Raw genomic sequence first — 72,089 nt, forward strand, 5'->3', positions numbered from 1 at the left:
TTACCCTAACAGAAACAGTTTGCCAAAAGATTAGGGAAAGTAAAAAAAAACAAAAAAAAAAAACAAAAGTCTTGGTGAAGTTAAAAAAATATATGAAACAATGAAAAGATTCTTGCCATTATCATGAAAAGGAATATAGACTTCATTTATACTATATTGGAGCTAAACTGGAAGATAACATGGTCCAGAGTGTGGTAAAGCCAGTGGGTTGCCAAATCGATATGAAAGTATGACTAAATACAGCAGACTTTTGGATATTTAGTAAGCATAGTGGAAAAGATAGAATAGGAGGCTAAATATTTCTTATGAATTGACAAAGCCCTATATTATGTGGCCATAGATATAATTGACTCAACTAAAATTATTTAAAAGTAATTATGGGAGATTCTATCATACGCAAGGCACTTCCTTCTGCACCACATTTGGTAGAGAGCTGAGTGAGATAGGTGAGTCCCTCAGTGTATGGGTTGCTGGAAGCATGAGGAAGGGTATGTGTGGGAATGATATCAAGAGATACATGGAGATAAGATCATCAAATTTCCACAGATGGTCATCAGTCAAAGGAGGTAGGGGCTGAATGATCTGGGATGCTCAGGAAGGCAGTAGGACTCTGAAGATGTTATGGACCTTACCAAACGTTGGTGACCTTGTCTGTACAATGGGGGAAATAGCAGTACTTTCAGCCTTGATTTATAAAGAACCTAGAGCAGAATTATGTTCATAATAGCTAGAAATGACTGTCATTGTCATTGCTGCTGTTTTGTTTCAGTTAACATCATTCCTTGAAAGTTCCATTGTGAGTGATGAACAAGATCCCAGCAACTGAGCATGCTGGAGTGCAGACTGCCAGGCAGACGGCACAGAGGCATCAGCTGCTGGGTGCGTCATGGGCAGGAATCCAGAATGCAGCAAAATTCAGTGTGGATGGACTCAGCGAAATGCCTATTCTAAGCCAGATGCCTGAGAGGGACTCTTAGGCACCAAGGTTTTTATGACCTCGTTTCTATATTTAAAAAGAATTATTTTATTTATGCAATTTTATGAATTTCCTGTTTTACACTTAGGAGGCAGAACTCCACCAGCCACTTTCTATCTGTTGACTAAGGTAAAAGAATTCATCCACGTGTCAATGACAGCTCAGATATAGAGGCACAGAAAGAACATTTGTATAGGGTCGGTCCTCAGATTTCCTTAATGGTAGTTGACATAAGAATCCTTACATAATGTCAATTTCAATTCCCTTGAGTCCAATGGTGAGGAATGAATAATCTGCAATTCTGTGGAGCACTGTGGAATCTATGTACATGGGTGCTTCTTAAAATCAAAAACAAACAAAAAAATAAAAAAACGAAACCATATTTTGGCATTAGCTGGGTGCTTCTTAGAATTTTACAGCTTGGAGGGATCAAATTGGAGACCTAACTGCATATTTGAAATAATAAATGTTCATGGAAAATCAACTAGTTAATGCTAAATGAACTTTCCCAGAGCCCTTCCAGAACTTTGAACCGTTGAGGTCTATTTTCTTAGAGAAACAGTTTGGATTGCCTATAGATAATTTTATGAGATTATATGTGTTTATGGAGTTTATGACCCATCTATTTAAGAAATCAGTCTCCATATAGGGATATGAGGGAAATAAACATGTCATTGCTCTTTTGGCCAGGAAAGTTATATCCAAGGAGAACTATTTCCCAATGGTTTAGGGAGACTTTGAAATCTAGGTACAGGACAAACCATGCTACTATTGTCTGAGGGAGCAGTGAGCTGGAAGGAGCCTCTGTGTCTTTCCACTCTGCCAGCACAGTTGCCTTGGACGACCTTATTATATTCTCTGTTTATGTGAAAGAGAAATCAATTTCCATCTTGAGTATATATTTTGGGTTTTCCATCATGAGCACCAAAATCTAAACTGAACTGGTCTAGAGACAGGCAGAAAATACAAACTACATCAGTAATCAAAATAGCTATAAAAAGGACTATACATACATACACATTAAATACATATTAAACATAAATTAAACATTAAATAAAAATATACAACAAAGGCAGAAATTCTCAGATTGGATTACAAAGCACTACAGCTATTAATATATATTTTTTAAAATCTAGACCTGAAATGTTAGGACACTGGAAGGTTGAAAGTATCAATTGTTTCATTAAATAAAATTAAAAATGTATAGGAAAGAGGCAAAGAAACCACCAATGCCTGAAGTTTGGTTGGTGTTGTTTTGTCATCATCAGAAACAGAAATTCAAGAAAAAGATTCGGTTTGAGGAAATGATAATGAGGTCATTTAGGGGTCTTAAAATGGAAACCAAAGGACTAGGTAGGTAACTTGGAGCAGAAGCTGGCTAGGATAAATAACCGATCTAGGTGGAGATCTATGTTGCAGTGCAGTTCTCAAACTTGAGCTTGAACCAGAATCCTCTGCCGGACTTGGTATACCACAGGTTGCTGGGTCCCACCCCAGAGTTTCTGATGCTGTAAGTCTAAGATGGGGCCTGAAACTGCATTTCTAAAAGGTTTCCAGGGGGTGTCGATGTTGCTCAAACTTTGAGAACCGTTACTACTCAGCCTCAGCTGGTTGCATCAGGAGGCAATGAAGCCCAGAGCTGCTTCAGTGGTTTTGACAGCTGACCACATATTAGCACTACCTGAGGCACTTTAAATGCACCTGGGCTCAAACCACTCCTAATGAATCAGAATCTCTTTTGTTTTTAATTCCCCAAGTGATTCCAATGGGCATCAGACAGCCAAAAACCACACTCTTCAGGTCTTCTGATGTTTAAGAAGTGAAAATCTGAGGTTTTACGTAAATGGCTCTAATTTGTGTAACATTGCACAGTCCACATAAAACAAATATGCAGGCTCTAAAGTTTGGAAACCCAGCTACATGACAGGTGTGACATTTAGTTTAGGTATCCAACAAGGAGTTGAAGTGTAAAGCCAGGGATTGGAAGATAAATTTGGATTGTGATCATAGATCTGAGGGTGTGTGTATAATGTAAAAACGTGGGAACAAATGCAAGCAATCCAATGCAAACTAAAGTTTGATATTGTCCAAATAAAATGATTACTTTAAACAATTACTTTCAAAAATGTCATTATTTATCACATTTTACCTTTGCAATATAATAAATACGGGGCAACTACAAGTGAAAGATCTTCAAGACCTAAAACACCCAAGGAATTTCTAATTGCAGGGTACAGATAGGAAGCTTCCCTTTATTGGAATAAGACTATTTAGACAGTAACAATAAGCCTGAACCACAGGCAGGAAGAGGACTGGTGCATGATCAATGAAAGCATGTACTTTTTGGCGTCCTTGAACTCGAGCTTTCATTGGTTAGTTTCCCATAGCTGCTGTAACAATTGCTACAAAGTTGGTGGTATAAAAGAACACACATTTATTCTCTGGTAATTTTAGAGGCCAGAGATCTGAAATCACTTACACTGGTCAATACCAAAGAGGGGAACAGGGCCTGCTCCCTACAAGGTTATAGGGGAGAATCAATTGCCTGCCTCTTCCAGATTACAGAGCTTCATTCCTTATATTCCTTGGCTTCTGGCCTCTTCACCAGCTTCAAAGCCAGCAGCAGAGCATCTAACTCAGTGCTTACCTTGACTTGTTCAAATCTCCTTTGCTTTTCTCTCACAAAAGCTCTTGTGTTTTCACACAGGCCCCACCCTGATAATCCATGATAATCTCAAAATGCTTTGCAACCCTACACATAGCACACAGGTTTATAATCTGTTTGTAATTAAGTAACAATGTATCACTAAAGTTACCAGGGCCTTCCTTGAGTATTGTTCTACTTTTTTCTGGTCATCTTGTTGCTAAACCATGATTTATCTAACCATTTGATATTTTTCTATTTTATAAATTAAATTTGTGATACTTGTCCATAACTTACACACTTTTGATTATTTCCTTAAAGTATATTTCTAGAAGTAGAACAATTTGATCAAGGGTTTGAATATTTTTAATATTTTGGTACAATCTTCCAAGTGCTATTATTGCCCACGAAAAGATTTTGTAGGAAAATGGCCACTTGTCTGCACTCTCACATGAATAGTAATTGGGATGAAAAATTGATCTGCACTGATAAAAATGCTGACTTATATTACTGCTGCTTATTTTATATTTGTTATTTTATGTTTATGGGGAGTAATAAATCATCCATGTGTGTATATTGGGGTAAGAAGTAGCCCCTGAGAAACTTCTTTCATACAAACATTGTTTAATTAACTTGCACCTTTGAATTTCGTTTGTAAAAATATTCTGACTGTATGATTTGCTTATATCAAGTTCAAAATCAGGAAAAAGGGATGTGAGACATTAGAAGTTAGGATGCTGGTAGTTTGAGAGAGGGGGAGAAAGAGATAGCGATTAGAAGAATATGGAAAGTAGGCTATGAAGTGCTGATATTGCTTTATTTCTTGACGCAAGTAATGGTTATATTGTTTTGTTCATTTTATTACTATTTATTAAGATGTACACCTTTGATTTTTGTAGTTTTTTTATACAAACTTTTTAAAAGTTTGAGAAAACAAAAATATTTAAAAAGCAAAAACAAAATATGTTAGTGCTGACACTCATGTCTATGAACGCTCAGATTAGGGCACAATCTACTCTGCTTACTGATAGTGAGATCTCTTTGATCCAACACCTGGTTATTCACTTGGACCTATTATTTCAATTATAAAATTGAGTTAAATGTTATTGTAATTATTGATTGGGGGTAAGGAGAGTTATTTCTATGAAAACTAAACTGAATTTTTTACAAACACTCTATATTATCAGGTTGCTAAACACATTGTTGGATAATCTGTGCATATGACAATTGTTAAAAAAAGGGAAAAAATGTGGAAATCTGAAAATAGTCTACACTTTAGATTGCCTCATTGATGTTTTTAGTGTCTTTAATTTCTCTCTCTACTTTAAGGAAACAAACTGAAAGCTGTAGACCAGTGGTCCCCAACCTTTTTGGCAACAGGGACTGGTTTCATGGAAGACAATTTTTTCATGAACTGGGAAATTGGGGGATGGGGGAGTAGGGATGGTGGTGCAGAGTTCAGGCTGTGATGTGGAGCCGGTTTCCTAACAGGCCGCAGCCCGGGGGTTGGGGACCACAGCTGTAGACAACACAATATGAGCACCATTTATGCAAGATTATTTCACATTCTAAGCAGCAGACCTGGTTTAAGAAACGGCCTTGACCCAGAGCTTTACCAATCATCTGTTTAAAATAATTATCTTACAGAGGCTTTTAATGTACAGTTTCTTTCAGTGACCTTACCAGTCAGTTAGTGTTCCTGATTGTATCAGATAAGAAGGATATCTATCATATCTCAGAAAAACAAGACAGAGAAAAGCAATGAAAGGACCTATGAGGAGCAGGAGAAATCAGAGGTGAGGAAATTTTGTTAATGGGAGAAGAATAGCAGGTGAACAGAAATTAGCGCACAAACACACAGGTTCACATACTCAAATTCTGCCTTCCATTTCCGTTTTGAACACCAATGTGCCAACCAAGCACAGATTCTCTAGGCATATACAAGATTCACTTTTTCCAAATTATTAAAGCCCACATAGGCATAAGAGTGATGCGGTATCTGCTAACATTGTAGTGATCCAAAGCATAGAGATAGATCCATGGCTGGGTTGACCAACTGGCAGACTCATCCAGCCATGCTGAAGGTAAGAGTAGATGGTCAGGGAGGACTGTCATGACTGGAGCACGACAAGTTTAGCTTTGATAAATGGATCTAAGGTTCTGAAAACGGGAAATATAAAAAGAAGTGGCCTTAGTTCATTCAGGCTTCTATAAAAAATACCATAGACTAGGGGGTACATAAACAACAGGCATTTATTTCTTACAGTTCTAGAGGCTGAGAGTTTGAGATCAGGGTTCCAGGGTGGACAGATTATGGTGAGATCCCTCTTTGGGGCCACAGATTGCTGACTTCTTGTCTCCTCACATGGAGGAACACAGCAAGAGACCTCCCTGGGGTCTCTTTCACAAGGGCACTAATTCCATTCATGAGGATTCTACCCTTTTGAGCAAATTACCTCCCCAAACCCCAAGCCCTAACAGCATCACATTGGGAGGCTAGGATTGGAACATATGCATCTTGAGGGGACATAAACATTCAGCCCATTGTAGCTATTTTTTATTACACCACACAATTAACTTTTGTTAATGAATTTGATTTTTTTTTCATTTTAATTACTTATGTGAGTGGAAGGTTAGGCTCTTTTGATCTTTTCAGGGCTAGGCTTGAATGGAGTTCTGGAGAGGGTCATTGTAAAATGAGAGAGGAGTTTCAACAACGGTTGAAGTCATAGTGTGTACGTTTTGTGGTATAATGCCAGCTCTCACAAATGTCTGGAAGAAGTCATATTCAAGAAGGGAATAAACTGTTATATTTCTTATCTCTCTCTCTCTCTCTTTCTCTGTGTGTGTGTGTGTTTGTAATTTAGCTTGTCCCTAAGAAGGAAAAGATTAAACATCCTTCATCTATTTCCCTCAAGGTAAAATACCTGACTCTCTTCTGCTGCATAACAGAATAAAATTTGCCAATTTTTATTGACAAACAATAAAAATGCACGACCCTGGGTCCAGTCCTGACATGCGCCTCCTTGGCCTCCATGTTCTCACCAACGCCATTTTTCCTTCTGTAAAAGAGAGAAGTGCTGTGATAAAGCCTTGCACCCGTGTAACCATTGCCAGTAATAGCCTATTCTACAAGATAAGTTCTCAGGGCAGGGTGATGCTTACCTCAAAAATGTAGATCTCAGGTCCTGTGGTTTCTGAGCAGGAAAAAACATGGTCTTCAAGTGAGATTAGGTTGGAGACTTACCAATGCATAAATGATACTAAGTAAATATTTGTTGAAATTAAATGGCAGGTGTGGTCACCTATCTCTATAGCTGCTCCTTTGCCTACGGTCAGTAATGACTGGTATAAATGGACTTTTCTTATACAATTATGCAATCAAGTACAATCAAACAGAACATGTAAGGAGTGAGATGACATGGCAAGTGTGTCACAAAGCCTTGAGATTTCACTGTCTGGGCATGAAATAATCCAGTGTTTGAATCCATAAAAAACTGCAAAACTGGGAGCACAAGAAAGCAGCAAAATACAGCTGTCTGGGCATGACCAGAGCCCCACCCTGCAAGTCATGTAACACTTGTTGTGTAATTGTGCATTTAACTGAAAACATATTTTTGAGAGAGCAAAGAATGATTTTCCAAAAAGAAAGAAATTAAGAGAGAGAAAGATAAATGCTGAAGGAACACAGAGGTTTCTCTCTGGTCCTCAAGCGTGAGGTGAGGAGAGTCAAGGACGTTGGGGATGGTATTGCTTTAGCATCTAGGGGGTTGGCCTGTGCTCCAAATCTGGCCTGCCTCTTGTTTTTATAAACGAAATTTCATTGGAAAATACCTACACCCATTAATTTACCTCTTGTCTGTAGTTTCTTTTAAGCATAGTCAAATAAGTTACAATAAAAACCATCTGGCTCAGGAAGCTGAAAATATTCATTGTCTGTTCCTTTGCAGAAAAAGTTGGCCAACTCCTGTTTTAAATGAATAGAAAGTTGTGCTTAAGTGCTTGTCAGGATGACTGTGCACTTAGAGAAGCAGTTTATCCCTGAACCCATCGGGGAATCCTCTTGTAGAGAACAGGGCAGAGAGAGTCAACAGGAATAAGAGCCCAGGTTTTGGAGTGAGTGGCCTGAAATGAAATTCTGGCCTTGTACTTATTAGATCTGTGACCATAAGCAAGCTAGTCGCCCTCTCTATGTCTATAAAATATATAATGAAAGTAAAGATAGAGAAAGTAAGGCTCCTGGGCCTGATTTGGACAAACTATCCAATCATTCTTAGTTTCTCTATCTAAATCCCATATTCAGGGGAGCTGGCAATTTTCACTGGAACAAAATTATTGTTAGTTCTTAATAATCAGAGCATCCAAAGTACTCTATCTGGTTCCTGCTGTAACTTCTGCTAGAGCTACATTACAATGAAATATTTTACTTAAAATGAGAGTAGTACAATGAAAAATTGTCCAATTTGAATGTTCCCATCTTGAAACATTAAGAATTTGAATTATTTGGGAGTTCCACTTCAATTTATTCTTTGTATAACTGCCTATATTGATAAGTACAGATAACTTCCAAAACCAAAGGTTATTTTCAGTTTAAATGAGTTCTAACACAGGATATTTCTGTATTGCTAATTATGGTGCCTGTGTGTGACACAGTAAAAGTCCTGCTGGATTTTCTGTTCACATACAGAAAATAAAAATAATTTAGGGCTTCTGAAATCACAGTAGGTCTACTTACCTAGCACTCAAAATACACTTGATATGGTATTTTAAAGCTAACCTAGGTTAGCGTCTAGACAGAGAGCCTTTCTTTCCCAAACAGCACTCTGATCTTTCTGGAAGATGGACTGTTTTCCTGACAGCCTTGTCCTGAAGACACCTGGCCAGGGATCACTCCTCATCAGCTTCTACGGAGAACATGTGCCATTTTAGACTTTTTCAATCCTCAAATTCTCTAAGTCCATCAGAGAAGAGAAAGTTACATAGTAGCATACAAAGTATGAAAAGTCAAAAAAATAATAACTAGACTTAGTGGCCAGAGCAGCTGTGCTGCATACTCTCATCACAGCTTTCGGGTTTGAAAATTCATTCATCTGCAAATAGTGCAGTGTCTCCAGATGCAACTTCAATGCTGGAGAGCTGGTTTCTTAAGGATTTAAGTATAAAGTCAAAGGCTTCCTGCCCCAGGTGTCACAAATAAGTAGTGTCCTTTCTTTTCTCTCTTTCTTTTTTTTTTTTTTTCTGAGTTTGTTCATCCAATCACATCCCAGTATGCAAATAAACTTTAGCCCTTGCAGATAAAAAGGAACAAATAAAGCCAAGTGCTCTATCAGATTCAAACTACCTGTTACTTGTGTTTCAGGAGCTGAACCAGAAATGTCATCCTCAGGCAAGCCAGACATACCTGCCCCACTCACCAATTTGAAGATTCAATATACTAAGGTTAGTACAATTTGTATTTGCTGCTTTGACTCGGGTTTGTAAAAACTACATTCACTTAAAGCATGAAAGGTCAATTTAAGTAAACTTGTGTAAAGAGCCCTTTGCAAATACAAAAATAAAAGGCTTGAAAAATGCAGGTCTGGGTTTAATGTCCTGATCAAACAGTGAACTCGAAATCACATCTTTTCTTAAAAGATTTGCAAATGAAACGAATTCTCTTCTGTGTGAAAGGTTCTTGTTCCAGGACTCAGTGGACTTTACTACGCAGTTCTATTAACTTCAGTATAACCGGAAAGAATCATAAGAGAAGCAGATACTCACTAGAAAAACTTACTGGAAAGAGCCAAACAAGTGGGAAATAATAGAAAACAAGAAAGGAGAAATAGAGCATACTGAAATAGTATCATTTTTTATATGCTTAGTAAAATGAGTGTTTGCATATGAGGACGGAAGTCTGATAATTAGATGAGGAAGTTCCTGTTTCAAAAAACTTCAAGTGGACTCACATTATTTCTCATATTTGAGGGAAGCAAGCATTCTTATTTATGTCTCCAGCCAGGTTTCTTACCATTGGAAAAGATGTGTAATTATTAACTGATAAATAATTAGAGAAACAAAAGCAGGAGGCAGGTCCAGACTTCACAATCTGCAGCTAGGGAGAAAGAGGACAAGGATCCTACCTGTGCATTTCTGGGAGTATGTCTGAAGTTGGCCTGTTTCACACTGCTGCCAAGTCTGAATGTCTGCCTCCCTGTCAGAGCCAAGAACTCCAAAACAGGCTAAATAAACAAGCAAAACACAGTGTAACCAATCTGATCACTTAAAATTATCTTTAGGGTGTGATACAGAAAGTAAAGTAAGAAATGAACTATTGCAACTCAGGGGAGAGCCATTTTGCTTTCTGAATTAACTACTGAAAAGCAGAGAGCCTTATAATTTAATGATACAGTAACAGTTCCTGCTCCTTTATATTTATTTCCATACTTGTAACCATGAATGGTCTTGCAATCCTAAGGTCTGTTGCATTTTCATTTTCATACGTACAACACATGAGGAAGTTGTTCAGCTCATTGGCTCTTTTCCTTAGGAAAGTGTCAGCAGACTTCAGATGGTGCCTTTAACATGGTTGACCAGCAGCTATGAAGTGTATTGAGCTGTTATTTCCACAAGGCTTTATTAAAGGGGAAAATCCTTTCCATTCAATTTCATTACAAATGGGAATGTGAAAAATGTGGTGAATCCATACCCTCAAACAATTTGCATTTGGCAAAGGTACTCCCAGAAGATCCCAAGACTCTAGTCTGTCTCACTTTCTTACTCTAGGTTTGTCATTCACAGGAAATTTCAATTCAAAGTAGGGACTCACTAGAAAAACTTGCTGGAAAGAGTCAAACAAGTGGCACATATAGAAAACAAAAAGGGAGGAACAGTATACTGAAATAGCATCTCTTTTCCATATACTTAATACATTTTTATTTCTCCTATTTTGGTTTTGGTCACTCTCTCGTTTTGTTTTCATTCCTTTGACTGCAGTTAAAAAATTTTCCTCCCATCTGTTATTTCCTCCTTAATTTTTTTTACATTTTTTGACTCTGAGTCCCAACGTTTTGCTTTACTGCCTTAGGGTTTGGGTTGAAAATAGTTGTCAGAGATCCAGCCTTGATTTTTTTAAATGTTTAACACCCTCCTGACTTTTGTTCAGTCTCTGTCCGTCATTATTCATCCCCTGTCTTGCCCTTTGTCCCCCAATTCTCCACCACCTTTGGTAATTTTTCAAGGGTCCTAAGGCTGAGGAAAAACTCACACACAACACACATCACTGCCTGCACATTGACACCACCACCCATCACTCCCAAAGCTGTGATCCAGGATCTCAGGTTTGGAAATCCACACAGGTAATAGAAAACGGTCACTCTCACCTCTCTCTCTCTCTCTCTCTCTCTCTCTCTCTGGCTCGCTCGGAATGTGCTGAAATCCTTCGTGCATTGAAAGTGTCATCTGTTAAAATCTCTCTGCCACCTAGGAAGTATTGGCTTCTCTTACTGGATCTAGAGCTGCTGGCCCATTGCTGCCTTGCAGAGACAGTATGAGTTTAGGGCACCTGGTATCTTTTGGAGGGAGTCAGGGGCTCTCCCCTTTAGCCAACTGGTTTCAAAATCTCATATCAACAGAAAAGGCAAATAGATCTTTATGTTGCCCAGTGGTGAAATCCAGCTTAATCTAAGCCAGAAATATTCTGAGAAAGTTGCTTATTTATTTAGAATTGTAGCATTATACGAAATGCATTAAGACATAATAGCTTTTACTCTGGAAAGGCAATTGTTTTTCAAAATTATGACTTATTCTTGGACACAAAACTTCATCCAGGAAACAGTCACTTATTTATCAAAGGGAATATGATACATCTCTTAAAACTTGACATATCTAAAACTGAAAGAGTAAAAATCAGTTTTTAAGTTGCCTCAACATTCCCTTTGATTGATTCTCTATATAAAAAGCACTTGCAATCCAAGAGTATGCATATGCTTTTATAATTTCCAATCAGTATTGTGAACCTAAAATTGACATCCACTACATATACATATTATTCAAAAGCATCCTCAGCCCAAAATTCATAATTAGAATATAATTAATTTAATAGTTAAAAAGCACCCAAGAATATTTTGCTTTTATAGGATCATCCCCTTTCCCCTAAACTTGCTAAAGGCAAACAACAAATGGAAAATGACATTGTTGCCATGATAGAATATTTCTACAGGCCTAAAATAGATTTTATAATTATTGTAACAAACATTCATTAGCCTAGACTTTCTCCACATAACCATTAAACATAACTACAGGAAGGGTGAGTATGCAAAAACATTTGGTCACATAGCTAGAAGGCGTTTGGCAGAAACAGAACATAGGTTTATTCATCAGAAAGGGGATATTTCTTAATTTGATGTTGTCAAATATTTTTCTCTACGGAAAAGTGAATGAGATATCAAAGCTGGCTGCTTAATGAAATGCAAATTCAGTGATGTAAAAGTTGGAAACTCAGACTTTTTAAATGACATACTGATGCTTTTTAATATTTCTATTCTTTTATACTGCACATAGAACAGAATTACATATTTCCTAGAGTTCTCTCTTTCTTTAGATGTGTGTCTTAGATATCACTAAAAAATGTAGTGCCTGATTTCACTTGAGGACAAATAAATTCTCAGGAAATCTTTTGAAAAGGAGAATGAAACTCCTATGCTTTTAAAAAAACAGTGAAATCATGTCATTAGCTAAATTTTTCTGAGCAAACTTCTTTTAAAATCCTTTATTTTAGCATAATTATATTACTAGCATTAAAACAGTAAGATAAAGGATTAGAAAGTAGTCACTTATGATATCAAATCACCAGTATCCAAAAATGGGGATGTTGAGAAATTGAAGTGGAAAATAGAAGCAATGTGTTTTAAAGATCAAGCCTACTAAAGCCTCCACTCTTGCCTCAAATTCATGGCTATTTTAGGTAAAATCTTTCATTTCTAGATTGTCTCCTCCAGTCTGTATTTTCAAGGGTTGAAATGAGTGTATATCTTCATGAAACTTAAAAGCACTATGTATTCTATTTGAGAGAGAATATATGTGTGTGCATTCGTGCACAGAATGTCTTAAACAGCCAAAAACTTTTGAGAGGTGAAGGGATATGCATCATTTAGGCATTTTCTAATGCTTTAAGTTTATAAAAATTTCCAACCTTTGCTGCATATTTAAATACCTTTGTACCTATTGTCCATCCCTACAGATCTTCATAAACAATGAATGGCATGGTTCAGTGAGTGGCAAGAAATTTCCTGTCTTTAATCCTGCAACTGAGGAGATAATCTGCCATGTAGAAGAAGGCGATAAGGTGAGTTTTTAAATACTATTTCCATTTTTATGACGGGTTTCTTGGTTTCTTGCCATTCTGAGCTCCCAAACCCCACTGCAAAGTCAAGAAACATGTCAAGAAAATATGGCTTCTGATGCAGGCTGGGGAACTTTTTTCTAAGTTGTTCTTGGTACATAAAGACACTCAGTAGTCATGTCGTGATGATTATGAGCCTGCGCTTCTGGGTGTCTTGGTGAGGTTTTCATACTATTTTTTCTTGCTTGATTTTAAACTGAAATAGTGTCTAGATGTGTTATATAGGCTGCCTAAGAAGGGATTAATCATAGGTTTGAAAAGGAGAGAAATCCTTTATTAACATAACATTGTTAGTTCTAAGTTGCTAGATAAAACTAAGAAGTTAACATAGAACTTAAAGAACAATAAATTACCAAGTTATTTCATTAAAAATCATTGAGTTAATATTAACATTTTTGATGTTTTAGTTCTGGAGCCTTGAACATTTAGCTTTGCCACTGGAATTAGTTTTATCAGTAAAACAAGTCTCTGCTCTTGAATTTCCAGTTGAAACCTTGTCAGGTAGTCTGAGGACTTTTCTTGGCACAGTTTGCAGGATTTACCTTCTTCCTAACATGTGGTAAGGGAAGGCTGATAATCATACTAGTAGCCTTAGAAATCTTTGCCACTGACGTGCTCGGTGCTCACTGAGAGTTAGTACTGCTCAGACAAGCAATCAAGGACGCTCAGTAACATCCAGCAAAGCTTCACACCAGGTCATGATGCTGATTGAGGTATCTGGACATTAGATCACTGAAACTCAGTTGTTCATGATACAAACTGTTCACGGTGAGCTGCTGTTTGCTTACCAACCAGCACTCGCCTATTCTTTTTGGAATTATTCAAAACTTTTGTTTCTGAATAATTATTGATGTTCTTGCAATTTTGCTGGCAAATGTATAGCAAACTCTGATAACACTGCTTAATGAAAGGTACAAATCAAGCAAATTACATAGTCACAGTAAACCCGATATTCTGGAACTGACTCTTTAGATAATGAGCCAAGAGGTTTTAGGGATTTAATTTAGGAGTAGAATGGCGCTCACAATGGGCTATGTACCCCCTTTCAGTGGTATTATAAAGACAGGAGGAGGGGCCAGAACAAATGGAGGTTACAAAGCAAAGCACAGATGTGGGTGGGAACTGTTTTCTTTTCACTTCAGTGGCTCTTTTAGGCTCTATTGACTAATCCTGAAAACTGCTTTTAATACTAAAGCATGACCTAACAAATAATTGGTGGGGATAAAAGTAAATGTCCATTAAAGTAAGTGCCTGTGACAGGTGTAAAAGTAGAACTGGTCTGATGACTATTTTCTGCATTTCTGAGTGAATTTGGTATGGAGATGGACCATGTGGGAGTGATTGAAGAGTTCAGTTCTTCCTTAACTGTGCTCAGCAGCCATTTGATATCTTAGCAACATTTGAACTGTCTTCATACATTCAGCCTGTGGCCCTTTCCTCTAAAATGGAACGTTCTAAATGCCATCAGCAAAAGTTTTATTAATTGTTGCAAATCTGAGTTTATATACCAAATTGTTTTCTGGTTAATTCAAAATTTATACCTCTAAAAATGTCAGTCCTGGAATAAAAACCCAAGAAACCCTAGTCTTGGAATTAAAAAAACAAAAAAACCACAAAAAACCCTGATGCCTAACAGTTTTCAATAATGTAAAAATTTTTGTTATATAATGAAACCTATTAAAATATGATTTATTGTATTAATGTCATAGAAGATGCACCCTTATATTAAATTAATATAATATGAAAACCTTTTAAGATAGGTAACCAAATTATTAAATATTTATTGACTGCCTATTGTAGGCCCTGAATAGTAAGACATATCATAGCTTATAATATAGATAGTAGTAAATATTCAAAGGATTTCATTATTAGGGCAGCCTTGCAGAGCTGTAAGAACTAGATTTTAGAGTCAGATATGGGATTAAATTTTGGTTCTACTACCTGCTGGATTTGATGTCTATGAGCCATAGTCTACTCACCTTAAAACCAAAGTCAGTGATGCTTAACTCTAGCAGTACTGGTGGGACTGTAAAGGACTTACCTTGTGCCTGGGGTTAGTAGGCTCTTAACTAGTAGCTATTATCAAGCTGGATTAATCTGGTGAGGGTTTAAGTAGATTGATATTTGAACTGGGTGTTATAGTGTATGTAAGATTTTGAAAGTAAAGTGGTGTACTGGTAGAACATTCTAGGCAAGGAGAGTTACGGGAGCAAAGGTGAGAAGGAGTTGGGTCAGACAGAGTAGTAAAAATGTGAACACTAAGTCTGAGTGAGTGAGGTGAAGCCCAACAGTGTTGAACTTTGAGAACCAGGCAGAGGAGTTTGGCCTTCAGACTGTAGATAAAAGGGAAAAGTTGTAAATGTTTGAAAGATAAAGTGAGAAGATAAACGTACTTGAAGGTTAGTCTGGTAGCAACAGGCAAGACAATTCAGGGAGAAAAGAGAATGCACTTGGGAAGGCTACTGACAATGTGAAATGAGAAGGGACTAAATAGTGCAGGACAGTGAAAACGGAAAAGAAGATGAGAATATACTAGAACTACCAAGAGTTATTTTTAAGGTTGTTTTGACTGCTAGGACTACAATAACAATTGCTATCAATTAACATCTCTCACACAGAAAATGTATTTCAAGCGTTACTTTATTTGATCTTCAAAACATCCCTGTGAAGTAACATGTCCCTATTTTAAAGATAAGAAAACTGAACCTTAGAGAAGTTCTACCACAACATAAGTTCATCAGAATATTTTTTATGGTTTATAATAATATTTTGGGGTGATGATTTGGTTGTTTGTCTCTTTCATTTGAATATTCCAAAAGGGCAATCTCCTTACTTCATTTTTCTATCATTAGCAGCCTGATGCTAATATTACAGAGTAGCATGTTTATCAGATCTTTAGATGGATGGATGTGTAGTCAAATGGCTCAAAGCTTACAAAGCTAATAATGGGAAATCACAATTCAAATCTGGATTGTTTTGTTCCAAAACTATATATTAACTACCATTATTCTATTTCTGCTCCTGTAATATAAATATAAGAAAAGGAAGGGCATGATTCAAAGAACATAAGCACAAGAACATCTTTCTTTATAGCAGCATTCTCTAGGATGTGTTTTCCATACGGCAGAGTTACTTGTCTTGAAGCCAGTTTCACCATATCCCTTTGGGAGGCCAGGATGCCTATAATGCCCCATATTTGGCAATGGCTGATGGAAGGACACTGAGCAGAAGATCCAAATGAAAGCTGTGTCACACAGATCTGTTTAAACACAGAGCAGCATATATTTTATAGGCCATGTTATCCACAGATCAAACTGGTAATCTCAGATTCTTATGTCTTGCTTTTCTTTATTTTTTTTTAAACATTGCTCTCTGAATTTAACTTGGAAAAAGTTAGAACCTATGGCATGAGACCGTGTCCGAATATAAGCAATCAATGTGATTAACTGAATGCCCCAAATGTGCACTCTGTGTGTCTGTGTGTGTGTGTGTGTGTGTGTGTACATGTATACACACACACACATATATATGTATATTTCTCGGGAAAGGCAAGCAATGAATGCATGTATTTTACTGTATATATTCATCATTCTCTCAAAAGTTACACAGTGAGATATACCAGTGTGTGATCTATTATAGCGAAAGAATCTTTGCTTGTAGTCAGTAAACACATCACTTAATCAGACCAGGTTACACTTCTAAAACATCTCTCTTACCCCAGATCATCTTGGTTTGGTGATAAATACTATAAAAATTATATTTCATTTGTAGACTTGTAAGTTTGGAGTTTCTTCATTTTATACAGCCTAAGGAAAGAGATATTTTGCCATCTGTGCTTCTCCAAGGGGGAGGTGTCGTGCTTGGATGTGATTTAGCTTAATTTTGTACAACTTAAAACAGTTAGGGTAATAACCTCCCCCTCCCTCAATTCTCAAAGGGAATTATGTCCCCTGCAAAAATTTGCAAGCTACTGGCCTATGATGCAGTCATGATTTATGGAGCACACATAGTTTCATGCAGTGGCCAGTCTTATGTACAAAATAACATTGAAATGATCTATGCCTTTAAGGTGTTTGCAACTCACTTTTTGAGAACAAAAAGGATATGTGAGGTAGTGATGAAAGAGAGAGGTGGTGACTCCTGTAGTAGGTATATTCTGTGGAGTGTAGAAGAGGTCTGAACAAAGATCTGCAGGGAAATGGAGTGTCCAGGGTGACATTTGTAAGTGAGGTGGATTAGGAAAGAACCAGAGGAGATACCTGGTGTAGAAAAACACAGAATAGTAGAAAGAGCTTGCATGAAGACAATAGGAGAGTGGAGTCAAAGAGGCTAGACTGAGTGTGGAATCACTTTACTATTTGACTTTTGCTGGAATGAATGTAGTTTGAAGTAGTGCATTATTAATAATAAGAAAATGACTTCTTTACCTATTTAGTGTTTTAAAAAAAATCTCTTTGTACCCAGATGGGAAATGGGGGGGGCTGCCCCCTGCAGACCCTTCGATATACCAGGTCCACTTCCTCTTTGCCTTTTCCCTCTGCACAAAAGGAATGGGCACATGTTTATAACATTCACTCTCCAATGGCAAAGAAAAGTTCTTATTCACCCTCTAATAGGCCCTTCATGAGAATGGACAGGCTGTAGAGAGTCAGCAGAGATCAAAGAAGATATTCACTACTTTGGATCTTGAGCTTAGCCTGGAACTCCTATAACCCAGTCACCAAGGGCGTGTAATGTGTGGTGACAGCAAGCAAAGGCCTACAGTGAGACGAGCTCTGTTTAAAACTCAGTTCAGCCACTTTTAGTTATTGACCTTGGGTAAAGCTCCTCTCTCTTTGCTTGAATTTCTTCATCTGTAAAATGGGGAATATGTCTGTCCCATTAAATGACTGAGAATTAAATGAGTTAATATCTATAAAGTTATTAGAACATTGCTTGAGATATGGCAAGCATACATATGATAGCAACTACTACTATAATATTTATATTCTAGGAAATCAAGCATATGCAAGATGTGTGGAGCTCGTCATTCTAGAGATCATTCAGCAAGTGTAACTGCAATATTGTGTAGTTGAGTGTGCACAGTGTGCTAGACTTCAGGCTATTGGAGACACAGTGCCTGCTTGTCAGGAGCTTCAGTCTATTTCGTTGTGTTATTGCCATTGGATTTGCTGATCGAGTATGTTCAGCCTACTGAATTAAATTCCCTTTGACTCACAGGAGGATGTTGACAAAGCAGTGAAGGCTGCAAGACAGGCTTTTCAGATCGGTTCTCCATGGCGTACTATGGATGCTTCAGAGAGGGGACGACTATTATACAAGCTGGCTGATTTACTCGAAAGAGATCGTCTCTTGCTCGCAGTGAGTATTAACCAAACTGGATAGGTAGATAGAGCTCTCAAAAGCATTCATTGTTTGAATTGGCAAGTTCTTTTGGTTTTAGTGATCACCACATGCTCTCTACAAGCAAAATGAAAAGACTTTATCTCCCAGCTCTTGTGTAGGACTCTGACCATTGAGTGTATTCTCAAGTACTAATCTGTACTCCAGTTCTGGGTGATGTCAATTTCTGCTCCCATAATAGATTCTACAGTCTAAACGTTGTCAAACCCCAAGTTAAACCAAATTAAAGAAATTTCTTTCCTCTACAACTTCTTCTCAAATCCTTTAACAAGGTCACATGGAGTCTGAATCTCATGGAATGAAGTACTGGGTTTCTTATAGTATTTGACTAGTGAACACTTTTAGGTGAAAACAAATCATTTGTTAAAGGTGCCCCAAATATTTCTCTAAAATAAATCTCATTTCTTTTTAGAGAAATGTATATCCAATAGGCCACCAAGGTATATAATAAATGGCTACTTTTTCTCTCCCTGAAATGTCTGTTCACAATGGTCATAATTAAATGATGTTCTTTTTACAGGTGAAAAAGGCAAAGATTAAAGAAAAAAAATCCAATCACGGAAGTGTTTATAAAAATTGTTTTTACTTTGTTTTTTTAATTTATATTTTAGCATTTAGATAAGTCAGTGGGTGATATCATTGTGGAGGGTATTTCCTTGTTTTTATCTTCTCAGTTGGGCATTATAATGAAGGCAGTTTAACCCAAACCAATACCAAGATCAGGTTCCATAGTACATTTTTATTACCCTTAGAATCTTAAAGTGGCAGTTACAGAGAAGCCTTCTTTTTTAAAAAAAAAAAAAATCAACATTAGCAATTATAGTGAATGAAAGAACCATTTATTACTCAATTGGTGATTCAGCATAATTCAAAATATGTAAAAATATGGAGCCCGAAACTATGTACAATAAAACTATATTAACCAAAATGTCCTGCAGGAAGAAAGCAGAATTTGCTTAAACTTGGCTTCTCTTATTCATCCGATCTGTTGACTGCCTGTCAGCATAAGGTCCTATGGGGGAAAAGGTGCAGTCATACAAAAATCGTGTTTGGTTAAATTTTGAGATAGTGGACAGTTTAATACAGAGACAGGACACCTTTAACAGTTTATCACCTGGATATTCCTGCCAGGTAATCACCCCAGCAGAACATTATATCCCAGAGAGCTCTTTAAAGTTCTGCTTAAGAAGAGAAGGAAAAGAGGAAATAGATCATCCTATAATGGTTAGGGCACTAGACTAGAAAATGTTGAACTTTATAGCCTGACCATTCAAATGATAATTATGATAATAATGGCAAAACTGGGAGTTTCATCATTAAAAATTCTGCTGAGGAAAATTATGAATGAAAAATCCAGGTGTTACTTAAGTTTGTATGAATACATTGCCTATATCCAAATGGAATGCAAAGATTAAAAATGATTATTGAGCCATCACTAATAGTCACTGACAATAAATTGTCACATAGAGTTGAATTACACAGTAAGTGAAATCTTGAATCTTGTTGAAACTTTCTTTTTACTTTTATTTATGTATTTTAAATTTTTTTTATTATTATTTCAGCATATTGTGTGGGTACAAAAGTTTAGATTACGTATATTGCCCTTGCCCCCCCACCTCCCCAAGTCAGAGCTTCATACATGTCCATCCCCTAGACAGTGTGCATCGCACTCATTATGTATGTATTCACTCATTCCCTCCCCTCTTCTCCCCCCTCCCCCCCGACATCTGGCCGATACCGGATTAATGTTATTCCTGAATGTGCTCTTAGGTGATGATCCTGATCTGACTAAAACTGGGTACCATTCTCACCTGCTGTGTATATATCAAATTGTGACTGATTCCTAGAAAGTTTGTTAGCTGGAGGACATTCAAAATGAGATTAAAAAGCACTAGTCTTTAGAAACCAGAATCTCACAACCTGTTGTACACAGATCTTGCCATGTGACCTCAAGCAAGTCATTTTAACTCCTCTCTTTTTTAAAAACAGGAGGTTAGACAAGATGCCTAAAGATTTCTTCTGTTTTCAGAATTCTCTAGCACATGCTTATTCAAAATTCTCTAGCATATGATTATTCAAAATATTGACTATATATTTTTTAATGTAAAACTTTTATGGAATTTTAGATTTGGAATTTGATCTGTTTTTCAGACAATGGAGGCAATGGATAGTGGAAAAATATTTTCCAATGCATATCTGATGGATGTAACAGTCTGCATAAAAGCATTACACTACTGTGCAGGCTGGGCTGACAAGATCCAGGGCCGTACAATACCAGCTGGTGAGTAGCTCTGGGAAACCCCTAGGGGTGGGAGTAGCAGTGAGGAGATTACTATAGAGCTGAATAATTTTAAACTCTCCCTTTTAAAAATGTCAAGCACATAAGGCAAAATTGTTTTCCCCTAGACTTCGAGACAACACAGCTCTGAACCTGGAAGTTCTGTTAAGATTCATCAAATGGATTTTTTATTTTTTATTTCTTTGCTGCCAAGAAGACTCAGACCCAAGAAACCTTGGATATGAGCTTGAACAAATGGCTTTTAAAGTGGTTTCAGCATAATCATGCAGAAGATAACACTATGCATATTTTAGAAAATACTAAAGTAAGAACATGCTTATGGCCACAATTACTGATTTGAGGCAATTGTCTCTCTAAGTGCCCAACCAAAGTTTTTAAAGTTGGCCTCTGAGATTACTTCTTTGGGTTTATTCCAATAGTGACATTTTTACCCTTTCTATAATGTAATTATTTATGCCTCTTTGCATGTCGAGGATGAGTCAGTTATGATCATCTGTGCCTGGTCAAATGCAATATAATTAGACCAGACTAATTAAACAAACTAATTCACATTGATTTTTTTTCAAATATCTTCAAAGCAAGAAGGAACTGTGTTTATAGCCCAAATTAAGGATTCCTGTGTGTGAATGTGTATGTGTGTAGTGGAGTATGAACAAATTGGGTAGAAATATGAAAAACACTTTGTATGAAATATGAAAAAGCATCACTGTGCAAAACACTATTGATAGGATTTAATTCTTGTGAATGTATTGGCTTGAGGAATACAACATCCTCCAGAACTGGCCCTGATGTGCATTTCCAAACTACTTGGAACATCCGATAGGTCAGAAGTGGTAACCAGGAAGTGAAAAGAGGAGAGTGAAACCATGATGGTGTGAAGAAATGTGACTATCTTAATGACTGTCTCACTTTATTCTGGGGCAAAATGGTAGAAGCCATTTAAAGCACAAATAGATGTCGATATACACAGTTCTTGCTGAAGCCAGGAGGCTTCTGTGGGAACCAAAACAGAACTGAGCACAAAACACAACATAATGCTGGGAATGACCACATCAAACTTTGAAGCACATGAATCACTCAAATCTAGACTGGAAAGAAATATCTTTTATTTTGGGATTTTGTTTTCATGAATTAAGAGAATTTAGTTTTATTGTTTGGTAGGCAAATAGAAAACAACATTTTAGAACAATTGAGTAGGAAAGGATTATTAATCATAGAGAGGTTTTAAAAAATATCTTGTTTTTTAATTTTACTATTTTTTAAATTATTATATTTTTGAAAAAAAGTTACTATTACTGATAGAACTTCGAGCTGCCACAAACACATGTGAATGTGGTTCTTCTCTTAGCTGGAGACCTCTCCCTTCCTTTCTGGTCAGTTTTTTTAACTAAACTTTGAGAAGAAGGATGATTTAGAAATCAGCTGACTTAGATGATGAGAGATAGAATTAATTATCTTTCATATTGTTTCCAATTTTGTGTTTTGCTTTCATCTAACTCAATTTTATGGTTCCTGTCATTCCAAATTATGATTTGAGGGCTCCATTTTCATTTTGCAAACAGTTGGAGATATGTTTTATATTTTAATTATTGTCTACACTATTCTCTCATATCAGCCCCAAAACACCATTCTGTGAACGACAAATACAATGGTCTATATATAATTGTGTGTATTTCACTTTCTAGATGGAAACGTTTTTACTTATACAAGGCATGAACCTATTGGCGTATGTGGCCAAATCATTCCTGTAAGTTGTTCTTCTATATAATTCTAAATTTTTTAAAAAAGAATTCTAATTTTATTAGATTTAGTAATGAAACTTCATACAACACAAATAGATTCCTATATATTTGTTTTTATTTATTAAATTTTTAATTTCAGAATATTACGGAGTTACAGATGCTTTTGTAACATAAATTGCCTTTGCACTATCTGAGTCAGTGCTATACAAGCATGCCCATCCCCCAGAGAGCCCGCACCACACATGTTAGGTGTGAATTTACCCCTCCCCCTCCCCCTCACCTGCCCAATCCCCAGTGAATGTTACTTTGTATGTGCACATAAATGTTGATCGATTAGTATCAATTTAATGGTGAGTACATGTGGTATTTGTTTTTCCATTCTTGTGATCCTTCACTTAGAAGAATAGTTTCTAGTTACAATCAGGTTAATACAAGAGGTATTAGTTCACCATTTTTTATGGCTGAATAGTACTTCATAGTATGCGTATACCATATTTTATTAATCCACTCATGTATCTATGGACACTTGCGTTGTTTCCACATCTTTGCAACTGTGAATTGTGATGCTATAAACTTTCAAGTGCAGATGTCTTTTTTATAGAAAGTCTTTTTTTCCTTTGGATAAATACCCAGTAGTGGGAATTGTGGGATCAAATGGTAGTTCTACTTTTAATTCTTTGGGGTATCTCCATATTACATTCTATAGAGGTTGTACTAGTTTGCAGTCCCACCAGCAGTGTATGAGTGTTCCTCTCTCTCTGCATCCACACCAACATTTGTTTGGGGACTTTTTGATAAAAGCCATACTCACTGGAGTTAAGTGATATCTCCCTGTGGTTTTCATTTGTATTTCCCTGATGATAAGAGATGGTGAGCATTTTTCACGGGTTTGTTGGCCATTAGTCTTCTTATATATTTGTTAAATATGGAGTAAGCATACGATTTGTTCAACTTGGTCACGCTGTGACTAAACATCTTAGATATTAATTAGGTAGTCCAAAAACCTATCTATATCCTGGCATGTCTCTTGAGAGTATTTCAGTACTGTGGTATCAACAGATCTTAATCTTTTACTCTATGGGTTGTTTTTTAAAAGTCGTATTTTGCCCTCTCTTTAAGAGCCATGTTTTATAGGTGCATGGCAAAGTGCTCATAGCGGGCACATCGCCTGCAGGTCACCCTTTTAGTGAAATGTAGTAGGCTCTGTTAGTCTCCAACACTCTTCATCTCCTCACTGAGGCTTCTCATTACAGAGAATAGTACCAGAGTGTTCTAATCCTGAAAATATTTTTAAATTAAAATGAAAGAGACAATACCAGAAACATTTAGAGCACCGTATGGAATATATTGTATCTTTTTTTTTTTTTTTTTTTTTTGAGACAGAGTCTCACTTTCTTGCCCGGGCTAGAGTGAGTGCCGTGGCATCAGCCTAGCTCACAGCAACCTCAGACTCCTGGGCTTAAGCGATCCTGCTGCCTCAGCTTCCCTAGTAGCTGGGACTACAGGCATGAGCCACCATGCCCGGCTAATTTTTTTTTTTGTGTATATATTTTTAGTTGGCCAGATAATTTCTTTCTATTTTTAGTAGAGACGGGGTCTCACTCTTGCTCAGGCTGGTCTCGAACTCCTGACCTTGAGCGATCCACCCGCCTCGGCCTCCCAGAGCTAGGATTACAGGCGTGAGCCACCGCGCCCGGCCTATATTGTATCTTAAGATGAGAGGGTCTGATACTCCAAGTTCTTCTTAAAAAAGATAGTATTTTTTAAGTGGAATTGTGAAGATTTCCTTTTAAGCTTAACAAACAGGAGACTATCTAATGATGTCTCTTTAGCTGACATACTTCCAAATGCCAAATAAAAAAATGATGAAGTATCTTGAAGTTCTTAGATGAATAAGTGGCTAATGTCTTTCACTCCAGGTAGGTTGAAATGTACTCATATCAACATTTTTAATGAAATTCCTCATTAATTCAAACATTACAGTAATATCTATAAAAGCTATGTAACTGCAAATACTAATAACAGCTAATATATACTGTGTGCCTATGATGAACCAGCCACTGTGTCAAGCTGTTGGCCCACTTTCTTGATTAATCCTCAGGAGACCTTCTGAGGTGGAGAGGACCATTATCATCACTTAAAGATGATGCAGTTGTACACACAGAGCAAGTAGCTTGTGTGACTTCACATGGCTGGTAGTGACTGAGCTGAGATTTGAACCCAGGGACTCAGCCTCTGAACTCAGGATATCTTTGTCTTTAAAAAGATATTTGTCCTAGAAATAAATGCTACTAATGATACAGTTAGGTAAATAATTATAGTAAATCACCTGTGGGTTGGGAGGTATACTCATACTTTTTAAACACTGACAGATAACTTGTAATATTCTTAATGGTAAGCCAAACCATGCAGTGATTTTTATCTTCCTGGTAGAAGAACTCAAATTGACAGCACTTGGTTGAATTTTGGAGCTCTCTCCTACTCCCTTCCTGTATCTAGTTTATTTAGAGCATTTTAGCATTTACTAGTTGCTTTTAGCAATGAAGTTAATTAGAATATACCAGATGATTACACAAAAATACAATTACTTTTTAATATCTGCTGGGGATATATCATGTGAACTTAGATTAGCAAATGTGCTTTTCAGCAATACAAAGAATCGCTTGTTATATTTTGCTTTCTAGTGGAATTTCCCATTGTTCATGTTCATCTGTAAGATAGCACCTGCCCTGAGCTGTGGAAACACAGTAGTTGTCAAACCAGCAGAGGAAACTCCTCTCACTGCACTCCATGTGGCATCCTTAATAAAAGAGGTAAGTCTCCAAAAACAAACTATGTGTGAGTACTCCACTTCATTTGGTGCTACTGCCAACTACATTATTTACAAAAGTCTCCTGTCCAGTGTGGGGATGCATTTAGCATGGCTGCTGGCTGGGATTCCTCACAGTTAACCCAAAGGAGTCTCTGCCCAAATGCAGACAGGAAGTCCAATGCAAGGCCTTAGTGTCAGTCACCTTGTGATCACTTTTTTGTTTCTTTTGTCCAACTCTCGTGAACATAAATTCATATTGAAATTGACAAAGTATTCTTTCTAATTTTGAAATATTAAGTTGGTTTGTCACTGTCACTAACGGCCTGGTGGTTTCTGTAAATTTGTTCAAACTATTATAGGATATGTGAAGATTGGAGGCCTCTGTGCAAATGTGCTTGTTTGTACTCTTAGGCCACATTATTTCTAAACACATCTACCCATAGGTGGATATGTTTGTTTTCACTTTTCTATTATGGTTTCCTCTGCATTTGTCCTCCTGTTCAAAGTGGCAAAAGAACACATGAAATTTATTTTTATCAACTACTTATATTCTGTTAATATACTTATTTTTTTGCAACAATTCATTGTCCTTTTGTCTTCATATCTTACCAAAACTTAAAAGACAAGCATTAATCACTAGAAAATTCAATTAGGAAATCTAACCTCATATCTTAAAAATATTCTTTATTTCAAATTAAAAACAGGCAAAAGAGATGTTAAAATGAAATATTTTAATTTTTGATGCAATTAACATGAAATTTTAATATGCCCTACTCAGTTCCCACACTTTCTACCTGAATTCTTTAACTGGGGTTCAAATCAATCCTGAAGTGCAATCATAAAGGGGTTGACCATGCTTGTTTAACATTTTACTGATTAAATAATGCCAGTGGGGACTCACACCTCAGCTGTTATGCCCTGAGCAATTGACAACAGCTAGAAACTAAAAATGTGAGATCCCTTTAGCTTCTTAGATTTGCTGGTGGGTATAATAAACACATTGCTTTCCTTCTACGTAAATAATTTACCAAACAGTTATACTTTCTTTGTAAGTTACTATGATGAAATCTGAGACAGTTATCAGTGGAGCAATAATCCGTAGCCTCGCCCTGAGGAAAAATGGGCCTTCAGTAATGCAACACTTGATGTTATTTTTAGGTGGTCTGATAATAACTGAAATATATTGTTAATAATATATAATAACTGTAATAACAACAATAATAATAAAGAATAAAACCACTTAGATGAATTTTCCTTTTTTACCTCTCAGGCAGGGTTTCCTCCTGGAGTAGTGAATGTTGTCCCTGGCTACGGGCCTACTGCAGGAGCAGCCATTTCTTCTCACATGGATGTAGACAAAGTGGCCTTCACAGGATCAACACAGGTAATATCACTAACTCAGCCCAGAAGTTAAGAATGTCTGCATCTCCAGCTACCAGAAGCATGTTTGATGTAACTATTTTTGAGCCAATACTTCTTAAAACAAAAGTTCCCTTTAATGATTTGTTCCTTATTTTAGCCCTCTAATATATGTATAGAACATGAGCAGATGTACTTTGGATGAAATGAAATACTTATTACAAACTCAGGACTAGAGTGAACTATTTTTAACATGTTCTCATTATTTCTGATAAGAAATATGGCTGCTGAGACCTTGTCCTATGATTAGTAAGGTTTACAGTAGAAAATATAAATTAAGCCACAGTGATTTTTATGAATGAATGTAGTGTTAGCCTGTAGATTATGAAAATTAAATAGTAGAGGCTGACCCAAAGCTCCGTATTTGGGGCTTTCTCCTCCTTAGACATTCAGACAGGGAGCCAGAAACTCAAGCTTCCTTCAATGTTACACTTGGCCTAGCCTAACTTCTCTGTCTGGCTCAAACTTGGCCATCCAAAGGTTAGAGAACAGGACCCCAACCATGTGCACTGTAAGGAGAAGCAGGAGGAAGAGAGAGAAAGACAGCATCCTGGAATATAGACTTTGGGAAAATAGAGTCCCATTTATTGAGATAATTTTGTGTCCTAACAAAAGAAAGTGGTGAGATCATACTGTACGAAGAAAAATAAATCATTGAGTCATTCCTTTAGATAATGTGACATTGTTGGATGCTCAATGCAGTGACTACTGTATGCCTTTCATTGGTATGCAGTACAGAGGGTGAAGAGTGAGCATTGCCCCATCTTAGAAAGCTGCCGAGGCAGGTAAGAAACAAGGCAGGATGTGATAATTACTAAAATATGTACAAAATGCTGTAAGGGGGTTCACAGGAAGGAATAATGATGTCTAAATGGGTGCTAGAACTTGCTGTGAGTTTTTGTTACTTTTTTTTTCTTGACTCCCTGGAGATTGAGAAGCAAAAAGAACATTTCAGATAGGGAGGTGAGGTTAATTTGATTACTTTATGATCCTTATGAGCCACTCCAATATAAAGAAACATTTACATAGAGAACAGAAATGTTGGAAAATGAAATTTTCTTGACCTTTTTAAAATGAGATAAATACTTATGTTTTTTTCTTTGTTTTTCATAGACATAGAGTAGTAAAAGTTTGCACTCTGTAAATCCCTAATTGAGGTAGGGAAAAGCCAACTGCACATTCAGCATTTATTGTGAACAAAACAAATGGAATGTTTAAGGCATGGCAATAAATATTAATATGGTGAAATCATAGGTTGAAATAATAGCAGAGAAGGTAAGGGAAGAAAGGCACAAATTCCTCAGCCTGGACTTCTAGACCTTCCCCAGTAGAGAATCCATGTGGCTTTCAAGGCCTAGATCCCACACCTGCTCACTTCTCCAGTTCATCTGGACCAGGGCATGCTGTTCCCTGATCCCAACTCCCAGCATCACCGTCTGTTTGTCTTGGCTCATCCCTGAGCCTCTATTGTATTTGGGGGGCATTTTATCTACCAAATCCCTCAAACCTTGGACATTAAAAGACTAGGGAACATCTATGTTCATATTCTGACTCTATCCCTCCTAACAGTGTGTCTTCATTTTATTTTTATTTTATTTTATTTTATTTTTTTTTTTTTTAATTTTTATTTTTTTTTTTTTGAGACAGAGTCTCACTTTGTTGCCCGGGCTAGAGTGAGTGCCGTGGCATCAGCCTAGCTCACAGCAACCTCAGACTCCTGGGCTTAAGCAATCCTACTGCCTCAGCCTCCCGAGTAGCTGGGACTACAGGCATGAGCCACCATGCCCGGCTAATTTTTTTGTATATATATTTTTAGTTGGCCAGATAATTTCTTTCTATTTTTAGTAGAGACGGGGTCTCACTCTTGCTCAGGCTGGTCTCGAACTCCTGACCTCGAGCGATCCACCCGCCTCGGCCTCCCAGAGCTAGGATTACAGGCGTGAGCCACCGCGCCCGGCCAACAGTGTGTCTTCAAAAGTTAAATATCCTGGCTAATTTAGTTTCTTCATTTGTAAAATGGAGACAATAATATCAACCTTACTGAGTTGCACAGAATAAAACTAAGAGAGCTAATGAGTGGTGAAACACATAGCACCCTACCCAGCACTCAGTAAATGCCATGGTTAGTATATGTGTTTGTACTCATTTCCTATTTCTCTTTCCTCTCCCACTCTTTAATTTCTCACAATAATTTAGAAGATGTGAGGGAAGAGCTTCCTCTCCCTATAAATGTTGTCCATCTCTGCCACCTGCCCCATCACTTCCTTATTATTCCATAAACCTCTTCATTACCACGTGCTTTTTGTTCACATGTGGTCATAACCTGTTCCAACCTGGCTCCCCCTACATATCCCCTGGCTGGCCTTCTCCTCACCGCTGCAGTCACAGGAGCACTCTGAATTTAACAACACCCATCTGTGTTCCCATTGGCCGTGATACACAACTGTAAGAGCACATGCCTGTGGCCTTTTTATGTGTCTTTCTCTCCCTTGTGGAATATCCACAAAGACTCTTGTTCATTATTATCTCCCGAAACCAGTTCAGTGACTAATTCTAAATAAGTATAAATAATTAAGTTTGAATAATATGATTGTAGAAGCCACACAGGAAAACTCATCTTAGTTCCAATGCATGGAACTTATGTCCGTGCTCCCTAGAACCTCTTTCTGGGTTCTCTTTTAGCCTCAGGTTTGTTGCTGGGCAGGTATCAGGGAACTTGGCAAATACCATGAAAAAGGCAATGGATTCCCTCCTTTGTGGTCATTGTAGCGATGATTCCCATTCTTACAATACTTTTAGCAAGGTAAGAATTTTAATGTCCCATGAGATTTGTATAAAACAGCACCCTACTCACATTGTGCAAAACATAGTAAGTTATACCCTTTTCATGAGCATTTGCTACTTCTGCCCCATGTGGCAATGCCACAGTATCATAGAATAGACTATTTACCTGTAGTCTTAATAGTTTTTATCTTTTCTTTATTGCAAACCTCTTTGAGAAAAATGATGAATCTTTACTTTTTTCTAGGGAAAGGAATCAGGAGACAAAAAAAAAATGGATGTTTCCTTATTTTGCCTTTAGCCAGACTTTTGGGAAAATATAATCAAGCCTTTTATTTGCCACTTAAACTTGCACTAAGCAAAAGTGTGACCTTTCTTCCTCATCCATACTTCTAACCATCCTTCATGATAGTCCTTTTGACATCTGCAGCTTTCAGAAAAATACTTCAGATTTTACTCTCTTCCCCAATATAACAGTTATCTACTTTCATAGAGCTTCTCCAGTAAACCTAAATTTAAAAAGAGGAAAAGAAAGGAAAAAGGTGCAGAAAGAAATTGGGAAACTGAAAAGTGGAAAAGCAAAGAATGTTATCTAGAATAAAGAAAATTATTAATCACCTTAAATAAAAATCCAGCAAAGAAGTATGTTATGGAAGGAAAATGGGATACAAAAGACATTTCAGACAGGGTTCCCCAATGCAAGTCTATTTATATTAATAGTTTATTTTTATTAATCTACTTGTAGGAGTTATTTATCTTTTTTTAAAATTTTTCTTATTTCTACATATTATGGGGGTACAAACATTTAGGTACATATATTGCCTTTGTCCCACTGGTATCAGAACTTCAAGCATGTCCATCCCCTACATGGTGTGCACTGGACCCATTAGGTGTGAATATACCCATTCCCTCCTCCCCCTTCCACCTGCCCGATACCTGATGAGTGTTACTACTACATGTGCATATAAGTATTGATTAATACCAATTTGATGGTGAGTACATGTGGTACTTATTTTCCATTCTTGTGATGCTTCACTTAGAAAAATGGGCTCCAGCTCCCTCCAAGATAATATAAGAGGTGCTAGATCACCATTGTTTTTTGTAGCTGAGTAGAACTCCATGGTATTCATATACCACATTTTATTAATCCGCTCATGTATTGATGGACACTTGGGTTGTTTCCACATCTTTGCAATTGTGAATTGTGCTGCTATATACATTCGAGAGCAGATGTCTGTTTTATAGAATGTCATTTTTTCCTTTGGGTAGATGCCCAGTAATGGTATTGCTGGATCAAATGGTAGTTTTACTTGTAGCTCTTTGAGATATCTCCATATTACTTTCCACAGAGGTTGTACTGGTTTACAGTCCCACCAGCAGTGTATAAGCATTCCTCTCTCTCCACAAGCATGCCAACATTTATTGTTTTGGGACTTTTTGATAAAAGCCATTCTCACTGGATTTAAGTGGTAACTCCTTGTGGTTTTGATTTGCATTTCCCTGATGATTAGAGATGTTTAGCATTTTTTCATATGTTTTTTGGCCACTAGTCTGTCTTCTTTTGAAAAGTTTCTGTTTATGTCCTTTGCCCACTTTTTAATGATGTTGTTTGATTTTTCTCTTGCTGGTTTTCCTGAGTTCTATATAGATTCTAATTATCAGCCCTTTATGGGATGGGTAGCATGCAAATATATTTTCCCATTCTGTAGGTTGTTTGTTTGCTCTCGTGATAGTTTTCTTGGCTGTGCAGAAGCTTTTAATTTGATCAGGTCCCATTTATTTATTTTTCTTATTGCCATGATTGCCTTTGGGGTCTTCATCATAAATTCTTTCCCTAGGCCAATGTGTATAAGAGTTTTTCCAACATTTTCTTCTAGAATTCTTATAGTTTCATGCCTTAGGTTTCAGTCTGTTATGTGTGAGTTGATTTTTTGTGAGAGGTAAGAGGTGTGGATCCTGTTTCAGTCATGTACACGTGGCTATCCAATTTTTGAAGCACAATTTATTGAATAAGGAGTCTTTTCCCCAGTGTATGTTTTTGTGTGCTTTGTCAAGGATTAGATGGCTATATGAGGATGGTTTTATATCTGGCTTCTCAGTTCTTTCATTGGTCTATGTCTCTGTTTTTATGCCAGTACCATGTTGTTTTAGTTACTATAGCCTTGTAATATAGCTTGAAGTCTGGTAAATCGATGCCTCCCAATTTGTTCTTTTTGCTTAAGATTGTTTTGCTATACGGGGTCTTCTCTGGTTCTACATGAACTGTAGAATTATTTTTTCTAGATCTGTGAAAAATGATGTTGGTATTTTAATAGGGATTGCATTGAATTTGTAGATCACTTTGGATAGTATAGACATTTTAGCAATGTTGATTATGCCGACCCATGAGCATGGTATGGTTTTCGTCCTCTGCTATTTCCTTCCTCAGTGTTTCATAGTTATCCCTGTAAAGGTCTTTCACCTCCTTAGTTAAGTATATTCATAGGTATTTTATTTTCTTTGTTACTATTGTGAAGGGTATGGATTCTTTGATTTGGTTCTCAGTCTGACTGTTGTTGGCATATAGGAATACTGATTTGTGCACATTGATTTTGAAACCTGAGACTTTGCTGAATTCGTTTATCAATTCCAGTAGTCTCATGGAAGAATCTTTGGGGCTTGATTTATCTTTAAATATGCTGAAGACATTAGCAGATTAATTAATGTTTTATTCTGTAATGCACAGTAGCAGTTAATTCAGTAACCACATAAAATTTCAACACGTACTTAGCAAGCTACTTAGTTTTTATTCAGCTGGGTTAGAAACTTTTTATTAAAATCTGACATGGGGAGTAGGAGAGGAAACCCAGAGAATAAAAGAGGCAAAATACAGTGAATTATTTTTTTTAAAAAAAGCAAAGATCACTTCAGTGGATTAGGCTGCAATAAAAATAATAAAGAAGAAATAACTATAAAATAGGCCAGGTTTCAGAGATAGAAAAACAAGAATAACTATAGAAAATAATCTTGAAAGGAAGTAATCTATAAAGAAAAAAATTGAAGACAATAGAGGCAACTAGTATTAAAGAAGAAACCAGAATAGTAGGATTCCAGCTAACTGAAGTATCAGCAGAGCACAGATCCAATTTCTTTCTTCTACTTCACTGTTCAGAGTGTATGTGTGTTATGGGGGAGGAAAGAGAGAGAAGTCTGTCAGTCAATCAATAGTTAAGTGAGCCCACTATGGAGAGATGCTACTGAGGAGAGGTCTGCAGTGTTAGGGTATCATCGACTGCTACCAAGGAGGTAACAATCTGTTTGGGGAATTTATGTGTATACAAATAATACAATCTGAGACAGACTGTGAAGAAGTCTTCATGAGGTTCTTTGGGAGGCCAGGAGAAGAGAGGTGTTTCTACATAGATCATCAGAAGGATTCATGGAGAAGCTAAGATAGGAGCTGGACCCCAGAGAAGGGTAGAACGTGGAGGTGGCCCAGGTTGGGTGGGAATATGATGAGAAGAGAGATGAGATTCAGGAGGTGGTGAATATGCCAGTTGGGCTGGTAGAATTCTCTGGGTATCCATAAAAGAATGAAAAGTCATATTAGATAAGTTGGGATTGAGTCATGATATGTCTGATCAATCTGTAGAAAGATGAAGTTCTGATTAAAATAAAAAATAACCTCCTGTGTACCCAATCAAGATCAGCTCTCATATTCTGTATCTGTGCTCTCTCACTGATGAGCATTCTTCTGATTCCTTTGTGTCTGCATGCTTGGAGAAGGGAGACTTTCATATCTAAATGTGCCAAATCTTGAAAAATGTCAGGGTTTCTCCCAAATTTAATTTAACTGTGAAGTTTAACTATCACACAAATATCATATAAACTTAAAACACTAAATAAACCTGTCTTCGTGAGAGCAGATTAAGCCTTCTCCCTTTGTAATGCTCCATTTCAGGTTGGCAAAATAATCAAAGAAGCTGCGGGGAAAAGCAATCTGAAAAGGGTGACCCTGGAGCTTGGGGGGAAGAGCCCTTGCATTGTGTTTGCTGATGCGGACTGTGAGTATGAGCTGCTTTAACTCTTCACCCTGCATCCTTTGTGGTGTCTGACCATGCCATTCAATGAACTTAAATTTTACAAAAAGGTTTGCTCCTAACGTTAAAGTGTAAGAAATTAATCAGAATCCAGAATTACTCTTGAAAATCTTTTAAATCGTCCTAAACTTGTAACACATAGATAAGTTTAACACAGACACAATTACTTCCTAGTTTGGAATAGATCACTATTTCCTCACCTAAATTCTGGATGACATAAACGTTTGGCATTTAGGGGCCATGGTATGGATAAAATTCCATACCTTTAATTATTAGTGTCATATTAAACATAATGAGATGCCCCGTAGACATGTTGCCCTGAGACCAAATGGGGAGACAGCAGTTTCGCACTTGCCATCCCCCTTCTCTGTGTCATACACTCATTAAATGAAATGGCCAGAGGAAAATCACACCTAGTATTTAAATAAATTATCTTTTTTTTCCTTAGCAAGAATAGTTGAGTTTACATACAAAATCGACAATTATAATAAGACTCCACTATATAATATTCTGGGCTCATTCTGATTATATTACCAAGTAGAATCCCAAAATTACTTCCTAAATAGAAGTTAAGTAGCAGAAGTAGATGGTCAACTCTTTTTTTCACAGCTCCATTATTTATTTGAGGCTGTAAACACAAATGCTTCATGGAATTGGCCTATGTTGCTATTGTGATCTTAACTGAAGTTTTTTGGAACCTACTACCTTATTAGACAGTCCATAAACATGACAAGATTCCCAATTTTTCTAAGGTTTTCTGTAAACCACTCCCACTACAACTTAAGCAGCTGTGACTAGTTTACAAAATAAATAAAAACAACACCCAGTGCTATAATGTTGAGTTGAATCTTCATGTAGAAAATTAAAATGCAAATAAAACTTTATTCTTGTTTAGGATCTACTAATAAAGTAACTATTTCTTCCTTTTAAGGTATATTCTGTCTAAAATAAGTGGATAAGAATTTATAGGCATATATGAAATAATATGATACACTTTAGGTAGATTTTTAAAATATTTTGCTAGAATAAGGCCATAAGATGGGTAAGTGATTCTCAGTGTTAGGTTTTTTGCTGGTTTTTTTATTTAGTTGTTTTTGTTTATTTTGTTTATTTTATTTTTTCCACAAAGATCACTTCTTTTGATCAGGATATTTAAGATCTTTTGAGATTATTTCATGTAATAGACATTTCAGATTTTCTTTGTTATCTACTTAAAACATAAGGCCTGAAAGAAATATTCACATTCATCTAATTGCAAATGGAGATATTTATAAAAATCATTTGCAGTGAGATTTAATCTATGATCAAATCTACATTCTTGATAATATTTATATTAAAGTTGTAATAATAACCACTGTTTTTTTCAGATTCTACTATTTTTTGCTATTTTTCCGTGGTAAATAAAGGATGAGAGAGATTAATTTGTCACCAGGCTGTTAAGAGGTAGATTGTATTGAGCCCATGTCTAACTATACAACTCATAACTTTTCGTTATCACCATATTGCCTCTAAGAAATATATATATACACATATACACAATATGTAATTGTTAGAAAATCTCTCTTCTTTAATGTGAATGTCTTCCTTGCAGTGGACAGTGCTGTTGAATACGCACACCAAGGGGTATTCTTCCACCAGGGCCAGTGTTGCGTAGCGGCATCCCGGCTTTTTGTGGAAGAATCAATTTACGATGAGTTTGTTCGGAGGAGTGTAGAGCGGGCTAAGAAATACATTCTTGGAAATCCTCTGACTGGAGGAGTAAATCAAGGCCCTCAGGTGAGTATACAATAGAAGGGATAGCATTTTCAGGGAACAAGAATAAAGTATCTTCTTCAGGCCTAGATTTTATTGAGTAGGAAGATTGTTTCCCATCTACATGTCTTCTTAGGTAAAAATACTGTGCCAGTTGGTGATTTTAAAAAAAAAATCAATTCCCAGGGATAAAGAAATCATTCTGTTTATTTGTTGCCAGTTTTCCTGCCTGGAACAGTACAAGAACCATGCTGGAAATTAAAGACATGAGGGAAATTAAACGCTATAAAGCTCTTGCTTTCCTCAATCTGCACACCTCTTGATACCTGTATACCATTGTCTGTCCACTTCAAAGTTCTTATACTTTCCTATCATTTCTTCCTCTGAATCAATCCTCCATCTCAGCTGCCATCCCATAGAGATGCACACCCCTAAATCCTCTGCAAAGCTCAGTAACTCTGACCCTCTAATGGTAGCATGAATGTGCTAAAAGTTCCAAGTTTCTGGGTTTGTGGCAAACTTCTCATTTTAGTTACTAAAGCTCAAATATTCCCCTAGGGCTCCCGGTTTTCTTTGAACCATTATCAATAAAAGTGTCTCTCTTAGCAAAGGTCACCTTTCCCTCTTCCTTGCACAGTTTTTCTGTTCTTTGTCTGTTATTCAAGCTCCTACACCTTTGGTTCCAAATTTCCTCCTGCCCTTTAAGGTCTTTCTCTAAAGCAGTGATTCTCAACTAGGAGCAATTTTGCTTGCCTCCCCCAGGGCATAATTGTCAATGTCTGGAGACATTTCAAGTTATCACGACTTCAATGAGAAGAGTAGTTCTACTGGCATCTAGTGAGTAGAGGCCAGAAGTACTGCCAAACATCTTACAATGTACAAGAGAGCCCCCAAACAAAGAATTATCTAGCCCCAAATGCCAATAGGATTGCTGCTGAGAAATCCTGCTGTAGAGTCTAAACATTAAGCTTTGGAGGATTTATTATTTCACGCTAAACTTACACACTGTTCCATGCTGTTGATTTGAAACCAAACACTATTCTTGACTTATTCTAAGCCAAAAATAAATTCAATGAGCTAAAATTTAGTGAACACTGTTGTCAGCTAAACCTTGTGATAGGTACCTGGCAATGCCAAAAGGAACAAGGAGGACATGATCCCTGACCTCATGGAGTGGACATTCTAAGTAAATTAGAAGAGAATCTTGGACTTTTCTTACCATCCCAAGATATCCAAGGAGAAGAATCTTAGGACTTAGGCAATGCCAAATATTAAAACCTAAAAGCCCTAGAATACCTTCATCAGGAAATGAAGTAATTTGTTTTCTATTGTGATCCCATTATATTTTGCATTTGTTTTTGAGTTTAATGGGTACATAAAAGTAGTTGCCAAATTTTATCATATTTGGTAACTTTTCAAATGGATGCCAAGAAATATATTTAATTCAATATGACTTGGTCACACATTCCATAAAAGGATGGGATTCTAAGTCATCTTTTGTGATTATTTCTCTCTCTAGATATCTGTGTCTATCTGTCTAAATGTAAAGCCCTTTGCCGTTTGATTGACAAGTAGGTGATAGATGATGAATGGATAAATCTGATGAGAAGAGAGAAGAGAATATACAAGATACTTAATACTGAATATTGGTTAGGCAAGACTTTCTTCCATTAGGTTTCTGCACAATTCAACCAGAGGCTCAAAAATTGGGCTGGAATACCTCATTATTTTTAAGAGAAAAGAGTTAAAATAGACTTTTAAAAATTCTTCTTCATAGGATTCTAAAGTAAATAATCCAGAGATCTGAGTAATGTAAGACTTTAATCATTATAAATGAATAGATTTTTATCACAGGTTGCACTATTAGGATAAGTAGGTATGTTGGAGCTTTGAGAAACAAGACTGAAAAGCCCCGAGGCTTCTTCACCCTTAAAAATATTCACCTGTTGTTATGAGCAAGAGCTTATGGAAAAGGTACACTCATTGACTGAGCTTTAGTCTGTTGCCTCGTGCACTGGTGGCTGAGTGAACTGAGGCTTTTTTTTAAATATAGCTATAAAATCTTTCTCATTAAATGTAAAAACAAAACAGTTACACAGAAAATAATCGCCATGGAGGTTTGTTTTGGAAAAAAAATTTTAAGAGTTTTTTAATTTTGAAGATTACAAACAAAATATTTGGGAGTTGGAACATGCAATATACATACATATTTGTATATTTTGTGTATTTGTATTATGTCTGTTCATATATATTTTTTCATCATTTGTAAAGTGATTTTCCTATTTGACTTCATAGACAAAAATGTGTATTTTTGTCTTAAAAACTTGGAAAACTCAGTATTTTGATTTGAAAAAGAAGTGATGATATCCACGTAAACTTTGCTAACATTATCAGCACAGTAGCATCTTGTTCCAGTGTGGAAAGGTGGGTGTTTGAGTTACAGACTGAATTTAAAATCTAACTTTCCTGAGACTCTATTTTCTCATCTGTAAATAGGGATAGCAGGACCAAGCTTGTGGGATTATTCTGCAGGGAAATGAGATAACCCATATAATTCTTCCATCAGAGGGTTGAGTTTGCTGTATATGCTCATCTCTATTAAATATAAATAGAAGTATGTAATTTTCATTTATGATGACAATTATCATACAGATCGATGACTGATTCACTTTCATTGCTCTTGTTAATCTGTGGTTTCTAAATAATTTCAGTTATGTGTCAGTGTCTTTTCTCAATTTGTCTTTTTCTTCAACGCATCAAGCCTAAGGAGTAAAAGAATTGCACATTCAAACACATGAAAATGTGTGCTCTGAGACTGTTACAACAATATCATTGATATCAATCATTTCCTCACACAGCAGAGAGCCCCGGCTACTCCTAGCATCGAGCAGTGTCTGATGTCCAGAAAGAAGGCTAAGTTCACATACAGTCAATTTGACACCTCCTGGAGAAGGTTTATATTTACGTTGAATGAAAATTACCCAAACCAAACTGTGTGTCCCTAAGTATAGCTGCAATTTTCTGTCACTAACCCCAAGCTCCAGCACAGTGTTCCTCAATCTTTCTTATGTCTGTGAATCATCCAAGGATTCAGCAGGTCAGGGGTGGGGGGGAGTGGGTCTAAGAAGCACATTTTGCTACCAAGTGATGCAGAGCTGCTGGCTGTAGGACCCCATCAGTAGCAAGGCACTGAAATATGAGGTCCTGTAGTTTTAGAACTTAGTGACTGGCTAAGTTTTCCAACAAACAAGTCCTTTCAGCCTCTTTCTCTAGTACATATGCAGGGATTGGATTGTCACCAGGTATCCACTCTGCTCACAGACAGGGAAATATTATGACTTGGGAAACATATCTTGAAATAAACACCAAAATATCACGTGGAGGGCATAGTCAGATTAATATCTTGGAATAGGATAGAGGAGATTTACATGGAGGTACATGGATCCTTGAGTGTTTACTGAAACACTAGAATATCTTAACCAAGCAGAGTGTCTCGAACACTACCCACTTAGTCTGATTGTATTCAATTTGAATATCTCTTCTTAAACCCACACTACAACTTCCTTCATCTGTGAGAAATGAAGGAAGGTTTTCTTTTTGAAATATTCTATTAAATATGGTGCACTAAAGAGCATTGAACAGCATTGTATCAAATATTGTGCCAAATTTTAGAAGATAGTTTCTGGTTTCAAATAGCACTTAATCTATGAATAGTTAAATATGAGAGCTGGGGCCTGGAAGATTTGCAGAGTCAAAGAAGACTATAAAGAACATTTTTAAAGTAACTCAGAAGAGACAAGTTAAACTGGAAAGAGATGCTACCCCCACCTTAACTCCTGGATCTCCTGTTTTGCCTTTAATCCTTAACCCCCTCCATGCCTGAGACAGGCAATTTTACCAATGATTTGGAGACCGAGTTACCCAATCATTCAACCTCCCAAAGCAGAAATTGAAACAATATGTAACCTCCCAATGCCAGTGCATGGGGAAGAGGAATGTGTTTCTGGTGTTCACAACCAGAACTCTGGATTCATTTTTTTTCTTATAAAAATATTGTTTAAAAGACCATTTAAGTTTTGTAATACTTGTCATATATTTAGATGTGGCCCATTTAATGAAGCATGATGATCACAATCAGGAGAGGAAGGAAATTTGTATCAAACCTGAACCAGTACGATGCCTGAACTACAGTCAGAATGTGATACCCAAGGGCCTGGACCAGCCCAGAGGGGACGGTTCAGGAATGGGGAGATCCAAACATAGGCACAGGAGTCTTCTGAGACAAATCTAAAAGCATCTGCTTTCCGCCTGCCATATCTACTTAAACCCAGCATCAAAGTTCTCTTTGTCTCCATTCACTTCTTTTATTAATATTTCAATTGGGACTACAGTTTCTATGTAAATGTATTAGATTGTTAACAGGCATTTGTTCTAGAGTGAGTAAATGGCAATTGTGTGAAAAGTTTGCAGTACTGAGATGCTTGTCTCATATAACTGTGAAAGAAATACTAAATACAATTAGCCATCTTTAAGGGTTCTTCTCTGAAAAGTCATGAAGAGAAAATCTACCCAAAGAATGAATCTGAGCCTCTGTTAGCTGTTTTGATTTAAAGTTTGATTTAATAGCAATATCGTAGCATTTTGAAACCCTCGTTAAAGGGCCCAGCAATGTGTTATCTTTCTAGGCATCTTTTGTTTTCCCCCTTTTCATGTGATATTTTTCAAACAGGTTAACAAGCAACAACGTGACAAAATACTTGATCTCATTGAGAGTGGGAAGAAAGAAGGGGCCAAACTGGAATGTGGCGGAGGCCCCTGGGGGAACAAAGGCTACTTTGTCCAGCCCACAGTTTTCTCTAATGTTAGAGATGACATGCGCATCGCCAAAGAGGAGGTAAAAGATTTCATTCTGTCCTGCTGTTGCCTTGCTTTGTCTGCATGTGTGTATACAGAGTGTTCCCTTAAGATTCTCACCTCTTTGATTATCTTTCAAAATGTTACTCTTTATTTCTCATAAAGGTTTATTTGTGATGAAGACTAAAAGTAGTAAAGAATCCATTGGGCCAGCCAAAACTTTTCAGCCCAACAGATCAGGATGCTGCTTTCTAGCTGCTTGCTTCACAGCTTTAAAGTAAAGGAAAAAAAATCCTGTCATTTGTGACAACATAAATGAACCTGGAGGACACTGTGCTAAGTGACACATGCCAGGCACAGAAAGACAAATCCAGCATGATCTCACTTATACATGGGATCTAAAAAAGTAAAATTCATGGAAGCAGAGAGTGGAATGGTGGTCACAAGGGGCTTGGGGAGTGGGGTGTGAGGGTGGGAGATGCTGGTCAAGTGTACAAAAGTTCAGTGAGGTAGAAGGAATAAGTTCAAGAGATCTGTTGTTAGGATGGTGACTGTAATTATTAACAACGTATTGTATACTTCACAATCACTAAGAGAGTAGATTTTAAGTGTTCTTAACACACCAAAAAATAAGTACTTATGTTCTACCTGCTGGTTCCATATTTGCCCTATGAACTTTTTTTATATGACAGCCATCTATATATTTGAAAACAGCATTCATCCCAATATCACTCCCCACTATCCATGTGCTCTTGGCCCTGTGTTTTTCAGCTGTTAGTCTTCCTAATTTTGTGTATTGTAGTTAAATATTTGGTAAGTTTATGTGTATGTATAATATGTAAATTATATATACATACATATATACATGTAGTTGTGTGTGTGTATATACATATACTCACCAAATATTTAACCTGATATACTAAATTAGGAAGAAAGATTAGTACTGGTGTTCTTGTATATCTTGATTGATACCATATAGGAAGGATTAGGGAAAAGATCTTCAGTCAAAGAAACATTCATTATGTTCACACATTATTCATAGTGGAACAGCTAGCTTGCTACTTCAAAGTGGAAGCCTGGAGCCATGTGCTAAGTTCAATTAAAATTATGTAAAATATGAACACATTTAGTGCAGCAGCAGCTGTGTCTGGTTCCTCGATTACAATGTCGTGATTAGATTAAGACCTTAGGATATGCGCTCGGCCTCTATTGAGTCATACCCCCTACCCCTCTAACACTTAAAGCAGTGATGAAAACCAGAAAACCATTTGTCATTTCTGATTTTTGCCTTTTCTCATTGACCTTTCCCAGAATATTCTGGTAACACTCAGAGGAAACCCCCTCTTTTATTTAATTTTAATAAATGTCTTATTGAAATAAAATGTAGGAGCTTAATTTTTAAGAGAAAATCCAGTTATCTTTCTCCTACCTGGGGCTGAGATACAGAATAACTTGTTTGGGCTGCACTACCTAGAGAGTCTAGCAAAAGTGAGAGTAATTTATGCTAAAATAAGGAAATTGTGATTTTTAGTTATTTTCTGCAACTACAGCTATTGTCAATGAACTCAAGCTTTGATTGGTACAAGGTGTTTCAGGATTTAAGCTCTTGCAGTAATGAACCATTCTGTTTAGTATATGTAAAGTGCGTAAGATTTGGCTACAAAATAAAATCTGAACAAAAATTCATGTTGTTTTACCTACCTTGAGTAATTATGAAAATATCTAAGTACAGTAAAATAGTTAATATTTCAACCAATGGTATACTGGTATTTAAAAGACAATTACTGTTATCAATCATTCCTATTCATTTCTCCAGCAGAGCAAGCATTGCTTTCTGGAGCTCACTGTTATATGTAGTAACTTGGAAGATGAGGAAAACTAGGGAGAGAATTTTAAATGGCCCTAAATGAAAAAGAAATTCTGAAGTTAATGATTTGATGCACAATTATAAGTTCTTGAAAGCTTCTTTCCAACATCTGGAAAATGAACATTGCCTTAATTATCTGTGCCCTATCTTGTTTCAAAGAGAACTTAACACATGACCATGACCTATTCTCACCTACCATTTCTATAGCTACCTGTTTGGATTCTTACATATAGGTTTGAGAATAGAAGCAAAATTTAATCAATTTAGGATACTTTATTTAAAAAAATTGCAATGTCATGTGAAATATTTAGTTTTAACCTATCACTGTGATTTATTTAATCCATTTCTTGTGGTATAGATATTTGGACCAGTGCAGCAAATCATGAAGTTTAAATCTTTAGATGACGTGATCAAGAGAGCAAACAATACTCACTATGGGTTAGCAGCAGGAGTCTTTACCAAAGACCTTGATAAAGCCATAACAGTGTCCTCTGCTCTGCAGGCTGGGATAGTGTGGTAAGTCAACCCTAAGCAATGCAGCGTTTTCAATGTTAACCACATTAACAGGTTACCTTAAACCTTTTTAGACTTGGATTTTTCATTTGGAAATACATGGCCTGCTAGAAAAGCAGTTGCTGCCTTAAAAAACAAAACTAAACCAACAAACAAAAGACAAAGACAAATTTGTGGTTTTTGATTTTGGAAAAACAGAATATTACATGCCTAATTGATACAGAAACTTGTTATAACATTTCACTGGGTATCTTAGGAATTCCCAGTCAGGAATTTCTGTACAATTAAGACAGAGGAGACCATATTTTTATTGCTTTATATCCTAGAGCATAATATTGTGGCATTGTCCCATCCTAATAGCTGCTTGGTGTTTTTAGAACAATGATTGAATTCCAGAGTTGCTGGGATTTTACCCACATTTTCAAAGTAGGTGTGTGGTTTTACAATTTAAATGGGTATTAAACAAATCTAAGACAAGTTGCCTTTTAAAAGTGAAAATTTATTAAAAGAACTATTACTCCAGGATGGGAGATGTGGGTAACAACTCTGTGGTCCAGGGAGAATGTAAAATGCTGAGAATTGAGAATAGTTAAGTATTATAACTGAGAAAACATTTGAATGTTATTTCAGGATCAGAATAATGATTAAAATCTTCCAAATAATATACAATTTTTCTGAAAGTCACACTGTCCACCTATCATAATAGTGTAAAGGGAAGGAAAATTATTTAAAACGAACATTATTTTCTCCTTTAAAAAATATTTTTTGTCTTTTGTGTATAATGAGAATCATGAAGGTAATAAGATTTTGCTCTTAACTTTGGACACCAGGAAATTTAATGCTAAACAAATTGTTCATGGCCTCCATAACTGCATTCTTATTTCCCACATCTTGATCTTTTATTATAATTATTTCTTGACTTCCAACTATTAATATTTTTGTAACTACATTTGTTTTTATAAGCATCTTTAAACACTTTATGAGACAGGACAGGGAATAAACAGATTGATAATTAAGTACAAACTCTACCAAGGCCTCTCTTTAAGTAATTTATTGAACCAATTAATCAGGAAAAAATGAACAAAGTAATATGATACATATTGCAGTTGCAAAAGGAAACTGAATCTAACCTATTAAGTACACAATCATCAAGAGAACTGCAAAGCTTATTGAATGTAGGCAGTAACGAATAAAGGAACACCTACCCAACAAATTCCAGTCTTTAGCAAACCATATCCTTTCTCCTATTGCATATTAGCTATTCTAGAATTCTAACTTGTATAATTTTAACTATGGCTTCTCAGGGACATGATATATGCCAAAAAGGCTATACACATATACACACATACATATGTGTACCATTTTCTTTGTTTCTAGGTGGCATATATCCATATACTTCCACATTCTAATTTATACTGCTGCTTTTTTGTTGTAATGAGTATGTCATATTGAAATTAATGGAGTTCTTGAGCTTTCTAAATTTCTAAAATTGCCAAATAAAAGTTATTTCATATGTTAAGTATCATCTATAATGTACTTCTTCTATTCAGGGTGAACTGCTATCTTGTGGCATCTGCCCAGTGCCCCTTTGGTGGCTTCAAGATGTCTGGAAATGGACGAGAAATGTAAGAATAATTTTGTATTGATATTTCATAAAAATGGTTTTTACTCCTAGCAAATTAACTCAGAGTTGCCACCTTAAATAAAACCTGCTTCTCTTCTTTCCTGGAGAATTTATAACTCCAAATAGCTTATAAATGTTGGCTGTACCACCATAAGTGCAGAAAGGTGCTGGCAGAAGGGAAATATAATTTATTAAGCTCCTACTATTCACAGGGGTCCATATTAAGCACTTTACATTGGTGATTGAAACATTACTTAATTTTAGAATTGTTTGCTGCATATATGAATGAAATCCATGTGGGAAATATCTCCAGAAAGGAGGTGAAAAGCAGAAAGTGGTGATTGTGTTAAGTGTGCAGTTATTTGAATATACCCCTAAATAAGTGAATTAGGTGCCTTATCTTAGAAAACATCAGTGTAAGGGGAATGATTCTCATTTGTTGAAATGTTATGGATGTAGACTCTAGAATTTTAAATTACTTAAATAAGTTATTTTTGGAACTAAAATATAAACCTGAAGGGAAATTTGGCTAAGGAAAATATGTTTTATAGTAGTGAATAGATTGAGAATATTTGTATATAGATGTATTTATGAGCCTTCAGTTACTTTTGAAGCTGGGAGATATAGACTTTTTGTAAAAATGTTCACATACATATGTAAACACAGAAAATAGTGGCAAGATGTTTGGTTAAGTTTATTCAAGTAATTTAACCATTTTATTTCTTTAAATTCTCTTACATTTACCAATATATTTAAAATTCTTGAAGAAAAAAGATAAATCATATGCAATCCTTGTGGAATCAAATGTAGTAAAGCTGACCATTTGGTAAATAGCAAGTAAAAATAAGTCTTTCTCAGTTTCTAAGGGTCATGAATGCATGAAGTAACCATGCACTTTGTCATTTGTCTTAATAAATCAGCAAAATTACAATTAAACAATATTTGGGGGAAGCCAGTGAAATGGAGGAATTTCAGAATGATCTGTCAACTTTCTCAACTTGCTACGGATAAGGTCCTAGGGACATGACACTGTGTTCCATCCTCTACATAACTGTGGTGGCAGGAGGGATATGTAAAAATATATGCAGAAGAACCTGCACACACTAGATCAAGACTCCATACCTCATAGGGGCAGAGAACCAGTTTAAGTGCAGAACAAAGTATTGAAGGACAGGAAATCTGGACAGCACCAGACATTAGCATTTAGGATGGCATCTCTCTGTCACTATTTTCATCTATCACACAGGTTCAAGGATTGTGGGTGAAGATAGGAGTGGGCGGAGGAAATAGAAGGTCTTTTAAGCTCCTTTCCATGGTTGTGTGGTTCTAAGGCCAGTGGAAATTCGGCGGGAAAAAATGTAATGGTAGTTGATAGAGAAGACCTCACAGAAGAGATGGGACTTCATCTGGGGCAGGAAGAGGGCATTCTTGAATGGATCATTACGTGTGGTGTGCTGAAGGGCTAGTGAATTTGGTTGGTTGGTATGGATTTATGGGGGTGAGAAGTATGATTCAGAGTTAAATAGTATCTTTATAGTATCTATTACTGGAGAATCCCTTGGCAGAACTAATAACTTTGTACAAAAAGCTGGAAGAAAGATTAGATTACTCTGAAGGTGGGTTAGTTCATTGCTGGCCCAGCTATCTTAACATATTTTCCTGGAAACAGTGAAGATAAAATAATCAAAAGGGATGAAACAACTTAAGTAGACCAAACTCGTAAATTCTGTTGAATACAGACTTTAAGGTTGAGACGTAAGGGAATCAAATAAGAGAAGGATTGAAAACAGGAATCAACCATCAATAATTTCCTAAGTACCTGGAGCACAGGTATATGTAATTTTCCTCTTTGAAATACAAAGGAAAAAGTTATGCTGTATTTTTTTGCTTCAAAAATTCCAGCTGAGAATGCTACTGTTCAAGTCCAAATTTGATGAACTTAGTAAATGAGTCATTTGCTATAAGATGTTTCAAGACAATTCCTCAAGTGATAACCTCAAATGACCTCCAAGAGTTAAATTACAATTTGTCCTCCAAGGTAGAAAGGCAGAATTGATCAATTGGGAACAGAGTCCTCAAAGAGGCAAAAATGGTGGTCCACAGACCCCAGTGAGTTTGATGGTGACACAGAATGCGCAAGCCTTGATTTTGCATCTCTGATTATGGGTTGACACTGAATGGGTTACAGGGTAAATTCCCGCTTTATGTAATCGCACTCATTCTCACTTAGGTTAACATAGGTCCCTTGAGACATTGCTAGCATGCCAGTTTAAACTCTCCTAGCTCTCAGCGCCTCACAAGATATTTTCTTTCCTCTCCTCCCATAGGAAAGGAACAAGGACATGTTGTAAACTACCCGGCTTAGAGCAGGAACTCAAATGAATATTTTTTGCTAGATATTTGCCTAGTTGGTTCAGCAAATATTTCCTCTGTGCCTGCTTCATTAGTGCCAGTCTCAGTCTTGGCTACAGAGGGGAAAAAACAGGTGTGACTTGTTACTAGTACCTTTTTCTCACAGTGTGGGCCCTGGATGAGAAGTGTGGGTGTCACTGGAAGTTTACTAGAAATGCAGTGTCAGGCCTCACTCCAGACATACTGAATCAGAGTCAGTGTTTGAATAATGTCCCAGATGATTTGTACATTGAAGGTTTTATTATAGAAGTACAGAGCTAGTGACTCACAGACTTAGTAAGAAAAAGAGAAATGCGAACAGATGTCTTTGTGTTACATCATACATATAGCAGAGGCATGAGAATCCTGAGGAGCGGGCTCTGTCCTCACCTAAGCAGGACAGTAATCACACTTATTACTCTCTGGAGAGCTTCAGGTGCCATGTGACACAAAATACAAGGGAAAGCCTATTGCCTAAAATCATGGGTTGATTTATCTAACTCTGGAAGATAAAATACTATCTTTTATTGGGTTTCAGATAAGTGAGGCTAACCTCTTTAATTACTTTGAAGAACATGCTCTTTGAAGCTTTTAAGAGGTATTTTTAGAAGCTTAATTGCCCAAGAAAATAATCAGTGTAAGCCTATTAGGTTACCCACAAAAAAAATAATGTCTTCTACATATCTGTCTATATCACAAGAAGGGAGGGGTGGATATGGATCAAAATCTTATTTTTCTGTAAGCCGACATGTTGTGTGAATGTTGTCATTTTAAGAATATTTTTATATACATGTCATTTGATCCTCAGGTCAGAGCAATACAGAGTATAACTGAGCCCCAGTCCCTTTAGTTGTCTCTTCAACAAAGGGCAAATCACAGTCAGTTTCTAAGACTGGTAGGAGGTCTCCATAAACCTGATAACAACATAGGATGATCCAAATGGTCTGGCTTGGATTAATTCCTGATCATTTGGGTTGGACTTGAGTTATACAAGCAAATGGTAGTGGATAAAGGAGGTCATATAAAGGGAAAAAACCAACAACTGCAAAACCCTAGGAGCCTGAATGTAGCCAGTCTACCCTTGTCTTCTTCCTTAAAAAGAAAACAATAAAAAAAAATCAGAAAACTGTAATAAAGGTCAGATTTTTTTTGCAGAGAATCAAAAGATATTGCTAAAACTACAGCTGTAAAACATTTTGTTTCAAGCCATAATAAAGCCCCTTAGAATGAAAGTTTCACTCCTTTATCTTGTTTGTGCCAATTCTGTGCACTTGGTAAATTCAAGGTCTGCTTTAGTTTACAGTTTTGTTGTACTACTGTTGAGTGATTATATATCACTACCTCTCCTCTTTTACTATATTTGTCTTAAAGTGAATTTAGACTAGAAATGACAAAATTCTTATTAGGCTGAATTGTCTTTTGAGTAGATAGAGCTTCTTAAAATCAAGTAGGATTATGTAAAAAACGGACAATTTCTACAAAATCAACTGAGAGTACCTGATTTTTTTTTTTTTTTTTTTTAGGCAGAGTCTTGCTCTGTCATCCTGGCTAGAACACAGTGGCATTAAAACTCACCACAACCTCAAATTCCTGGGCTCAAGCAATCCTTCAGCCCCAGCCTCTGGAGTAGCTGGGACTATAGGCATGTGCCACTGGGCCAAGCTAATTTTTTCTATATTTGAAGAGACAGGGCCTTGCTCTTGCTCAGGCTGGTCTTGAACTCCTGAGCTCAAGCTATCCTCTGGCCTTGGTCTCCCAGAGTGCTAGGATTACAGGGTGAGCTGACACGCCCGGCCTACATGATTATTTAAAATGAAAGAGATTTAAAAAAAATATTCCCCACAAGCAGATTTATGTAAGACCAGGCAGTTTCAGTTGGCTAGCTACTATATAAAATTCTCTGTACACGGAAAATATTTTCCATTGTTCCTAGCCAGATAAGCAAAAACAAACTTGTACCAATCATGGACTATAGTACATTTGCACTCTATGCTAAATGGTGTTTGTGGGTATTTTTTTTTCCTCTCTCTAGGGGAGAATATGGTCTCCATGAATATACAGAAGTCAAGACAGTCACAGTGAAAATCTCCCAGAAGAACTCATAAAAAAACTACAAGAGTGGAGAGAAAGTGTTCAAAACCTTCTCCTATGGTCACTAACAGAATGGGTTTTCAATACAAAATTGTTCTTTTCGTGATTTTCTTAAAACATAAGCTAATCATGAGTGTTAATACTATCCATAGAAAACTTGACATGCAGCTTATTCTGAGTCATTTGCCTTCTAATATGTGACCCCAAGTCCTATCCTAAATAAAAAGGGTGGATTTGGATGCCAAATCTCTGAAGCTCTGTCATAGTCATGTGCTTTCATTTATAGCTACTTGTCCAGGATAACCATTTCATAGAAGAGGACCAGCTGTCATTTAGCTTCTTTCCCTTAAAGACTCCTTGAAGTACTTAACATACATATTAACTACGGAGTAAGTTGCTCTGTTCCCAGTAGCTATGAAGTCCTTGGAGTGTCTTGAAATCTTTCCTAGATCCATGTCTGCTTGTCAAATGAAGTAATGCCTGAAATACTTAGCTGTACGCTGAATATGAAGCTTAATAAAAACAACTTTGCATGATTCTAGTTAAGTTTCAATTTTTTTTAAGTAGAAGTTTTGGTTTTGGTGATTTACTCTCCTTACCACTCAAAAACAGCATTAAATTGAGCATAAAGATACATTAAAATAAAAGCCTAATCCACCTATTCTCAAATGAGTAAAGAAACATTTTCCAGAGGAATTCTTGATATCAGTGGCACGTATTTGAGATCGATGGCATCAGTCCTTCAGGAAGCATTATTGAGTTCCTACAAAGTTCTGGGCTGGTCACTAGTTAGGTGTTGTATAAAATAGGTGAATAGTGAATGGTCCCTCATCTCAAGGTGCTTTAATTTAATGAAGAACAAAGATAATCCCTACCCCAAATAAAGGAGCGGGCATAAAATAGAAGTGAGGATTGTGGAAACTGTAAGAGAGCAGTAAAGTGACAAATGCATAGTGATGAAGTCTGAGAGAATTGAGAATGGGCTCCTGAAGAAAATTTGACTGGATGTGAACCTTAATGATGAGCAGATTTGCAGTGACTAAGAGGGAAAGAGGTTCTACAACATAATCTCTCAGGGCATGTTCCACTGAAAAACAATTTGAAGAAATTCTATGTAATATGTTTTCCTCTCTTGAAGTTTCAAATTGCACATTTGAAGCATATTCTACGACCAGGTTCTGAGAAGTCCTGCAACCTGTTTAGTTTTGTTTTAATACAGTTTGTTTTTCCAAATTTGTTTTAGCAGAGACCTTCCCTTCCCCCTACCCTCCTTTAACACCAATTATCATTGAGAAATTCATGTTGGAAGATGCTGTTTCCTGCAACGAGGGGGCACTTAGTGTTCTAAGGAGAGATCCAGGATCAAAAGAGAGCAGCTGGAAAAATGCCCTTCGTGTAAAACTACGCCATGGTTATACACTGCTGCTCTCAGAGCAGAGTGGCTGCTGTGTTGTCATCCTTCTTTTGTGCTCCCATGCAGGAACTGCCTTAGGCCCAAGTCAAATGAAGTGACTATTTGCATATTACTCTATGTATTCTAAAATGTTTTTAGGTCAGCCACTTAGGGAAATATTTTTTGAAGATTTATATTTTATATAAATAATTGTTTATCATTTTATATTAACAGATACCTCAGTGACACTGTTGTTTAGACATGCTACTAGCTGCCACAGTTAAGTTTAATGATGTAGGAAAAAATGAAACTCATTAGCTTCTTAGACTTATAATAATTTCAACTTCAATTTTGAGAGTTTCTCAAACTTGGGTGGGCCTATAAGATTTGCAATTTGAACTCCTTTATAAAATGTGAGACATACTTATTGTTTGAAAACTGTAGGAACCAAAGTCTTGGGGAGAACCGAAAGGTTTTTAGACATTGAAATGGGAAAATATCCAAATACAGAGGAGGGTTGTGTTTTCCTAAAAGAATATAGTGCCATTTTTAAAAGACATTTTTAAAAGATGTGTTTAAAACCATGTGCCAATAAGTTAATAGCTAAACAAGTTAATACTGTAATGACATCACACCAGAACATTTTTTAAATGTATAACAAAGAAGGCTGAGCACAGAACAAGGCAAAAGCCAGAAGTAAGTTTAAATATTTGAAAATTAAATCTTCATTGTATAAATAAAACATTACAGAATTAAACAGAAAATATCTGTTTTATATTGGGTCATCCTGAGCCTCTAGACAGACGTTGTTTGTATTCCATTATTTGTATAAAGACCATGTTGACAATAATTCTTAAAACCTTGAAAAGTTAAAGGGTATCTTATTAATTAGCCCATGTGCTATAGGAAATACAGATCAGAAATTTTATTATGAAGAATTCAGTTTTGCAGTTATAAACATCTAACTGTCCTCATGTCAACATGGCAAGAAGTATTTTGAGCTCCAGGAAAACCGAACTGTGTGACAGAAGTTGGAATTCACTGTTCAGGCAGAGATGTCAGATTTCAGATAGGCATTCTCTAAATTTCTACTGCGTTTTTTCCTTTTTTTTTTTTTCCTTTTTCTTTCCTCCTTTTTTAGTTTCTTATTAGGACACATACTTCTGGCTGTAGAGTGTTTTCTTAAATTCTTGCAACCACTTCAAAATAAAGGCAACTCAAAGTAGAGAATTTTAGCCGTTTCTTCACCTAATTTAGAAGGGAGTGATGAACTCAAAAGCCCTTTTCCCTTAGTGATGCATGTAACTTTTTGAGTATCTAATTTCACTTGGAGTTTTAGAAGTGCCATTGCACATGTGTAATGTCAACTAGACACCTATGCTCAGGTGGCTTTCTCAGAGTATGCTAAATAACCAGGTTACAGTTTTACATAAATCACAAATTCCCCATTAGAGTTTCATTTGCTGATTTATCCTGGGAGGTTTTTTTTTTTTTTTTTTTGTGCCCTGGAGATGTGTTTGAGCCTTCCTATTCTGTTGGTGAAATGATATATAGGAAAGAGAATTAGAGGTGATAGCTAAATTTTCTGGATACCAAAATTCAGTGACTGCCAGGAGGGTGTGAAAACTTTCTCTTGTAGCACACGAGGACTGTGACATCCTGGAAGATAATATCCTGAGTCAAGACACAAATGAGAGAGAACAGCCCAATTATCACTCTGACATTCCGTAGAAGAGTAGAGATGGCATCTCTCTGAACACAAGGCCACAAACTTCTCTGTGGGGGCTTAAGACAAATCTAGATCATGTCTCTTAACTGGCCCTGAGACTCTGGGTGGTGGGTTTATCCCAGAGAAACATAGTCAAATACATAAACATATAGGATAAACCCCAATTCACTAGAAAGTCAACTTTATCACCTCATGAAATATCTGTGCCAAAGGTATAAAGATGCTTTTAGAACATTTATTTAATGCCATGTGCTGACTACATTTACAAGAATTTAGTTTTTAAAAAGTGGAGATCTCTGAGTTTTATGAAAATGTTTGTAAGCTGCCATGGTGCTACCCTGAAGTGATTTCACCAGAGTATTAGGATTTTTGCTTGCTTTTTGTGAAGTCATTTCTTTAAACATTCATCAGGCCTTGAAAGATATACTATATATGAAACCGCAGAACCAGCTTAGACTGGCAATTGATTTAATTTTACATATGAAAATAATTTCCAACTTTTAGGGGAGCTGCTAAACAGTACATAGAACTCCCATATGTCCTTTATTCACTGTTTTTAAAATACTTTCCTTTATTGACTTTATCATTCCTATTCTATATATTGGTACATTTTTAAGATAAATGTAAAAATAATTTTTGCACATAATGTTATTTTACCCCAAAATACTTCAATATGGTTTTCTAGGAATAAGTTCACTCTCTCAGAAACGCACAGTACAATTACCTAATTCAGGAAATTTAACACTGACAAAATACTAGTGTCTAATACACTACACGATCTATTTATAATTTGTTCTAATTGTCCCACTAATGTTCTTTATGACACTTTTCCTAATTATCCAAAAACTAGTCAAGGATCATGTATTACATTCAGTTATCGCAGTTTCCTTTTGTTGCACTATCCCTTAATAATGGGGATACGACTTGTAAGCACACCTGATATTCAGTCAAGCTGGTTAGTGCTGTCTTGGCCCGGGGGGAACCAAGGGGACATAACAAACTCAGAGCCTTACCAAGTTAACAGGAACCAGCCAAAAAGGGGTTGATGGTTTTAAAGAACATCATTTCAGTATATGATTATTAATTACCATGATCCACGATAAACCAGATGAGACTCCACAGGCTGAAAATATGTGTCTTCTCCCTTGGACAGTTGTGAGGAAAAGCTATGCCCTCCTCCTGATTTCTGCCCATTCCCTCAACACAGGTAACTGCCAATGATGTGAAGGAGCCTTCAGTGCACCACTTGGGGGGTCTCTTCTACTCTCAGATCAGCATAGCTAAATCAGTGGTTCACAGTGCTCCCAGGGAGGACAATTGGCAATGTCTGGAGGAATGTTTGATTGTCACAACTGGGTGTTGAATGCTATTGGCATCTAGTAAATCAAGGCCAAGGATGTTGCCAAACATCCTCTAGTGCACAGAACAGTTTCCAGCAACATAAAATTATCTGCCCCCAAATTTATTAGTACCAAAGTTGAGAAACATTGCTTTAAAGGGAAGAAGTCAGGAAAGATGGCTTTGATAGACATGTGCCATCCACTTTTACTTTAATTACCAAGTTTTTCACCCTCTACGTAAGTTTGAGCTTCTTCATGGAGCCTTTCGTAATGAATCTCAGCCAGAACAATCCATCGCTCCTTTCATCACACTTCACAGAAGTTTTAATATTAATAACATTGTTATTATAGTCATTATTATCTCCACTGAACGCCAAATATTTTGCATACTCATTTATTCTAAAAACTCTTAATAAGTACCTACCATGTGTAACAAAAAGTGCTCCGAGACGGGACCACAAAGATCCAAAAGACAAGTTTCCTGTTCTCAAACAGCCTACAGGTCAGGGGTAGAGGGTGCGTTGGTTTGCTAGGGCTGCAGTAACAAAGAGCCATAAACTGGGTGGCTCAAATGACAGAAATTTACTGTCTCACAGTTCTGGAGGCTGGAAGTCCAAGATCAAGGTGTGGGCAGGGTTGATGCCTTCTGAGGGCTGTGAGGGAAAACCTGTTCCAGGCCCCTCTTCTCGAGTCTGGTGGTTTCCTGGCAATCTTTTGGGCTTTTTGACTTGTAGAAGCATCACCGCAATGTTTGCCTTCATCTGAGGACAAAGTCGTATTGAATGAAGGCCCACCCTAATACCTCATCTAAACTGAACTATTAATAATTATATCTGCAATGGGCCTATTTCCAAATAAAGTCACACTGTGAGGTACTGGGGTTAGAACTTCAACATATGAATTTTGGAGGGGGCACACAATTCAACCCACAACAGATGGGCAAACTGATTATTACAGTTCTGTAATTATAGCATGAAGCAGTAAGTCCTGTGAGGGAGGGCAGTGCAGACCACGGAGGACTCCCTGACTCAGACCTCAACCTCAGGGAAGACAGCATAGCAACGGTGACGCTACAGCTGGGCCACACAGGCCCCTTAAATTGGAACTCTCACCCATACCCCTCCCCTGAACTCCAGACTGCTTCCTGTGTATCTCTGCAGGTTTAATCAGTATCTCCAACAGACACTCGAAACAATATATCCAAACTGAATTCCTAATTTCCACCCTCACTCCTAAATATACTCTGTCTACAATACAATAATCATCTCCTCCCTTTCTCTTATGTGTGATATTTCTATCAGAAAGCCTGATTTTATCTATTTTCAAATGCTTTTCAGAATACGACCACTTCTTAGAATCTTCATTGATACTATTTTGATCTAAATTACTGTCATCTCTGGCTGGTGAAATTGCAGTCACCTCCTAAAGGAATCCCTGCTCCACCCTCCTCCCTGCCCCAGTCTAGTCTCCATTCAGCAACCAAAGTGAGCGGTTAAAATGTCAGTTTGATCATGTTGCTCTTTTTCTCAAAGCCCTCTGAGATTTCTTATCTCACTCAGTAAAAGCCAAGGTTCTCTCTGAACTGCTTTTCCTACAGCTTTTCTATGCTCACTCTGCTCCAGCTACAACAGCCTCCTTGCTGTTCCTCAAATCAGCAAGGTACAAACTCACCCCAGGGCCTTAGCACCAGCCCTTTTCTTATTCCTGGTTCACTCATCCCTAAGTCTTTGCGGCTGACTTTCTTCATCTCTTTCTAATCTTTGCTCAATAAAGTCTATTTGACAACCCATAGAAAATTGTAACATCACCCCCAGGTCCTTCTGAGATCCCTGCTCAGGTGTTTCTTTTTTATGAGAATTATCAACTTCTAAAATATACTATAAGACATTTATTTTTTAATATTTATTTGCTTTTATGCTTAATGTTTAGTCTGTGTAAGCTCCAGAAGAACAAGTATTTTTTTTAGAGACGGGATCCCACTGTGTTGCACAGGCTGGCTTCAAATTCCTGGGCTCAAGCGGTCTTTCTGCCTCAACCTCCCGAGTAGCTGGGACTATGAATACACAGCACCACACCAGGCTGGAGCAAGGTTTTTTATCAGCTTTCTTCAATATGGATTTTCTACATCTAGAGCAGTACCTGTAGATGCTTAATAATATTTGTTAATGTATAAAAGTACAAAGGAAGGAAGGAAGAAAGGAAAGAAGGAAGAAAAGAAAGGTGATCTGGGAGACGAAAGTAGATGGCTCTTTATCAACTAAAATGAACCGAAAAGTGACCTAGGAGTGGAGGGTTTAGGGCATAGCTGGCTTGGCACATTTCTAAATTCCTATGGCTACAGAAAAAACCACACTTGTGTTAATCTCTCTAACATTAGGAGCTATCAGGCAAATTATCTTAACTCTGATTTACAACCCAGGCCACTAAATCTCTGAATGGGCAGAGGACTGGCCTTACAAACATTGTTTTCAGATAAGCAACTGAAGACCTTAAGCCAGTTTCAGCCAGCTTGCAGAGGCTCTGCACAAATTGCCTTTGTGTCCTACAGTTTCACCTTTGACTTAAGGAGCCAAATTGTACCTTATTTTAATGCTAAAATCCTGTCCCAAAGTGAACACAGGATGTATGTTATGTATGTGTTTATTCAGTGTGTGTGTGCTTAGCTCCCCTCATAAATATGGACAGCATTTCCACACACCTGATGAATATGTATGACTCTATTACTTGCTAAGGACGCTGCAAAGCATAAAAACCCAACCAAGCCCTTCTCTCCTCCAAGGCAGAGCATTTTCTATCCATGACAGAGACTTTCTCTTCCAAGTTTGCAAACCAATATCGCCAACATAGCGCTCTTTTCTACTGTTCAGCCATCATGGTGATCTTTTGGATGACAGAAGGAGAGAAAGAGAGAGAGACAGAGAGGAGATAGAAAAAGAAAGAAAAATTGAGGAGGAAATGATTTGGGGGACCTCTTCCCGTGGGGTCTGTAATTATAGTTATCTAACCCTCTGGACACAGTAGTGAACTCCAGTTTCCTGCTGGGAGAAAAATAATCTTCCATCCTTCTTCCTGAATGTTTTCCTCAGATTTGGACACTGAAATCAATCCAGCCCAGAGTCCATCCTAAGGCATGGTTCAGTGAGCCAATAAAGTTTCCTTTTAAGTCATATCTCTGACTCTTACAATAAAAATAAATCCCAATTAATTCCCCCCTCACACATGCGTGCACACACGCCACACACACACTGAAGTAGGAAATATTCCCATATTATGTATGCAAGTATAGGTCCCCAAATTTGCATATTATTATATTTCCTCTCCCTGCACTGCCATGTGTTTGATATACAGTGCACCACTTTTTAATGTTTTGGCAGCTTCATCTGTGAATAAAAGAAAGGGATGGGGCCGGAGGCAACAGTAATCATCACAATTTATTTTTTCTTGTCACATGAAAAGGAACAAATCTTTTTGGATAATTCAATACTTTGAAGAATGGCCCAGAAACACAAGAAAAAACTATTAATGCCTCTTCCAGCCAAAGAGGCCTCAAGAACAAGGGTGTCCAACTTTTCTTTTGAAGAAAGCTTTAAATTCATCTCACTATTTTGGAATATGAGGAAAATATTTTTAAATGCCTCCCTTTGCCTCCTCGCTTGTTTTGTTGTTTCCCTCCTGCTGCTCTCAGGGAGTATGAATGAAGGAGAAGCCATAAATAAAAAGGACAAGACAGAGAACTATTTTCTTTTCTTGAGTTTTTGCCACTAAAATGAAAAGATTATAATAATAATAGTCACTATTTATTAAATTCTGCTAGGCACATCATGGTTTCATTTAATCCTTTTAGAAACATACAAAGAAGTTATAATATTAATCTTTTTCTCCACTTTACAGAGAAGCCTGGGGCTGGGGAGGTGGGCTGGGAACTTGCCCAGAGTCACAGCCCGTCTTAGCTGCTGGAACCATTCTCTAAACTGGGCACTTCACACGGACCATCTTGTGACGTCTCCGCAGCATCCCTAGAGTAGATGCAGTATTACCGACATTTTTATAACTTGTGAAAGGTTAAGTGGTAGACTCAGGGCAGAATTCAAGCCAAGGTCTTTCCAAAACATGTGCTCTGTCCCACGAACTGTCTCACGCTTTGTCAGGAGAAATGTTCTGAGTATTAGCTCAGAGTACATGGTCACCATGCATGGTGCACAATGACAGATTTAGCCTTTTACTATGGAGTTTCTACAAAGCAGTTTTAAAATGTCCTTGAACAAGCATTTGCTGAGGCCTCCTCTGGGCCACGCCTTGGGCTGGACGCTGCAGGCCTGGCCACAACAGACATGACCCAGAACTTGCCCCAAAGGAGCTCACAGTGTAGGCGAGATGGGGGAGGGGTGGAGTGCAAATTAGAGAGCATGACACAAAGTCACACAGTTACACACCACACACTCAGTAATAAAGAGGCCCACTAACCCCTAGAGCAGGGCTTCTCAATCTGAGCACTGTTGGCATTTGGGGCTGCATAAGTCTTTGCTGTGGGGCTGCCTGTGCATTGTGGGATATTTAGCAGCATGTCTGAATTCTACTCACTAGATGCCAGTAGCCCCCCTCCTCCACTTGTGACAACCCAAAGTGTCTCCAGACATTGCCAAATGTCCCCTGGAGGTGAGGGGCAACATGGTCCCCAGTTAAGAACCTGTGCCACAGAGGTACAACGTGGCAGAGATAAGCAATGAAGCAAAATCACAGGCGTTAATAACACTATATGATTTTTTAGTAAGGGCTTATTTACACACCAAGTACTTTGGAAAGCTGATCTCCTTCACTCATAGTGACTTTATGGTGTTTTCAAACTGAAATGATGCCCATTTTATAGGTTAGAGCACTGAGACACAAAGAGCTTAATTGACACATAGCTACAGGATAGTGGCTGATAGAACTGGCATTTGAATCCTGGCCTGTCATGTCAATCAGTGCATTAAGAATATAAAAAGCAATTCTACTGTTTCACTAGGCTCTCTCATTTTCATTATGTGTCCACAGACTGAATCTAGAACTATCAACATGAGAGAATGAATATTTATAATTTTATACACTGTGTTATCACTTTGTGATTATTCTATTTTATCCATGCTGAGCCTAATGCATCTAGTTTATTTTGGATGGTTTGGTCATGGGAATCCTGCTCATATATGCAGTGAAAATATTTATTAATTCTGAAGAAAGGGATAAGTTTCATATCTTGCTTTATCTTTTGGCAGTCTAATCACTGACTTTGTGGGAGCAAAAAAAAAACCCCTAAAGATAATAAGATGCAATTGGCTAAGACCAAATACAGTCAACTATTTCTGTGACCATGTGTTCCTTAAGAGAAGCAAAGACCAGCTCCTATTCCTGGTAAGCCCTGGCTGCATTTTGTTTCTCTTCCAGATGTGTGTGTGTGATTTTACTTGCATATTTATGATAAAATTCTTTTCTCTTGAGCCAGCTGGAATGAGTCTCTGTTCCCTCCAACAAAAGTGTCCTGAGTCATAGTCAGAGAATGGGGGCAAATTGACATAACAATCAACTGGATATGGTCAGAGTGAATATGGTAATAACAAGGTAACATTGCAGCAAGATCATCTGAGGAAAGCAGTCCCCTCAGTATTGCTTCTTTCCTTCATCTATTCTGAAACTAAAACCCTTAACCAAATTGACTTCCAACCTTTAACCCTTTAATTAACTGCCCTCTGTCTCCACCTGGTGGACATGCATAAACTTGTGGAAATAAAGTACCCCAAATGAAGATTAAAAAGGTACTAGATTGCTCATGACTCAAAAAGAAAAGAAAAACCCCGAAATTTAAATAGATGACCCTCTGGGATGTGCTTCACCCACTCAGAGGCACTTAAAAGAATAGAGGGTAGTTCTATGTTACATTGCCATTAAATATGGGTTTGTCTGATGTTTCCTTATGATTAGGAAAGCCCAAAGGTAGTGTGATGTAACTCTAACAAAGTTACATAGCCTATTTAAGTTGGGCCCCAAATTTGAATTTGAACAGGAATTTGAAGACCAAATTCTCATTTTACAACATCATGAGTAATTATGAATTTCTACTAAAATATCTTCAACAAAGGTTAATAATTTCTATAAATATTTTTGAAGATTCGCTCTAACCTCTGTTACATAATGGAATGTGAGAGCAGAAAAAGCAAATGGCAATAGTACAGATGAATTATAGAAAGCACATTTATTATCTATTATGTGGGAAATACAGTTAAAATTTTTGGATAAATGAAAATCTATTTTCTATGTCTTGGTTATCAACTTTATGCTTCCTCATTTCCTCACTTTACTTGCTTGTGTCTCTTCTGTCTTGTATTTTGCCCTAAAAGTTTGTCATGTAATATAAAAATACTAATTTTATTCTATAGTATTTCAACTTATGTTTTCTAAAGAATGTTATAGAGACCTTATAATAAAACCTTATACTCAAAGCAGATTCCAGAAATTCAGCCCCTGAAAGCTTTGTGCATAGGTGGTAATTTCTCTATAATGCCACATTCTCCTTATTATTTCAAATTTCAACAGATTAGCAGTGTAGATTGAAAAAAATATTAGCCTGAGTCAACATTAATAACAAGAAACCTGCATATTTTCAAACTCCATACACCTTGGGCTAATTTTTCTAATGTCATCATCCCCATGTAAATTGGAACTTAAAGTAATAATCAATACTGTAAGTTATCATTGATGATTTGGTCAAGACTATTTTTATATGCAATCATTAATTCTACAAATGGAAACATAAATTTCTATTGGATACACTTTTTTAAAAAAATTCAGATTGTATTCTCTTTTTTAAAATCATGATTCACTTGATTTTGATTGGCAAAAGGTAGAAATATTTGAAAATAAGCAGAGCTCTGTATAAGTGATATTGCATCAAAAAGAATAAATAAATGATGAATAAATGATGAAATAAATAAAGAATAAATAAATAAATGATTCAATTCTGACTATAAACATAATAGTATAAAAATTGTACCATACCTCAGATATTACTAAACATTTTCAGAATCAAGACCTGGAAACTTCATGGGGCCCATTGAGAAGGAAAGACTGATATACAACAACATGTGTCTATTTTGTTTAGTCCACTGTTTCCAAAGATGAAGTTTGGCTCATTTGTAGGTTCTGATCTGTGATTTAAAAAAGTGAAATAAAACACAATGGAAAGTATTTCAGGGTGGCATATGTAATAAATATAAATATTAATATGAAACATCTGTGTTTACACAAAAGTGAGTGTCTATTTTTGTGTACAGTATGGAAAAGAAGAATAGTTTATTTGCCATGACATAATGAAAGCACGAAAGCCACTGGTTTAATCTGTTTTAGTTGCAATTTATTCTTTGTTGTTATTTCCTATGGGAAACAAATGTGATCTATTTTATCCTTCATTCACTTTCTTTTTCTTCTGTCCCTACATACTAGATATTTCTAGGACTACTTTCACCATCTCTATTCTTCCCTCCTTACAGAAAATGCTTCATTCGAAATACTCTCCCCTACCCCTAACATTCTCATTAATATTAAAGCAGTTTCAGGCAACATGCCAACTACTTAGTTTAGCTATTAGAAATCTTCCTTCCATTGGTAATGATCCTAAGTCCTTTCTTCCTTGATGAAATTTCCCCGAAGAAAATCTTGATTTGCCAGATTTGCTCACTGTTATATACTGAGTTCCTACTCCATAGTATAAGCTCTATAATTATTTGTTGAATACATGAATGAGTAAGGAGGACCTACTACCAAGAGTGATCCTATCTACCAGTATGCAATGACTTTCCTAAAACATCTCTTGCTAACAAATTGTGTAATCTTATTCTCAAAGGACTAAATATATTCCCCACCCCACTGAGATGGTACAATTTAAGGGTAAGAAGGATAGAAGAATCTCTTCTTGATTGAAATTATAATAGGCCTGGCTGCCCATTAAAGCTCTTCAGCAAATATGTTTTGTTTGGCCCACACATTTTAGTCAATGTGTTATATTTAGAACTTCTCCCATAAAAACTCAGTCGTGAAGGATCATAAAATCTGGCAACACCACGTCCACAGTTGGCTGAGGTAGGGTGGCTGATTTATTTAGATGGATCATGTGTGTAAAACTTCTCTTGTTATTTGTCACCCCTATTAGGTTGTGAGTTCCCCATAATCTACATATCATGTTTTCTGTTCAGGACTCAACATACATTGTAGGATGAATACAAAAATTATGAATGGGCCAGAGTGCCTGTGGTCAGTTTGGAAGACGGCTTAAATAGCTGTGAGTGTTCAGGTCTCTGTCCTTGTCCTGTCTACAGCTAGGGTTTGTCTCACAGAAATCTTATCTTAGCTCATGGCTTTAGCTATCTTCCCTATCATAAAGCAAAATAACCAACTCTGCCCCGTCTCTTGGATTCTAATCAGATATCTTTAACTGTCCCTCAACTATGAGTCTTTGTGTCTAAAGCCTAATCTGTTATCTACCCAAAACAGACCTTCCAACTGACTGCCCAACTTTTTAACAGAGCCACCATCCTCCCACGCGCATAATCTTGAAGCCTCAGCAATTTTATATTCCTCTTTCTCTTTCACCAGACACATTCAGAGAGTTATCAAGTCTAGTTAACTCATTTTTCAAAATATTGGATGTCTCTTTTTTATCCTCCACTCCTTCCTCGGCCCAAGGTCAAGTTTCATCATCTTGATAAACACTAAATTGCTCTCCTTGCCTGAAGTCCTTTGTCTTTCAACATAGATTTATTTATAACATAAATATTTACAAAGTATCTATCATTTTTTTATCAAATGTCCTATCTTTGGAGTTAGGTATACAGCAGGAAAAAGAAGCAATGGTCCCTAATCTCCTGGAATTTGTAGCACTGTGTGATAGAAGCAAACAAACACACACATGTATAATAAAGCAAAGTCAGGTAGTAATAAATTATATGAAAAAAGTAGAGTAAGAGCATAGGGAATGATGGATTAGAGAGGCACAACTTTTTTTAATAATTGCACCTCTTTTAACATTTAAATTTACATGAATTGAAGAACTTATTGCATATAGTTTCCTAAATTAAACTTATTGAAACATTTGACCATATACCACTTCTCTATTGAAAACACATTTAACAATTATTCATCTATAAAATAAATGGGATAAAATCTAAAGCACTTAGCTCAGGATTGTTTAATCTGGCCCCAAGTATTCTTTTCTTGCCTTTAATCTCTAAATGTAAAAAATCTAGCAATATTCATTATTTTTTTGTTTTTCTGATTAATTGATTGATCTACACTTATCTGAAACACCCACACCTTTCAGGAGCCCATGCAAAAGCCCCTCTCCTTTGGGGCTTCGTCTCTAACCACAGTACTCTCCCTGCTCTAGGTCATCCAGTATTGCACAGAATCTGCTACCTTGTAGCTAACCTTCTCCTTGTGGCTACATTTTATCTTTCCAGTTGAATGGTACACTTTTGAAAGACAACTGTCTTATATTACTTTTTACTATGCTTAGTACTGACTCTGCGCAACCTTAGGAAATGATTGAGGTGACATTAAGCCTATTCCTGGCACAGAATCATCATTAGAATTGTCCACATGTGTCTTTTATTTCTCCCCTTGAAAGCAGTGTGTCACCATAATCCAAGCTGATTTTGTATCATTTTGTGCTGGGATGCAGTGCTTTTCTTTTCTAGGATGGCAACTTTTCAACCCTTGCCACAAGGGGGAGCAGCAGCTCTAGTCCAGGAACCAGAATGACTCCATAGTTTTCTTCTACAATTGCTACCCCATTGTTTGGTTCTCCCCCATACTTCTTTCCAAAATTTTTTTGGTATTTATCTCTTCTACTGTATGTATTTCCCATAACTAAAGGTAAATTCTTTCTTCACTTTAAAAATAAAATTTTATTTTAGTTTTCTTGATTTCATCTCTCTAACCACTACTAGTTTAATTTCTACTCAAATTCTTAATCTCTTTTTATTTTAAAGAAGTGAATATCTAAAATGGCATCAGTATTTTTTTAAACATATTTGTTATTGGAAATAGTAAATAAAAGTAAAACCAAAACATTGATTTTTCAATGAATATCTGACAAGCACAGCAAATAACATCTATTTTTGTCCTTCAGTTTGCCTGTAGTGTTGAGATAGGTATTTAATACTTACCAGGTAGGAAGTGTTCTAGATGAAAAATAGGAGTTCCAATGCTGTTCACATATATAATTCCAGAGCTAGCAGGAAGATTCTTAATAGAAATAATTTAGGCTAATATCTTTCAGTGTACAAATAAGGACTTAAATCAGAGGTCAAATGACTAGCTGAGTTAGCTCGGGGGCTCATTCTGGCCCAGTGGTCTTTCTATTAAGCTTCATTATCTCCCTTGTGATCTTAATACAAAGATGACCCAATAATTTGAGCCTACAGCTAAAATAGTTCTTTCAGAAATCAGCCAATATTATGCTAAGGATTAATATAAAAATGCTGCTACATCTACTCCCATAACATTTGAGTTATAACAACAAACATACATAACTTTTGAGCATACAAACACTTAAAAGGCAAAAATATAAAATTATAAAAGGAAATTCTCCATTAGCATTACTATGGGAAAAACTGTTACTTTTCTGAAAGGCTGTTGAACTTTTTAACAACAAAGACATGTATTATTTTTCCACTGAAAATACGGTCAATCAGTAATTAACCAGCATAGTAATCAAAGCTCAAAATTTGTTCTAATTGTAGTTCTGCATCAAATAATGGTTAACAAAGAATGGACCTGTTTTGTAGGATTAAATTAAAATTCTCATGACATACTTCCTTGTACGTCAATTATATTAAAACTTACATTCACCACAGTAAATATCTTGAAGAGATAAAGGCATTTAGGCTTTATTATTGTTCAGGAAGTTCAGATACAGAAGGTGTTTCCTTTCCATTAACACTTGTCCCATGAGAACTGCTAAGTTCTAGGAAGCTACTTCTAGGCAGCTTCTATACCTCCTCGTACTATTACCTCCTTATTTAAATTATAATTCCCCATCAGTTTGCTCATTAAAATATAGTTATATTAATCATATTAATTATTTTCTTTTATTTAAACATAGCTCAATTGTTTCTCTTTTATAAAATTAAAATATAACAAAGTAACTTTGAAAACAAATACCTGTTCTTTGTTCTTTAAATGATTTTGGAATATTTTATTAAAGGAGAACTTTTATCCACTCCACCCCACCTTACACGTGCCTCACATTGCTATCAATGAAATGGTATTTCAATCTGCACTCCCCAACACAGAAAAGTATTAGAACAAACAGTTCTAGTCCTTCTTTCTGCCTGGCCATTTCTTCTTTGGGTAAAGAAATAGCTTACCTGATTGGTCAGTTCCGTGGGAATCTGGCATTCACCTGTTCTAGGTTTGGGTGGGATAATCCGTGTTGAAGTTCTTATCCACAAATAGCCCTGGATTTTATGGATTTATTTTCCTCGTGGAGTAGTCTGTCCTCAGGTGGAGCATACTTTCCTCCTCCAGCTCTTGTGTGTCCATTTGGTACCTGCCTGTAGAGGATATTTGCCATTCTCTAGTTCGTCCACCTTAGGCTGGGGATGTAAAATCCCAGTAAGAAGAGGTACTGCTAGGTACTCCAATCCAATATTTACAGAATAATGGTGATTCTGGACTTTGATCTTTATTTATTTTCTAGAATTAATTCTAATTTTTTAAATCCATAGAAGATATGTATGTAATTAAATTTCTTCTTTAAGCTCCAGAACTGTACATCCAAGTGTCTAATTTGTATATTCTCTTAGGCATCTCAAAGTGACCTCAAAATTGACATATCCAAACTTATAATATCCTTCCTTGGGTAACATTCAATAAGCAAAATTCTGGTCCTTCTTTTATCATACCCACCTCAGGGAATGTCATTACCTTCTTTCTAGTGAAACAAGCCAGAAAATACAAATCTTCCCTCACCTCTTTTCTCCTTCATTTCACATATCCAATTCCTCATCAAATTTTATTAATTTGCCTCCTAAACACCTCCCATCAGCCACTTCTCTCCATCCCCACCACCAAAACCCTATTCTAAAACACCTTCATGATGGTGGCCATAGTAGCTCAGGTGGTGGCCTGGTTCCTGGGATTGTGGTGTGGCCCACTGGTGGGGGAAGTCCCAAGGGGCCAGGCAGGAGAAAGAGCCATTGGCCTGGCCATGATGCACAACAAGAAATTGGACAAGAAAGAATTCAGAATTTCAAAAATAAAAGTAACACTTGAGACAAAAAAAGTTCTGCAAAAGAATATGTGTGTTTTTATGCCAAAAATTTAGATAATCTAGATGAAATGGATAAATTCCTAGAAACATGTAACCTATTAAGGATGGATTATGAAGACAGAGAAAATCTGAACAGGCCTATAACCAATAAGTAAACTGAATCATCAAAAATCTCCCAACAAAAAAAGCCCAGGACTAGATGGTTTCACAGGTGTATTCTACCAAATATATTTAAAGAAGAATGATCACCAATCCTCCTCAAACTCTTCCAAAAACTGAAGAGGCGAAAACACTTCCCAACCCATTCCATGAGGCCAGCATTATTCTGATAGCAAAGCCAGACAAAGATACTAGAAGAAAACTACAGACTGATACTCCTGATGAATATGATGCAGAAATCCTCAACAAAATTATTAGTAAACTGAATTCAATGGCACATTAAAAGGATTATACACCACAACCAATTAGAATTTACCCTTAGAATGCAAGGATGATTCAACACAAAATATTAATCAGCGTGATCCACCACATTAAGGGAAGGAAGGACAAAAACTAGATGATCATTACAATTCATACATAAAATGCATTTGACAAGATTCAGCACCCTTTTATACTAAAAACACTCAAAAAACTAAAAACTGAAGGAAACTCCCTTAACTTAATAAAGGTCACATATAAAAAGCCCAATGCTAACATCATTCTCACTGGCGTAAGATGGAAAGCTTTTTCTCCAAGATCAAGAACTAATCAAGAATATCCACTTTTCCACTTGTCTTTATCATAATACTGGAAGTTCTAACCAGAGCAATTAGGCATGAAAAAGAAATAAAAGGCATCCAAATTGGAAAAGAAGAAGTAAAATTAACTCTACTCACAAAGGATATGATTTTGTAGGTAGCAAACCCTAAAGTGTCCACAGCAAAAACAAACAAACAAAAAACAAAAATATGTTAGAACTAATACATGAAATAAGCTCAGTTGCAAGATGCAAAATTCACATGCAAAAATCAGTTGTATTCCTATATACTAACAAGAAACAACTTGAAAAGGGAATTTCTAAAATACTCCATTTATAAGAGCATCAAAAAGAACAAAATACTTGGGAAAAATCCTAACCTATTAGATGGAAGACTAGAATGCTGATAACCACAAAATGTTTCTGAAAAAAATTAAAGAGGACACAAGTAAATGGAATGATAACACCTGTTCATGGCTTGGATGATTTATTACTAAGTTATCAATACCACCGAAAATGATCAACAGATTTAATTCAATCTCTATCAAAATCCCAAAGGCATTATTTACCACAATATGAAAACCCATCCTGAAATTCATTTGAGATTTAAAGGGACCTAAACAGACAAAGCAATCTTAAAAAAGAGAACAAAGTAGAAGATCTCACACTTCTTGCTTTTGCAAACTATTTCAAAAATTAATATTAATCAAAACAACATGATACTGGCATACGACAGACATATAGACCAATGTAACAGAACAGAGATTCCAGAAATAAACCCTTGCATATACAGTCAAAAGATTTTATACAAGGGTGTCAAGACCATTCAATGGAGAAGGGACAGTCTTTCAACACATAGTGCTGGGAAAACTGGATATCGACATGCAAAAGAATGACATTGAACGCTTACCTTACACCGTATACAGAAAAGTAACTCAAAAAGGATCAAAGAACCTAAATGTAAGAGATAAAACTATAAAATTCTTAGAAGAAAACTTAGGGGGAAAACTTCATGAGGCTAAATTTGGTAATGATTTTTTGCATAAGACACCAAAATCTCAGAGTACAAAAGAAAACATACGTAATGTGGACTACATCAATGTTAACAACTTCTGTGAATCAAAGGACATCATCAACAGAGTAAAAATGTAACCTACAAAATGGGAGAAAATATTGGCCAATCATATATTTGATAAGCAGTTAATATCTGGAATATATAAAGAGCTCCTATAAATTAACAACAAAAAACCAAACAACCCAATTTAAAAGGGGGCAGAAGACTCGAATATGCATTTCTCCAAAGAAGATATACAAGTGGCCAATAAGCACATGAAAAAATGTTCAACATCACTAATAATTATGAAAATGCAGATCAAAACCACAACGAGATACCACCTAAAGCACCTTCATCTTGCATGTGAACTATGGCTTCATTGCCTCATCATTGGTCTAGACACTGTTCAATGATTTCACCATAGGATAGCCAAAAGCATCTTTTCAACATCATTGATGGCATTCCATTACTCTTACAATGAAGATAAAATTCCTAATAGAGCCTAAAACAGAGGTCAGCACACATAGTCTCTGCAGATGGCCAATATATTAGGGTTTGTGAGCCATATCGTCTCTGCTGGAACTGTTCAATACAGCTATGGTAATAAAAAAGCAGCCATAGGCACAATGTAAACAAATACGTGGCTCTGTTCCAATAAAACTTTGTAGACAAATGCCTGTGATGGGCCAGCTTTGACTTATGGGCTGTAGTTTGGTGACCCCTATCCTATAATATTCTGCATGTCATAGCCTTACTTACCTTTCCACACTCTTCTACAGAATATCCCCACTGCTACTGCCAATGCCATTCCTATGACTCCTACTTCATGCTTTTCTACTCATCTTATTCTTTCCCAGCATAGGGAGGGTCGTCACAGATGGTCTTCTCTCTGATGCTCTTCATTTGTCTCATCACTTCCTCAGTATATTCCCTTGCAGCCTTATGGACATTTCCTTCAGAGCATCAGTCACAGTGGAAATTCTTAATTCTGCAATTATTTGACTAAGTTTCATTCCTTCCACCTGCTACTATTAAACTGTAGCACTGTGAAGGAAAGAAGAGTATTTTTCTTTTGTTTCTCATTGCCTCCCCAGCACCCAGTGCCCAGCACAGAGTTGGCACTCTAAATTTCTGTTGACACACTGACTACATAAGAGAATACATGGGTGATTATTTCTACTCCCACCACCACCAGCCCCCCACATTCCACTGAGGCCTGGGACTGTTAAGTCCCCTCTTTATAAATTGTTTCTGATGATGTTTCTCTCTTCCTTTTTTTATATCACTCTTCCTTTGTGTGCTTGGAGGAATTTTTATTACTGGTAGCTAAGTCACCCATTTGTCCTTTGCATATGTCTGTTTTTTCTGATGAGTGTTCTTGCTTTCTTTTGGATCCCAAATGCTCATGGCATAGATTTGTCAAATCTCTCCTGCCAAGATCTCCAGGAACAAGAAACACCCCTGTAGTAGAACATAATTGCTTTTATTGACTTGTTGCAGTGAGGGAGACCATGCGCTATGGGAGTCCATGAGGACATCCTAAGAGAAAAGTGTACAAAAAAGGACTTAGAGGATGTAGATTTATGTTTGGTAAGTTGGGGTTTCAGCTGATGGGATTTCTCTACTACTGGGTTGATCTAAATTTTCATTTCTCAAGGACCTGAATCCTCAGTAGCCTGTCTGTTTCTGGCTGCTATAGTTTTCTACTACCACTTATTATTGGACATGGAAGTATTAATAAGTGTTTAGAGGACCCAGGCAGTGTGTTCCCAGCCTTTCTCACTATTTTGAAGCTACTCAAGTCACCTTTGATAATCAGCATAAATTGCCCCAGTCCACTCAGCAACCTAAGTGGCCAGGCAACTGTTCTAATTTACAGTTTGATGAAACTTTTGGTTCCCATGGACACATTCCATCCTTAGGATCTGAGCATCCGAAAACCAAGCTCAAGGTTTACTTCCTTAGTCATAAGGAACTCCCTTGGATTGAATGAGAGGAGACAATGAAGATGGTGCAGATGTCAAAGGAGGACATTGAAGGACAAATGAATGCAAGACCCCATCTCTACAAAAAATAGAAAAATTATCCAGGTGTGGTGGCATGTACCTGTAGCCCCAGCTACTTGGGAGGCTGGGTCAGGAGGATAGCTTGAGCCTGGGAATTTAAGATTGCACTAAGCTACAATGTTGCTACTGCAGTCTAGTCTGGGCAACAGAGCGAGGCCCTGCAAAAGAAAGAAAGAAAAAGAAGAGAGAAAGAGAGAAAGAGGGAGAAGGAGGGAGGAAGGAAGGAAGGAAATATAATGCAAAGCCATGTATGTAATTTCAAATTTTCTAGCAGGCATTTAAAAAAATTAAAATAAGCAAATTTTTAAAATTTCATTAACATTTTATTTAATCCCACATATCCAAAATATTATTAATCCAACAAGTAAACAATATAGAAAAACTAATACTATTTCCCTTTTTTTCCAAAGGTTTCATCTTATGTTTATCCAGTGTGTACCTTACATGTAAAGTAAATCTCAATCCAAAGAGCAAATTTTCTGAGATATACTTCATCTTTATTTATATTTCATAAAATTTAGAGTTGAGAAAGTTGTTTCAAGTATATTTAATATTTTTTAAAAGTTAAAATTAAAAAATCAGTTCTTCAGCCATATTTTCCATATTTCATGTGTTCGGTAGCCACTCTAATGGACATCATGGTTAGATTGTATAGCTACCATTAAAACTTTCAAGGATGTATTTATTAATTATCAGATGTGCTTTTGGATTTTTTAAAGATATGTCACTCAAAAATATACTAAACCTTTAAAAATTATTTTCAGATAAAGAAGTTATTAATCAAATACAGAAAAGTAATATCTCAAAAAAAATATATGTTAATATAAAAGATTTTGTAGAGTAATTGATGACTACCTTGTTGAAATATTAGTTTCCTGTATTTGCTTATTAACTGACTCTGCCAACTATCATCTTTTTGTCATGAAATGACTTTGATATCTATAATAGTCACATTAATAATTTTCTGTTTAAAATATTAACTCAGATGTCTCAGTAAAAAAAATATATGTCTTCTACACATCTAACTTGATGAAGCTTTTATGTTTTTATTTCAAGGAAAGAAGAGGAAAACTCAGTTTATTTCTTTGATAGTAAGAGTGGCTTTTTTATGCAGAGGAAATATTTGGAGAAGAAAAGTTTGATCCTTTATATTATTTTGTTTAGTTGCAATTTGGGATATAAAATTATGAACACAATTCTAAATATTCACACCACCACTCACCTAACCCCTGGAACAATAGAAGAATCACAAAGATATACCAAGCATTAAAAAAAAAGAAATCAATGTTTATTACAAATTATATTACACTATTTTCTCTACTTTTATATCCTACTCTTATTTTCTGAAGAATGTTCACCCTTTAGAGATAAGATGTATTATTTTGATGGAAGAAAAATCCTTTGATATATGTTCTATTATATTATTTCATATTAAATACAACCTTAGTCACCATTACGTAAAAAGCAACATAGAATATATTATAATAACCTTTCCTCTCCAAGTTAATGGATACATATCATTCAAATTCTTTATGTGTTTTTGCTTAAATGAACTTAGTTTGCATTAATTTCATATGTAAAATATATGTTAAATCCATGCACCTGTTTCAGAAATTAAATATTTTCATCTTTCATGATTTATTCATTGAAATGACCCATACTTACATTTTCTAATATATCTTAAAGTAACTTCCCTGTTTGATACTCTGATGAGATTGAAAAAACCAATTTTTATAGCAGAAAATCATGGAAAATTATTTTCCTTAAAAATTGTATTGTTTTGAAAGTATGTACTGAAAAATTCAGACTACAAGCCTTTGTTGTTGAGATTCTGTATATACATTTTGCTACCCAACAGCAATGAGAAAGTGTTTAATAATACTAAGGGCCAATTAATCATTAAAATTGCAAATCTTTCTTTACCAAATCTTTCTAGTTTGCAAAATCTGCACGGAAAATTGAACAGACAATTTTGTGTTTGGACTTGACTCAGTATGAACGTGAATGACTTTTATGGGTGAATGACACAGACTGGTTCTAGGTTAGCAAACTGTTCTCTTTCCCATTGAAAATTACATAGTGCTCACGCAGTTCCCTTCAGAGAAAGCAGATGTCTTGTTCTGTCTCTGTTCATGATGTCCACTGAATACGGAGGCGTGGTAATATTTATTTCAGCAGTGTAATTCATGCCACTATACATATGCTGAACTGTCTGGGAACTCCATAAGAGACAGTGAATTGCAGTGACAAAGCAATGTTCTATGCAGAAAATGATGTGCAAATAGGGAAAAGCAGGCAGCCTCATCTCTCTAAAAGAAAATAGCTTTTGCAAGACCAATCCCATTGCAGCAAGTCTGTTAATACACCTGACAATCTTTATATGGGCATTTTATTGTGTATAATGCTGCCTGTGATAAGTAACACATCAGCTAAGTTGTTGGAAAACATTCTGTTTCACCTGTTTTTACAGAACTGCAATAGTTACAGTGGGATTTGCATTCCAGAATCTAAAAAGGGAGCTCGTCTTGATATTCCCTACAAGGTTATGAGCTAACTAAATCTGTTTCATATGTTTAGTGTTCCTACTAGAAAATGTGTTTTTTATAAATGTATAATGCCATATTTAGCCACGTAAATGTGAATATTTATTTATATATATCAGGAAGGACTATGTCTACTCTTATTAAAATTTAAACATATACTGGTTAAAGCACAATAATTCTTCACATTCTATTTGAAAAATGCATTAACCCTTGTTCTTCTCTGAACATGAAGCTGATGAGAATATGTAAGGAAAGACCTTGATATTTCTACCACCATAATAAATGCAGGTCAACTTTGCCC

The 72,089-nt window shown here is 36.5% G+C and overlaps 1 protein-coding gene across 1 annotated transcript; it reads left to right on the forward strand.

Moving 5' to 3' along the window:
* Positions 1-8,940: 8,940 nt before the first annotated feature.
* On the forward strand, positions 8,941-49,162 carry LOC123645639 (aldehyde dehydrogenase 1A1-like). The gene is made up of 13 exons (XM_045562094.1): positions 8,941-9,059; positions 12,838-12,942; positions 18,220-18,360; positions 20,554-20,683; positions 22,387-22,448; positions 25,128-25,256; positions 26,526-26,639; positions 33,396-33,498; positions 35,126-35,310; positions 40,016-40,180; positions 42,366-42,523; positions 44,071-44,145; positions 48,568-49,162. Exons 1-13 carry the CDS (start codon positions 8,994-8,996, stop codon positions 48,638-48,640), a joined length of 1,506 nt encoding a protein of 501 aa, XP_045418050.1. The 5' UTR covers positions 8,941-8,993; the 3' UTR covers positions 48,641-49,162.
* Positions 49,163-72,089: the final 22,927 nt, after the last annotated feature.

Source organism: Lemur catta, chromosome 10 (genome assembly GCF_020740605.2).
Source record: "Lemur catta isolate mLemCat1 chromosome 10, mLemCat1.pri, whole genome shotgun sequence".
Classification (NCBI taxonomy): domain Eukaryota; kingdom Metazoa; phylum Chordata; class Mammalia; order Primates; family Lemuridae; genus Lemur; species Lemur catta.

What these genes read in the sequence shown, in the direction of transcription:
- LOC123645639 (XM_045562094.1), top strand. Translation starts at nt 8,994, where the DNA reads ATGTCATCCTCAGGCAAGCCAGACATACCTGCCCCACTCACCAATTTG. An exon ending in GAGATCGTCTCTTGCTCGCA is followed by an intron (nt 18,361 to 20,553) that starts GTGAGTATTAAC and finishes TCTGTTTTTCAG; the next exon opens with ACAATGGAGGCAATGGATAG. An exon ending in TATGTGGCCAAATCATTCCT is followed by an intron (nt 22,449 to 25,127) that starts GTAAGTTGTTCT and finishes TTTGCTTTCTAG; the next exon opens with TGGAATTTCCCATTGTTCAT.